General features: G+C 37.0%; 5 protein-coding genes across 9 annotated transcripts; 2 read left to right on the forward strand and 3 right to left on the reverse strand.

Moving 5' to 3' along the window:
• Nucleotides 1–1,125: 1,125 nt before the first annotated feature.
• On the reverse strand, nucleotides 1,126–9,556 carry LOC144556142 (putative helicase MAGATAMA 3). Its single transcript, XM_078304632.1, has 8 exons — nucleotides 9,299–9,556; nucleotides 7,754–8,901; nucleotides 6,702–6,890; nucleotides 5,783–5,878; nucleotides 5,334–5,499; nucleotides 4,723–4,855; nucleotides 2,362–4,137; nucleotides 1,126–2,027 (listed from the first exon to the last, which is right to left on the reverse strand). Exons 2-8 carry the CDS (start codon nucleotides 8,811–8,813, stop codon nucleotides 1,683–1,685), a joined length of 3,765 nt encoding a protein of 1,254 aa, XP_078160758.1. The 5' UTR covers nucleotides 8,814–8,901; nucleotides 9,299–9,556; the 3' UTR covers nucleotides 1,126–1,682.
• Nucleotides 9,557–28,082: 18,526 nt separating this feature from the next.
• LOC144555813 (agamous-like MADS-box protein AGL61) lies at nucleotides 28,083–30,092 on the reverse strand. Of its 4 annotated transcripts, none has more exons than XR_013512128.1 (2): nucleotides 29,453–30,092; nucleotides 28,083–28,904 (listed from the first exon to the last, which is right to left on the reverse strand). XR_013512128.1 is itself a non-coding variant. In XM_078304241.1 (2 exons), the coding sequence occupies exons 1-2, from the start codon at nucleotides 29,543–29,545 to the stop codon at nucleotides 28,308–28,310; spliced, it is 498 nt and encodes a 165-aa protein (XP_078160367.1). In that variant the 5' UTR covers nucleotides 29,546–30,086; the 3' UTR covers nucleotides 28,083–28,307. The 4 variants fall into 4 exon arrangements, 1 of the variants encoding a protein (XP_078160367.1); XR_013512127.1 differs by having other exon boundaries at nucleotides 29,435–30,092; XM_078304241.1 differs by having other exon boundaries at nucleotides 28,083–28,694; nucleotides 29,435–30,086.
• A 3,360-nt stretch (nucleotides 30,093–33,452) lies between these two features.
• Nucleotides 33,453–35,587, reverse strand: LOC144556147 (uncharacterized). Its single transcript, XM_078304637.1, has 3 exons — nucleotides 35,257–35,587; nucleotides 34,954–35,161; nucleotides 33,453–34,842 (listed from the first exon to the last, which is right to left on the reverse strand). Exons 1-3 carry the CDS (start codon nucleotides 35,538–35,540, stop codon nucleotides 33,592–33,594), a joined length of 1,743 nt encoding a protein of 580 aa, XP_078160763.1. The 5' UTR covers nucleotides 35,541–35,587; the 3' UTR covers nucleotides 33,453–33,591.
• A 6,164-nt stretch (nucleotides 35,588–41,751) lies between these two features.
• On the forward strand, nucleotides 41,752–53,568 carry LOC144555180 (uncharacterized). Of its 2 annotated transcripts, XM_078303425.1 has the most exons (25): nucleotides 41,752–41,892; nucleotides 42,943–43,299; nucleotides 43,796–43,950; nucleotides 44,371–44,610; nucleotides 44,983–45,092; nucleotides 45,182–45,259; nucleotides 45,357–45,463; nucleotides 45,694–45,788; nucleotides 46,259–46,386; nucleotides 46,484–46,587; nucleotides 46,675–46,752; nucleotides 46,878–46,956; nucleotides 47,061–47,229; nucleotides 47,371–47,441; nucleotides 47,716–47,796; nucleotides 47,881–47,951; nucleotides 48,058–48,154; nucleotides 48,230–48,289; nucleotides 48,446–48,500; nucleotides 48,642–49,066; nucleotides 49,323–50,885; nucleotides 51,776–52,182; nucleotides 52,496–52,658; nucleotides 52,746–52,804; nucleotides 53,072–53,568. In XM_078303425.1, the coding sequence occupies exons 2-25, from the start codon at nucleotides 42,959–42,961 to the stop codon at nucleotides 53,271–53,273; spliced, it is 4,938 nt and encodes a 1,645-aa protein (XP_078159551.1). In that variant the 5' UTR covers nucleotides 41,752–41,892; nucleotides 42,943–42,958; the 3' UTR covers nucleotides 53,274–53,568. The 2 variants fall into 2 exon arrangements, with proteins under 2 accessions (XP_078159551.1, XP_078159552.1); XM_078303426.1 differs by lacking the exons at nucleotides 52,746–52,804; nucleotides 53,072–53,568 and having other exon boundaries at nucleotides 51,776–52,223; nucleotides 52,496–52,634.
• Nucleotides 53,569–54,194: 626 nt separating this feature from the next.
• On the forward strand, nucleotides 54,195–56,506 carry LOC144555789 (putative xyloglucan 6-xylosyltransferase 1). The gene is made up of 3 exons (XM_078304215.1): nucleotides 54,195–55,180; nucleotides 55,385–55,839; nucleotides 56,041–56,506. The coding sequence occupies exons 1-3, from the start codon at nucleotides 54,374–54,376 to the stop codon at nucleotides 56,240–56,242; spliced, it is 1,464 nt and encodes a 487-aa protein (XP_078160341.1). The 5' UTR covers nucleotides 54,195–54,373; the 3' UTR covers nucleotides 56,243–56,506.
• The last annotated feature ends 7,988 nt before the right edge of the window (nucleotides 56,507–64,494 follow it).

A 64,494-nucleotide genomic window follows, 5' to 3' on the forward strand; every position in this document is an offset into this window, starting at 1 on the left:
CCCCTTATCCCCTGCCCTCCGCCTCCTCTATTCCGTCACCTACTTGGCTCTCTCCTCTCTTGTTTTGAATCTCTCTCCCTTCTCCTTCCCTTGTTCATAAAATCATGAATGAATGAATGTATATCCGCCTCTGATTATTCATGATTATCCATTTCACCTGATTTTTGTTTGATTGTTAGAATAATGTGTATGCGATTTATCCTAATTCAAATTAGAAAAATTAGAAGCAGATGTTATAATTTTTTATTTGCACGACAGTGTTAAATTGTCGAACTTTCTATTTGAACAACTCAACATATAATTTTCACTTCTTTTTTAATTGAAATATCATCATATCATATATAGTTATTATTTATTACGAACAACAATTAATATATACATGTTTCTTTAATCAATTTTGTTATTTAAATTACTCAAAAAAAAATTATTTAAAACTTTATTTTACTATCTGAAGTAGTTTTTTATTTTGTTCATATTTGTTAATAATATCAGCAAATTATTTTATTTTAAAATTTATATCAAAATAGATGTCTTTCATTTAAGACAGATTAAGTTCTAAATTTTAACATTCGTCTAATACCTGAATGAAATACGAATACAATTTTCACGCCACCCGTTCTGATTTCTGAATCCATTTAACACCCCTAAATACTCCCATTAGAGCTTTCGCTGAAATGTTTATTTGTTCACAAAATTTGTTAACTGATTAAACAAATGTTGATCTATGCAATGGCTCAGGACTACATGTTAAATTAATCATTGCTGCTCGCAAAAAATATTGCAGAAGTTTAGCTTCATTATAATATGTAACACTACCATTAAAATAGAAATCAACAATCTTTGAAGTTTTTCCTCGAAGACAGATTGCACTACCTAGCATCATTGTTGTAAATAACAACAGTATGTGGTTATCGGAAGGACAAGTGCCAAGCGATTAATCCAGAATAATCTGCCAATTAATCAGAAAATCCATGACGGTTTGATTACCACCAATGACTAATCGGTCGATTAATCAGCCTAAAAGGACATTTTTTTACAACTCCCTAGCATACATACATGATAGGTTTCTAAATAAGCATACGTCTTCAATGAACCTTCTGCAAACTAAATTTGGAATTTTCGATTGATATTAATAGAGGTTATGCTTTGAAAAGGCTTAACTTATACTAAAGAATAATAAATTATACAAAACAAGAAGAAACTTGAGTACGAATGAAAAAATTGAACTAACTTGACTATCTTATACAACTTATGTTGCAATTCCCTAGTTCTATTGGACAACAACTACAACGACCAAACCACTTTTATCATTTTAATCCTTGGCCGAATTCTAATTCCAGCATACCCTTTTTCTAGAATGGTCTCTAAAACCCTATATGAATTATAGTACCAGAGCTCATGTACCTGTACAATTTCCAGGACCAGTAAACATTTTTCATTTACACCCGTGTAACCAGCAAGCTACACGTGCCGCCATCCAATTTGGTTTTGACTGACTTGTCCTAGAGAGCCAAGTCAGTCTTTTAATCATAACATATAATGATTTGAGGGGCCTGACCCATAAGCAAATAGGCCCGTAGAAAGCAGAGAAACAGCCCCTTGAGCCTCTCTCTCTCCTCTTTCTCCCCCGCCCCTCCTCACTCTCTATCTCGGCCCTTTTGAAGAGAATCAAAATAACCCTGTCATGAAGCCTCTCTCTTGGAGATGTTAGAAGCAAAAGAGTTCATGCGTCTATTATGCATAGGTGGATCTCGATCTCGATCATCCAAGTTTCTGTAACTACCGTTTCTTGGGAGATACTGGTTATGCCTATCTTCATCAAAATCGGACTTCATGCCCGGTCTTGACCTGAAGCCCCTTGTATTATTAGAGTTTTTTATCGAGGTGTTAGAAGAGGAGCCCTTGCCAAGAGGCAAGAATTCCTTGGGGATGATATCCATGTCCATATAGCATTTTCGTGACTTGGCATCCTCTATCAGCGCACCCCAGTCCTCAGACTGCATCAGAGCATTTGCATTTCCCACCACCTGTCAAAAAAAATACGAAGTATGATGCATTTAATAATAACAAAAACAAAACAATAAGAAGGCACTCTGGTGCAATAGAAACCATCGTATCACTCATTTCAGAAAATTCATGTCTAAGGATAGGGAATGATCAATGGTCTTTACTTCCACCAAATTCCACAGAAGAACACATCCTGAGTTCCCATTGGGTACAATACAGTACTGATTACAGGGTTAAAACACTTTAACCAACTCCATTAGTTCATATTGTACAAGTGCTGGTTCAGGAAACATAAAACTAAAATACAATGACTGACAACACACACCAGAGAGGATAATGATGACAGAGACTTACCCAAAGCGCCCTGCGTGCCCGAGTGAGAGCAACATTCATCCGTCTAATATCAGCCACAAACCCAACTCCGTGGTTAGATGCACGCACGCATGACATTATAATCACATCCCTCTCCTGCCCCTGAAATGCATCCACTGTGTTTATATAAATATCCTTACCTTCCTCTGTCCCCATGACCTCCTCAAACTCCCTCTGCAAGCACTTTAGTTGCAACTTGTAAGGGGTGATTATCCCCACTGTCACCTTCTTGCCCCCTCCATTCGCCTTGACAAATTTCTGCAGATGCTCATACAGCCTTTGTATGAACTGTGCTTCATGTATATTTTGGAACGATGCAGACCCACCGCGATGCGACTCACGTCCATGTGTAACATCATAAAACACATAAGGTTTGAGCATGGGGTCCCTGTAGTATGTCTCATCAGGTAGAGACACAATGCTATCGCTGTCGGTTAGCCGTCCCTGGTAGAAATACCTTGAGGGGAAGTCACGTATTTGTGGGTGCATTCGGTATTGGACTGATAGTAATAGGGTGGGGCAGCCAGCCAGCTGGAACCGCTCAAAGAGACTCCTACTGTACATGAGCGTGCCAGCTGCTTTGCTTATGACTGTTGCTGGTAGCTGTTGTGGGTCTCCAACAAGCACACAGCGGGCAGCACCGAGTGAAAGGGGCGGCAATATAGCTACCTCACTAGCCTGAGCCGCCTCATCTATAACAACCATATCAAATCCATGATTAAGACGGGAAAATAATTTCCTCCCACTACTGGAAACAGTTGTAAAAACAATTTCAGCCTCGTTTGCAAAGCTCACTTCCAAGTTAGCCCTAGTTTCCTCCAAATTGAAGCTACTGCCTGGTCGAAACCGAGACTCCAAAAGCAGAAGTCTTGACATTTCGACGAGTACCTTATCCCTAGTCTCCACCGCTGCAGCTAGGTTTTGGAGCAACATATCTCGGTTTTGGTCTCGTGCGGCCAGAACCTCTGGATCAACCCCAACAGATCCTTGTGACCTTCCATGTGCTGCCGCCACACTAAGCTCCCTCTGTAACAATGCGATCTGCTGTGACAGCTGTTGCTCTCGAGCTTTCAGTTGGTGCAGCCAGCCAATTACCTCATCGCGACCTTTCATAAGCAACTGCTCTGTTCGCCGCTCAACTGACACAGCTTGGGCTGCCCGAGACTGTGAGTCAACCCCCACACGGGCCACATCAGGGCGATAAAGCTTCATCTCTCCATCTATGAAGCCCCGTTCAAGCACACGTGACAAAAGTTCATCAGTCGCAGCATTTGAGGGCGCGCATACGAGCATTCTCGGCTTAGGGCACAGTTTTGGCAATGTACGAAAGAGATTCTGGTCCATACTCTGGAGTACCTCATCAATAGAGCCAGTACCGACATGTTCTGAAATGTTGGGAGCACCATTCGGTTGTTTATAGCTCTCAGGTGCAAGTTTCTTGAGCAGAGCCGCATAATAATGCTGATATTGCACTAAATGGATAACATTTAGCATGCCCCATACTGTATGGGTCTTGCCAGTACCAGGTGGGCCCTGGACGAGGGTGAATGGCCATGGTTCTTGCCTCTTGGCAGTCCCATTGGATGTCCCGGCAGCAGTATGCGTTGCAGCCCACTGTATGGCAGACAGTTGGGGCGCATTGAAACTACGGCGCAGGTGGTCGATAAAATTTTCAGTGAAACAGTCAGGTAGAGAGGGGGTCTGTTCTTCATACTTTGGAAAGTGTTCTGGACTAGGTTTCAGGATTGCAGATTGCATCTGTGGATATGTAAAAGCGGATGGTTAGTAACTTCACTAGTTTCTGAAGCTAAGAAACTGATCCAATTATAAAGCAGCAGCACTGGAGCTAACAGGTTACATGGTTCAGTTTTGCTTCAGTACTATGACTCAAATTATTTAAAATTAATTTGCTTGTTTGTCCCTTGATTATATATTAAGCCACAATCAGGCATCTTTTAAACCAATCATTACTGCTTACAGAAGGTGCAATCCTTTGGATAGTCCAAAGGGTTATTCGCCCTGGAGCAAATCTGCACCTACAATATTTGCTCTATTAAGTGCATCGTAGCCAACAATGGTCTTCTTAACTAATCACAAGTCCCCAACCAGTAGTAAACAATAAAAATGCATTGCTAATAATGCAAATCTTGTCTGAATTGGTGAAGCAAGTTATCTGTTTCGAATTCGTGAAACAACTCTTGTGAAAAATCTTATTAAGATATAATCCCCTTAAAATATATTTACCCATTAAATATATACAATTCCGATTCTTTTCCAGATTTAAAAGAATCAACAGAATCTGAGTCACTAGTACTGAAATCCTGTGTGTCCTTGAAGAACTACCTGAACATTGAGGCGGCGGAAGGCATGCAATGCCACGTACTCACGTTGAGTTGTCGCAAGGGTCCCGAGAATGGAAAGATACCACATGCTCTTCGGTTGAAGTCTCCTCAGTATGTGATTCTCATCCATTTTGCTATTGATTAAAAAAAAAAAAAAAGACAACAGATGAGAGTCAAAAACATGTAAATTGCCAATCAAAATATCAAACAAGCAAAAACAATGGAAAGTGGTTCACCCTAATTTCACTAGTATCTCACCAAATTATGGCAGAGAAAAAGACCAGGGAAAATAAATACCTGATAAAAGAGATATCAGGCCTGACTGGCAAGATACTGAATCAGGACAGTACAAGATTTCCCTGAATGAATGATTAACCTCATTAGCCCAATTACACCTTACCAGTAAAACTGTGTAATTAAGCCACTCTGCAACTTCATCATTTCAATGTACCGTCTATTTTCTTGTTTCTTAAACAAGCTATGGAATCTAGTATTACTATAAATGATCTGGTACAATAACTAATAATACCACTTCAGTAGTATTACACATATAATACAGCTTTCTACCATTCACTCAAAAACTAAAAATAAATAGAATAGAAAGAATAATACCTAGAATCTAAATCCCCAACATAGAAATGAAAAATTGCACCAGGAGGGTCACGTGTGTCAATAGGAGTGTGCCGCCTAACAGTACCAGCCAACCGTCCTGAACTTGCCTCTGGATCCAGGTCATCAATTGATGAGTTCCCTCTCCTGGTAGATCTACTAGCTTGGACTGTCAAAAAAAAACAATCAATCCACAAAGGGCATATTTAGAACCTATAGTATGAATACCTTGCACTTGTTTAAGGGACAAAGCCAGGTCAGAACACATCAGAAATTAAAAAATATGAATGGACCTGGTTCACAAAGGTGTCTAACATAGCCAACATATCGTATAATCTCTCTTTCTTTTTTTGCTTGTCTTCACAAGTGCTCATCAAAACTAAAGCGAATGGCCAGATAAAATACAGAGGAAGAAAGCACGGTATGAGTTTAGCAAAACAAAGCACGACTACCTGAACCAGGCCTAGATGATGTCAAAACTGCAACATCGCCTTCTTTAAAATTCCACTTGCACTCATATGTAGGAAGAAGTATAATGTCGTACCACCCTAAAAGAACATGTATTAAATCAATATCAGTGTATATTTTAAGAAATCACGGGAAGTACAAAAATGTTTATGAACTTGTGTCTCTGGCCCTGAACTTATGTCCCTTCAAATGTAGCCACTGAACACTTAAATTTGGTCAATGGGGTATGCCAATAGTTTTCCTACAGGTGATAGCACCGCTTTATATCTGATGTGGATAAATGTGGATAAATAGACACATACCCCAGTTTATAAAGAATAATCTACAACTGATCATATGAGTTATGACTTCAAAAATTAATTATAGAGGTGACTGCCAGAAGGTAATTAAATAACAAAAAACAGAAGTTCAGGATATCATTAAACAAAAGACACTACAGTTTTCTAATGTTACTTGAAGTTAAGGACTGTTTTGTTTTTCTTTTTAAATTTTGTAATTAAAAGACATCCACTGGCTCAGAGTGACTATAGGCATATTTATAACATTGCAGTTTATGGTATTAATAATTTTATAATATTGTGTAAGCCATAAATATAGCCCGCTGAAACACCACTTCTAAGTACTGCTTTTATCAAAAGCTTGAAATGAACTCGAGCCCAGTAATCACAAACATGTCATGAAGCACTCTGTTGGGTCAACATTATAATGTTTAACAGATATACTCATTTTACCCTTAAGATGGTTTCAATTGTTGGGTGATATTTGTAAAGCAACTACAGGAAACTAAATCCAATGTTCCAGAGACGATAAACACGATGTATGCAAACTTCGCTGAAAAAAATGCCATATAGTTTGCAAAAGAAAGAGCTTATTGTACATAGTCAAAATAAATAAAACCTCAACCTCTTTCTCGTCTTTCGGCTATCTTGACGCGAACAGTGAAGTATGTATCTCTTGAGACTGACTCAGGAAGCTCCTCATAAGTGCTATACAATTGTGCACGGCACTCTTCAAAAAGCAATGGTTCAAACACTCTCACATACTCCTCCAACGACTCAAAGCTTCCTGGTACACACTGTAGCTCAGCTTCCTCTGACCACCACCATGATAATCAAATACAAAAGGCACTGTTAGATTTTAAACAACCAAAAAAAATAATAATAATGGTAATAAGAACAACAGATAGGGCGCTATCAACGACTGCACACTATGGACTAATTAACATTAATTAAAGTTCATGTGTCATGTTTTATTGAATCTTTTAAGCACTTGACTTTTTAAATGTGTTTCATTGTGTACCATACTTCCATATAAGACCAGAGATTCAACCAAGACACTACCAGCTTTAGGAACGGAGCCAACACAAAAATTTGAATAGCCTTGTTTTAGCAAAAATTTTACAGAAAGTTTTTGCTATATGGACAAAGAGAACAAACCAAACGAGGAAAGAAATGACAGATATTGAGGTTGAATGACTAGCTATAATGGACAGATATATAGTTGATGGAGATTCCTCTGTAAGCATCCTATAAAACTTAACTTTAGGCAAGGGATTTAATATCGACAATCCCGAGTGATGTAGTTGCCAATTTCATATAACAGATCTATGGTTATATAATAACAATTGACAAAAGCGGTGATTTTATTAAGCTACATCATTCTTTTCTAACAGCTGTTTAATAAATTGCTTGAACAGTTGAGAACTCATCAAATAATAAATGGTAAAAATTGTCATTTAAGGAAAGGTGCATGCACTTTAGATTGTTTGGTAGCTCTGATTGAGTCAGTTTTTGTGAACCTTGAGGAGAAGCCAAATTGCAAACTCAGACTTTCATTGAGGATTAAGTGCAGAAATATAGGAGAAACATGCTAGCTAGCCAGGTTCATATATACCAGCAATTATTGGAAAGTGATCCTTGCTTAAAAACAGCACAAGGTATAGCATTAAAAAGTACCTGGATTATGCCAAAACTTCTCACTAGTGACCTCGCGTATAAGCCTCTCCACAGACGTATCCTGGTACTGCATGCTACTAATCATTTGCTTCTTACTCGTAGAAGAAGAAAGATGCTTTTTAACATTACCCGGTTTCAAATCAGTACTTGTTGATCCCATTTTCTTTGAAGGGGCACTCACAGATGAACCACCGCTACCTTTGGGGGGCTGTTTTGTACTCCTAGATGGATTTTGTAAGTCTCCATTGGGATCCCCATTGTGATCCCCAGAAATCTCTGTACCTTCAGGGGCAACCGCCACATCAGATTGCTTCAAGGTTTGTTTCTCTTTAACGGTACGGGTGATAATAGGAGTCGGGAATGAAGTCTGTCTCTTAGGGGTGGAACCCTTCATGGGACCTGCTTGTTTTGCATCCTCTACATTAATAAATACTGTCTGACGCGGACGCCTTTTACCTAGCTTCTCCTCCTTTTGCTCGTCAATTCTGGAACGTTTCATGGGGTTATTCGCAAATTTCAATGCATAGCTGGCTTCAACCCCTTTAACCTCTCTTTTCACAACAGCATCTCCACCATGCACCGATCCATCCTTTGAAGATTCTGGCATAGAACTGGAGTCTCCTTTGTCGGTCTCTCTTTCTTCATTGCCTACATTGTTGGAACCTGCAACTTCGGTATTCCCATCTATGTCAGACCACTCACCTTCTTCTCTCTCAGCACCTTTGGTTCCATCATTGTTACTAGTAGGCTTTAGTTCCTCATTTGAATCTTTGTTTCTTATAAAGGGCTGGAAAAGAGACCCAGTAGAAGCATGCTTGAAGGCATGGTTATTTAGCAAACCCTGGTTGGATGCTGTGTTTGGAATAGGCAGATTTGAGGCAGTCCCCGCTGGAATAGGGAGATTTGGGGCATTTCTGCCTGGAATGGGGAGATTTGGGGCACTTGAGCTTGTCATCGGGAGTGAATTTTGGGGCTGTGATGTCGCAGGGGAACTATTAGGGAATTCATCTTCGGACGGAAGTTCATTAAGGTCAAATAAAATCTTTCCACGAGATCCCATTGCATGTGTAAATGCATATATATATTAACTAAAGTTTAGTTTGGCAAATGAAAAGCGCGCTTTAAAAGTCCCCTTGCAAAAATTGATCCTGTAAAATTTTATTACAGTAAGAAAGCAGAAACTAATAACTCGCAGAAAAATAAATAAAGCAATACCCATGGTGTCAACAACAGTAACTTATAACTGTGAGCGCCATTGCTGCTCCCCTGTTATACAATTTATCCACTTCAGGTAAACAAATATTTCCAAGTAAGCCACACAAAGAGAACGATTTCCTTTCAAAAATATCAAAAATAATAATATCTTTTCTCAGCTATTCTACAGAGTACGACCGAAGGGAAAGAGCTGAAAATTTTAATTAATTTTCTGAAATTTGACCAAAAATCACGAATTAGCAAAAGAAAGAACCACCCAAGAATCCAAATCAACAAAAAAAAAATCATAAAAATAGCAAAAATGCAACAAGTTGCTTAAAAAGACCTCACCTAGGGTTTAATAGGGACCTCGCTCCAGATTAGCGCGGCGTAGATTGGAAGGAAGAGAAACACGACGAGGTTAGCAAGGTCGGGGGAGGGAGAGGGTGAATGCTAGGTTTAGGTAGATCGAAGAAGAGAGGCGAAGAGATCAAGAGAGGGGAGTGCTGTCTGGCGCTGACTATGGACCGAGAAAGGAGGATCGAGGCGATCGTTCGATATAGAGGTTAGGGTTAGACGACGATCTGTGTTTGCTCTCTCTCTCCCCGGGTCTCTATCGTGGGTTTAATTTATTGCGTCATTTTCTTTTTTGGTTTTCAAGGGGAGTAAAGGATTTACTATAATTCTTGCTGCTGTGCCGACTATGTGTCAGTCTCAACCTTCATTCGAGTCCACATCCTCTGAAGTAACTCAAATTTTGTTTTTCTATCCAAACCGTCTGATCAGAATCTGGATCAATCCGATCGAGGTAGAAATCAGATCGGACGGTATATATATGACTCAAAATTTGAGTTACTTTAGGTAAAATGAATTCCTTTCAACAGTGTCTTTATTAATTCTGACCAGCTACGGTCAGGGATCTCCAATTTCGCTGCAGTAGATCGTATATCTTATATAATTTAATTTGACGATGATTTATTTTCCTACTGTATTTATGCATGCCTATAAAGAAAAGGGCTAAAAAAAGCACTAGTTCAAAACAGGAAGACCAGCACATCGTGTTCTTAAGAACTGCGAACGTTATCTCCTGCATCTATTTTTTGCTTGGTTGTATGTTTATAGTAAAATTAGGATGATTTTAGAACTCACAAATAATTTGGTGAATTTAATTTTGAAATCTATTAAAATTGTTTAAAATGACGAATTTAAACTGTTGAAATGATTTTTTTCACGAGTTATTTTTACTTATAAAATTTATATATTTTTTAATTAATTTAGTATAAAGTTAAGCAGTAAAAAGATAATGAAAAATGAATGTATTAAAATTAATTTATAAATAAATTTTTTTTCGTTTGAATTTATACTAAATTAATTTAAAGATTATAAATTTTGTATGTAATGTATTACTTATGAAGAAGGTTTAAACAATTTAAATTCGTTATTTGAAGTTATTTTAGTAGATTTTGGAGTTAAGCTCACAAGTGAGTCTATGGTACTTTGCATTCTACGGATTGGTCGTTAATACATATTCATATTTACATTTTAAAAATTCTAAACAATTATAAAATTATAAAATTCGGTCTCCAAGTACATATTCATATGGGGATCATGTTGAACGGTTTGAATCGATCGTTATAATTTTAAAAACAAAAATATTAATCCGTATTATAGAACAATCCGTGCTATGTATAATACCATGGACTCACTCTAAGTTCACCAAGAGATTTAGTAAACCAAAGAATCCGTTTTTTTTTTTTGTACCACTCTAAAAAATCGGAATAAATTAAACAGCACCCGAAAAATCGGATTTGAGATTCCACCACGTTCGCGTAGTGGATCTGCGAACGGATCGGCAATCCGTTCGCGTAACGGATCCGCGGACTGACCCGCTAGCGCCATGACCCGCCAGAGTGACCCGTCCGCGTGGTGGATCCGCGCACCGACCCGTTCGCATGGTGGTTATGCGCACTGATTAGGTTTAGAATATATGCAGCCCAGATCAATTCTGTTTCAATTCTTCACCGAAGACAGCCGCCAAGGTACGTTTTTTTTTCATTATTTTTTTCCAAAAATTTATTTTCTATAGTATTATTTAATTTAGTGCATTTTTTTATAATATTAGGTTTGTTCAACCAATTATGATTGGAATTGCTTGTTATTTTGGTGGTGAAGTATTACAAGGACCAAATGGCGCTTATTATAGCCACCAAATGCCGAAAATGTTCAATATCGGCTTAGGTTTGGATTTTAGAAGTATAAATAGGGAAGTGTACCAACAACTCGGTATTGACCACCGTAATTATGAACTGGTAATTAACGCAAGGATAAATATTGGCCAAGGCAACCAAACCTGGTTCCAACAGTTTCCGGTACAAGACGACAACAATTGGGAGTTATATCTCCAAATGACAATGAATATGGTCACTCCTTTCAAGTTTCTAGAGTTATATGTGGTAGCCAACCCCAGACAAAACTCTAGACAGAACTCCAGACAGAATACCAGACAATTGTTGCACTTGACTCAGGGTTTGGGGCTCGAGCAATCTGTAACGGGTCCTAGCCGGACCCCATCTGTAGCGGGTCCTAGTAGAGTTCAATCTGACAGGGGTCGACCTCAAATTCCATCTTCGTCCTCTAGCCGAGTCCAATCTGAAAGGGGTCGACCTCAACATGGTCCTTGTACCCGGCGACGACTACCGGAGGTGCAGATGTGCACAATAAAATCTTACCAACCTTCTTCCAGCCTCTTGTGATCCCATATCTTGCAGCTCTCAGAACTTGCTTGATATTCATAAGTACCTGCGAATAAACCATTTGATCAATATTTCAAAAGATGATTACCGTACATGTATTGAAATAAATATAAAATAATATAGAAAACTTACAATCTGTGCAGCCGGACCACCGCTAGGGATGAAACCTAAGTGAGGAGATGTCGAGTCGCGTGGTACATGAAGCGGCTTCTGGTTGATCTCTGACATCTGACCGAACATGTACACTGTGAATGCACAATTTTCTTGATACCACTGTCGATACTGCTGGTCCCACTCCTCAAAAGCATATACCTGATACATATCAGGGACCATGTCATCCTGACTCATATCCTCCAGTCGCTGTACATGCAAGGCGTGCTCCGTCCGCCAATTCTTCCCCACCGTAGTGCATAACGGTTGGTGAAGCTCATACCAGCTGTCCTTTGTGATAGGATCCGGGACTGGAAGATACTGGGCCATACCAAACTGTCTCATTACCCGTCCAGGGTAATAATTCTCAACAACCTGGTAGTAGATAAGTGGTACCTGCAAATATTTTCATAGTCTAAGTTTCAACTTTAAACTACAGTACGATTATGAAATTGTAAACTATAAAATAGAAAAATAACTCGCACCTGAGCAAACCAGTATTCTCGCTCGCGACTGCAGATCGAAGGAAGTTTTGTGAGGAAAGAGTAAGGTTCCTCATCTTCTTCGAAAACCTCAACGCGAAAATCATACGGCCTCCACTCAACATGTAGATCTGGAGTCATCTGCTCGAACTGAGTCCTGAAAAACCAAACTCCCGAAGGCTTGCCGTGAGGGGTGGCGACAAAGGTCTTTTTAGCGCAGAATCTCTGAGCATACGCAGGACAGGTCTCCCCGTCCGGATGACCCCAGACTGGAGCCCAACCCTCCTCTTGTGGTTGCGGACGACCAAATGGAAATCTCGTCCACGACCAATGCTGAAGTAGACCAATCGGTCCATACAGACCAGCTTTTTCGACCTATTTTCATACAAGTTGCGGTTATTTGCAATGCAATAAGAGAAAATAATTTATTTACAAAAAGAAGATAGAGTAATTTATACCCGGCAGGCAATGCATAAGGCTCGGTATAGACATGCCAAAACCGCCGCACCCCAATTCATCTGTGGAGGGTCTGCTAAGTCCCTCAGCCACTGCAGCATACAAGCAGGGACGGTGTTCCCAGATGAATCTGGGAACAACCAGCAAGAGAACAGCTCCATTATGTAAGCTCGTGTCCACCGATCTACCACCTCCTCAGACGCCCCTTCTGCCAATTTTCCACTACAAGTACGAACTAATTTAGTACAGTGTGTGGAACATCACAATCAAATACTTACTATTAAAAAAATGCAACTTACTTGAATGCTGCTCGCAAACGCGGGATACTGATGTCGTTTTTTGATGCAACCTTCGACCTCTTGAGGGACCTTTCCTTCATCAGGTTGGGTCCCAACAGTTCTTCAACGTCCTTTGTGAAGTCCCCGTACTCCACACCCGTCACAGCCTGTCCAGTAATAGGCAGTCCCCAGAGACAACTGACATCCTGAAGAGACACCGTAATCTCTCCAACGGGAAGGTGAAATGTGTGTGTCTCCGGCCGCCACCTCTCGACCAACGCAGATAGAAGAGCGGCATCTGCAATAATAGGGGTCAGCTGTGAAACATGCCACAGACCCAAACTCTTCAACGCTGGAGCGTATCGGTCGTCATAGAGGATACTCATCTGATTGTTCCGCGTCCCCGTCAAGGTATGAGTCTGCATTTAATTTCAAAACAAACAAATATATAACTTACCTATTTTTATCTAAATAAAAATAAAAATTATTTGCATTTGTCAAAACGTAAACTTACATATGCGTTCCTCATCTTGTGCTCCTCGAATTTATACCAGCAAAGAGGACTGATACTCTCTTTCGTCATATTTGGAAATATGGTACGGGCCAGTGATAAATCCAGCTGTAAATCATCTTGCGTACGGTTTTCATTGCTACCGCTGGTTGACGCCATACTAACATTAAATTTATCAATTTTGACCTCTATCAATAATTTCAGGAACAGTACAAATCTAAAAATAATACAAATATTTATGATAATCCAATAATATATCATTATTCTTTGATGAATCGGTAAAATCATACAATAATGCATAACGATACATTTATGATTTGATACATTTCTACTCAATTTTTGTCTAAATATAACAATGTAATAATAATAATAATAATAATAATAGGCAAAGACTTCTATGGAAATAAGGACTTATTTGTAAAATGAACATATTTTTATTTTCAAAGTTCAAATAGTAGATCCGAACCGTTCATCTTGTTCTCCATAATAATATGTGCTTGGAGACCAAATTTTACATTTTTCTGAATTTTTTTACTATTTATTAAGATGGGTACAAAATTCAATCGTCTGAATTTGATATTTTTTTGTACCCATCTTAATAAATAGTAAAAAATTCAGAAAAATAAAAAATTTGATCTCCAAAAGCACATATTAATATGGAGAACAAGATAAACGGTTCGGATCGACTGTTTGAACTTTCAAAATAAAAATATGTTCATTTTACAAATATGTCCTTATGTCCATAGAAACATCACTCATAATAATATATTACAATTTTTGGACATTCCTAAATTGATCCATTTCTAAATTGGTACACAACTAAATTAAACTAAATAAAAAATGTACCAACTAAACCAAACTACTATTTTTGTTTACTAAAAAATATACTACTTAAGTAAAACAACTATACAAATATTACACAAAAATATACCAACTAAAAACTATACAAATATTTGGTATTCTAACTAAAACAAAAACTACACAAATATTTGATATTCTAAACTAAAACTACACAAATATTTAATATTCTAAACTAACACTAAAACTACATAAATATTTGGTATTCTAAACTACAACTACACAAATATTTGGTATTCTAAACTACAACTACACAAATATTTGGTATTCTAAACTACAACCACACAAATATTCAATATTCTAAACTAAAACTACACACATATTTATATATAATTTACAATACTACTACTAAATAGAAAATTAAATAATAAATTTTAATTAAAAAAAAAAAAAAAACCTGATTTTTGCGGAGACAGCGACGGACAGGGACGGACAGGGAAAATGACCTGCGGAGCCGCTTTATATGCATTTCCACCACGTTTGCACAGTGGATATGCGAACGGGTCGGTGCGCGGATCCACCACGCGGACGGGTCGCTCTGGCGGGTCATGGCGCTAGCGGGTCATGTCGCTGGCGGGTCAGGTCGCGGATCTGTTACGCGAACGGGTTAGCGATCCGTTCGCAGATCCACTACGCGAACGTGGTGGAATCTCAAATCCGATTTTTCGGGTGCTGTTTAATTTATTCCGATTTTTTAGAGTGGTATAAAAAAAAAACACGGCCAAAGAATACCCTAGTTCTACCCTTATATATTTAACTATGTTTTCATATGTGCATCAGATAAATTATCAATGACCAGATTTGATAATTGAAAAAAATAAATACCAAAATTCAAAACGCGAGATAACAATATTTTAGATCAAATTGAAAGAAGATGCTTCGATTGTTCGAGCCAAATTAAACAATAACAAAAATAAAAGTTAATGCATGCAGGGATGGATTTTAGTGTACTCTAAAGATGGCTAAGTCACCTCTCGTAATTCTAATTTTTTTTAATTATGTATATTAAAATTTAATTTAATTTTCTATTTTCTAAAGTTTTTATATAGCTTAGCCCCACTTATAAAAGTCAAATGTTTACATATAGCCGAGTGGTTAAAACAGATAGATTATAAATTATATCAATTCTAATGATTTTACAGTAAAAAAAATGAATCCTAAATAAATTAAAAACGAAACGACACAAGTAATTAAATACAATGTAAATTCATTAGCAGAATTTCATAAACAGTATTTTATTGTAGATGATTGATTCAGCACGAATTAATTTATGTGCATATGTGAAGATAATAGGTTAAAACATATATGTCAGTTTTGATAATTTTATGATAAAAATTAAGGTCCAAATCGAAAAGGAAATAACAAAATAAGACACAACTATTGGCATGTGGAGACAGATGCTGATCTCTGAGACTGCGTTTAAGGTCACGGAATAATTGAGATTATATATATTCACGTTGCAAAGCTTGTTTTGTTAATTTTTTACTTTTTTAGCCCATATCCTCCATAATATATTGTACTATTTTTAGAAGGATTTGTAACTGTTTTGGGATAGTTATTTTAGACAGAAGAACGAATCACTTTCTATGTTATTTTAAGATGGTTAGTGAGGACTCTCGGGAGGAGCCGGTTTATATCAAGCACAGGGGCGGAATCAGGATTTGAATTTGGGGGGGCTGAGCCGCCGAAAGACGAAAGAACAACTTAAGATTTGAATTTGGAGGGTGCCAATCGGTATGCATCTGTAAAAAATCATATGAAAATATACGCTTAGATTATATATATAAGTAATATCCTGATTTTATGGGAGGTGCCTGGTCCCCCCTCTCACCCCCTTGGTTTCGCCCCTGATCAAGCATATAGCATGCTCAGCAACACGTATCTCGTAGTTGGCATCAACTCAACCAAAAATTTTATTAATACCATTAAAAAAAACAATACTAAAATTGAGGAATTCGAAAAACATCAAGGCCTCCAATTCAATTTTGCGGCATCTCGTAGTTGGCATCAACTCAACCAAAATTTTTATCAATACCATTAAAAAAAACTATTTGAAATTAGGAAAATTCGAAAAATACAGGGCCTCCAAAAACCTAAATATCAGTATATTACAATATATTTTTGGGTTTTTTTTTAAAGACTCTAGTTCAATCTGTGGTCTCAAAGAATGAGGCTGCATATTAAATTAGCAGTTCTGATATTTTTTGAATTTCTCATAATTTTTATTTTGACAGTGATATCAATAAAAAATTTGGTCAAACTCAAGATGTAACTCTCTTGGTTGGAGAGTTGGATAAGCTGAGGAATGGTTACAACATGTATCTCATTGATTGTATTGGAATGAGTGTTTGATGAATATTTTTTGTTTTCTTTTCTTTCTGTATGAGTTTTTCGTCAGAAAATTGTGTCTTGTTGTTATTATGCTTGTTGTACATGTGTCTTGAACTATCCAACAATTAACATCAATGCTTTCGCTGTTACGAGTTGCTAACAATTGATATTACAACTTCGGTTACTGCTCTAACAACAACACGTCCCGAACACACATGTCAAAAAATATCAGAAAAATAATACTCGAAAAGAAAATAGAAGAGGGAAATGATTGTTTATATTCCATAAATCCCCAGACAATTGGTGATAAAGTCAATGGTGAAATTCATTTTTTAAGAAAAAAGACTCATAAATGCATGCCTTCAAAACTAATCCTACCTACCATTAATAAAAGACTCCGGAAATTTGTTCAAGTGAAATCCAATTTTTAAGAAGAGATCAAGATATACTAGGCCCGTTCATAGAGACTATGGAATTAATGTTCAACAAACTTGACCTTTTAAAAGGCCTGGCCTAAATTGTTATTACCTATGACAATTTACCCAAATTTTTATTTATAGCATAAAAAAAATCACTTTGGTTTTGATAAATTCGAGAATTATCCGGACCGCACAGGCATTCTGTGAACTTAAATATTGAGTTTGCACAGGCTTTCTGCAGTCCCAACTTGTTTTAAAAAAAATATTATTTTTTGTGCCAAAAATCAGAGCAATAGAAGAGAATATTCTCTGCATCATCGTTTTATGTGCCAATTTTTTATTTTTTATAATAAAGTTTCTGTAAAAAAAGAAAAAATTGGGGCTGCAAAATAGTTATGCAGACCTCAATCTGGGGCCACAAAAAGCATGTGCGGACCTCAGTATTTGAGTTCGCAAAACGCCCCTTCGGCCTAGGTAATTCTCGAATTTCAATCAAAAGAGATTTGTTTTGGTTTATTTTTTTTATTATGTTATAAATAAAAATTTCGGGACAATTTAAGAGGTATCAAGTGAAAAAGGCTAATAAGTGATTAAACAGTATAATTATATTTATAGCATTCTATAAAGCAAGAGTGAGTCACAATAAATAATAAGCATGTCACACGTGAAAAAATCAACCCAGCTCAGGACTTTTGAGTTCCATCAAGAAAAAAAAAGTATGAACATGACCAAGAAAAGAAATGTTATGCTGACTGTGATTGGCAAACTAAAAGGCCTCCAGCATGCACGCCACCTCTTAAATGCATAATTCTTATTTGTAAAAATTTTATAGAGAGTATTAAAATTGTTGCGTGAATCATGATGCATAGACAAAATCACAAAAAAAAAATCGACTTCAGACAATGGATTGGATTTTTTTTTCCGGCTTCAATATTTAAATTGTTCGGATTTTGTGTGACCAGATCAAGTAACATCCATGGTGTATTGTTCGGATAATTTTTTTAAAGTTGTTTGATTCCAACTTATTTTATCGCCCCATCCCCCATGAATTTGGATTCTCTCTCTCATCAGATCTCATCTGACGTTCATTACTGTGAGAAATAAAATTGACTTAGACCCTTATTATATTTTTCTCACTAGGTTCGTCTCTCCCTTCTATCAAAAATTGAACAAGATGAAACTTGCGTTAAATCCGGCCATTTTTATTAATAACCCAAAAAAAAAAGTTTTTTACAAAAATAACCTCAAAATTTGATTTTTTTCAAATATAACCAAACCGCCAGGGTTGCTGGCGGTCCACTTCTATAGCGGACCGCCACGATCCCTGACGGTCCACTTTTTTTTTTTTTTTTTTTTTTTTTTAGAGATTTGATTTTTTCTTAATATTTTCATTTGTGAAGTTTTAGTTTTTTTTTGTTGGTCTTTTTTTTTCGGTTTTTATAATATATGTATAATATATACATATATACATACATACATACATACATACATACATACATACATACATACATACATACATACACATACACATACACATACACATACATATATACATATACAGTTTTTTTATGATGTATTTATTATGATTGCAGTTTTTTTATGATGTATTTTGGACTGTAGCTCTTTATTATGATTGCAGTTTTATTTTATATTTCATGTTGGTTTTTATGTTTTTTCTGCTTTACATCGAAATGGTCTTCTGAAATTACAACGTATCTTTCACGACGTCGGAATAATAAGTTCACAAATACAATTAAAGTTCAACGATACAACTGAAGTTCACAAATATTCATAACTTAGTTCACCTAAGCAAAATAATAAGTTCATCTTTCACGACGTCGGAATAGACCCAATAGACGAGAAGATTTTCTGGTGTCAGCTGCAGGAGCAGCAGTACTTGTAGACCCTTGGCTACTAGATGATTGGGTCGCAAGAGGTGGTTGTGTTCTACCAGTTGCTTCAGCAACAACTCTCGCATTTTCTCTTTCATTGTGTTCGTTTATGGCATCTGAACATAACAACAGAATTCAATTATTAATATAATAAAATCATAAATTAATTCCGAAAAATGCTACATACCTGCCCTGCGCCTGTCAGAAACGGAACGGCGAGCCTGATTTCCCGATGGCCTCCTACCACCCATCTCGTCCATGGTCATTATAGCACGTTTGTGTCTCCTCCTCCCCTTCCTTATCCATCCTTCTGAAGGGAGTATTCTATCACCGACATACGCAGGCCACTCATGCTGGTTAGGATAAGAATGGAAAGATCCACCCCAAGTAGAAGCAAGGTAATCGGTACGATACATGTCAGCGACATAGTGATCCTCGCAGAAGTTTCTCACTCGGCATACCGCCATCACGTGACTACAAGGTATTTGTGTTAGTTGGGGTCCTTGGCATGTACAGGTCACCTCTCTTGCCTCTCGGAATTGCACTACGTACTTGAAAGCCCTCTTCACAAACTCCATAGTGCCATCTGGTCTACGGCTGGAAGGAACGTACTCATTTGGATTGTGCACTTCGAATTCTGTACCATCATTACCCACCGGGATCACGGTCATAGTTGCACCTTTGTTCCTGTGTTTTCTTAGTTTCTCCTCCACCCTTGTTGAAAATGACTGGTTCATCCTTATTAATTTTGCTGCCTTAGCACGCCGTTCCTGAAACCAGGTATTTAACTTGTAGAAAGTATCTTCTACAACTGCAGCCACAGGCAACGTCCGGCTCTCCTTGAAGACTGCATTCAGCGATTCAGAACCGTTGGTGGTCATAATTCCCCAACGGTAACCTCCATCACGTGCTTGATATATTTTCTCGTATGCTGGTGGCTCTTGGACATCTCTGGGATTATTTTTGCCCACCTTCATTAAGTAGAGATTTGCTTTCGGCATATACTACATATAAATAAGGAAATAAAATAATATAAGTAAACAATTAAAATAAAAATATGTCCACGAAGTACAATAAGACATGTAAACAATTAACAAACACATACCTTTGCAAATTCTCTACTCATCTCTTCCACCCTTCTCGGCTTCTTCTTTTTGCAATTACGTCTGAATGTTTCTAGGACCCATGTATCGTGTCCGGTTGCCTTGCTAAGGTTCTCCGCAACGTGTTGCATACACAACCTGTGCACACACTCGCCAGTATGTGTTGACCAACCGTATTCTTCCCGATCAAAAACATATTTTATTCCTTTGTGCTGGTCTGATATTACAGAGAAAAACTTTGTTGGCCCAATCACCCGTCTTCTTAAAAACTGCATAAAGAATCCCCAGTTCTCACCATCCTCTTTCTGAACAATTGCAAACGCCAAAGGCAACAGCTGGTTCTCAGCATCATATGCACATGCTATCAGTAGCCTCCTCTCGTAACGGCCAGACATGAAGCATGCATCAATGCTGATAACGGGTCTGATGAATGGCACAGCTTGGATACAAGGACTAAAAGCCCATGCTATGCCCTTAAATTGTTGAACTCCCTCTATTAGTACTCCATTACTGTCATAAATGGGGCCATGCCACCGCTGAAATACAGTGCCAACATTTGTACTTGCCATGGCCTGGAGCAATGGTGCCAGATAGTTGTATGAATCCTTCCAACTACCGAATATTCTGCAAATCGCAAGTTCACGACCTCTCCACAACCTGTTATATTTTGGAATTACATGTATGTATTTGTGTCTGACGGCCATAGCCACCGCCTTGATGCTCATTGATGGGTCCAACTTAATGTCTGCCTCAATTGCATCGGCAATTAGTGATGCTGTCAGATTTGAATGGTCTGTCCTTGTGGACGCAGACTTGCATGTATGAGGTGATTCACACTTTTTAATTATCCATGCTTCCCCCGAACCCGCAGGGGTTGCATAAAGGCGAAACTCGCAACGAGGGGCATTTTTGCATATCACAACCAATCTTTTTGATTCCCTTTTTTGTAATATACATTCCCAGTTGCCGTGAACATGAGTCTCATGGATTTTCTTTACAAGTTCATCTATGTTGGTATAAAGTTGCCCTGGGGCAAGTTCACGATTGTATACAACACGAGAACCAAAGAAACTAATGTCAGCCTCTTCAAAAGCTGTGGTATCGTTGAATGTGGCGACAGGATGCCTATTCCCTCGACCCCTGATTGGGAATTTTTCTTCCCTGGACAAACCTGGTACATTTGCATCACCATCTGATAAGTCATCAGATTCCCAAATTCCTTGGTATTCATCTCCAATTTCCATTTCTCTTTCCGGTATGACATCAATAGCATCAACATCAATATTAGTATCATTTTGATTAACGGATAACTGTATTGGTACTGACTCTGGTATAGCTGGAAATGTAGGGATTATGGGTGCCTGTATGGGTGGTGGTGGTGGTGGTACAACTTCAGTAAACTCACGGGAGTTATGGTACCCCGGGTTGTCATAACAGGGACTGTGGTACCCCTGGTTGTCATGAGGGGAGTGGTGGTACCCCTGGTTGTCATGAGGGGAGTGGTGGTACCCCTGGCTGTCATAAGCCGAATTGTCATAACCTGAAGGTCCAGCAGGGGGAGCCCTAGAAGGTCCAGCCCCAGCCGCACTAAAAGGTCTAGCCCCGGCATGGGGAACCCTCCTGGAATATAAGTCTATCATCGCGACCCCCCTAGACTCAAATTGTTGGTACACAGCCTTCCACAACTCCTCATCTGTTATAGGAAAACTCACAAAGTAAGGTTTACCCGCCCCAGCCCGTTGTGTGTCAATTCGGGTAGCCAATTCTAAGTCATACCGGTTGGGGTTTACACCAGTCTTTTCGTATGCTAGTTGCTTAAGTTCAATAAATGTGGTTCTTTCATTAACCTGCAAGCCGAATGATGCATCTTTCGAGTAATACACGCCCTCTACACCCTTAGTTAGCTTACCGCCCACGTACAGTGCAACCAACATTTTTTCCTTAACAAACTACATTTAAAAAAAAAATTCATAAGAATTACAGTATAATAGATTCATTATTTTTTGCAATTTAAAAGTTAATTATAATATTAATTAAAGACTAATTTATAGTATTTACATACTGCGGGTATAATAATTATTAATTAAAAATTAAACAGAAAATAATTAAATAAAAAATAAAATACCTGTAGCAATCGCCTCTAAATCGCCTAAAATCGCTTCAAAATCGCCAAAATCGCTCTCTCTTTCTTCTCTGTGGTTTAACAAATGAGACTGTGTGCTGGAGAGAGAGAGAAAGCGTGCTTATAAGACAGCTAGCGGACCGCCAGGGATACTGGCGGTTTGGTCCCTAGTGGACCGCCCAAGCTGTCAGAACTTGAAATTTAAAATTTTAATAAAGGCCAAGTCCTTAATTTTTTGACAAATACCCCAAATACCCTAAACAAAAAAAACTAAAACTTCACAAATGAAAATATTAAGAAAAAATCAGATCTAAAAAAAAAAAAAAAAAAAAAAAAAATTGTGGACCGCCAGGGATCGAGGCGGTCCGCTATAGAAGTGGACCGCCAGCAACCCTGGCGGTTTGGTTATATTTGAAAAAAAATCAGATTTTGAGGTTATTTTTGTAAAAAATTTTTTTTTTTGGGTTATTAATAAAAATGGCCGCGTTAAATCTGCCTTGTTTATATCGTTGCTACTCAACCTTGTTATTAATCACTGTAATAAACAATCTGATAATTTAATTTTTAATTGATTTTTTTGGCGATTGGATAACAAAGTTACGAGCAAAAACCTTGTTATTAAATAATAAAATGCACTGTTATGTAATTGTTTAATCCATTTTATATAATCCTATATTAATAATAATTAATAATAGTTGCATTAATATCAAGTATTTTAGAACCCAAAAAAAAATTCTCACAATAACTTTTACTATACAATTTTTTTTTTTGATGGTTAACCGGCAAGTGCCGAGTTAACAAATATATTATAAGAAAAGTTTTTTACAGGGTCATTCGAAATTGCCCTATATGTCAAATTAAATTCGGCCATGAGGCCTCTCCAAAAGGTCCTTGCATAAGGACATGCCCAAAGCATGTGCTCCGTGGTTTCGACATCCGTAGAGTCGCACAACATACACCCATGGGATACGTTGCATCCCCTTTTAATCAGTACTTCCTGCGTCAGCAGACTGTTCTGTGTTACCAACCATACGAAGATTCGTACCTTAGTTGGTACTTTGAGTTTCCACAATGCTTTGTAGTATAGACATGTGGTTCCTCTGTTGTGCATGACTCTGTATGCTGTGGCGCATGTGTAGTTTCCTTCCCTCGTCCATCTCCACCTTTTCCCTCCATTTGGCGGTTCTGGTTCAGTCGATACCTGATAGAAGTTCCGGTTTCTTTCCAAATCCTTTATGAAAAACGATTTGCTTGTTGAATCCCAGATTTCATCCGCCATCCCATAAATCTTCTGCACGGTTTGCGTCCATTGGCTGGCCGGTGTATTATCAAGTTTCCAAAGCCATTTAGTGAGAAGTGCTTCATTCTGTATGGCTAGGTCTATAATTCCCATACCTCCATTTTTTGCTAATGTACATACCGTCTCCCAGTTGACTAGGCAATTAATTCCTCGACATGTTTTGTTTCCTTTCCATAGAAAGTCTCTTCTCATTTAATCCAAATGCTTCAACACCCCTTTGGGAATGGTAAGCGCTTGCATGTAATGTAATGGCATGGCGGACATGACTGATTTAACCAGTGTCACCCTTCCTCCATAAGAGAGAATGTTGGACTTCCATCCTTCCATTCGGTTCTGCACCGCATCGATCATAGGTTGCAGCTCTACTTTCCTCGGCTTCTTGGTTGTAAGGGGTAGGCCCAGATATTTCATCGGGAGTTGGGATGGTTGACAACCCAGAATATTCTGAATAACTTGGGTTTGGTGTGGCAGGAGCGCGATTGGAACAAAGTTGCTTTTGGTTTTGTTTATTTTGAGGCCTGAGAGCTCCTCATACACAGATAGGATCCTGGCTATGATTTTCAGGGTGGTTGGGTGCGCCTCGCAGATAATGACAGTGTCATCTGCAAATTGGATTGGTTGTGGGGTCATAAATGTCGGGTTCGGCATCAGGGTTGAGGCTGTTTGGATAAAACCAGTGTTATCAGAACCGGATCGGACCGGTCGGTTCAACCGAAATAACCCAGAACCGGTCACCTGTCCGGTTTGGTTCTCATAAAGGACCGCGTCTGCTATTAAACCGGTGAAAATCGATTAAACCGGGCGAGTTTCATTAAAAAACCAACGATCAGACCAACCAAAAAAACGGTTCAAAATCGATTCAATTTTTTGAGACCTTTCTTTCTTGCGTGACCTGAACGAACCCTTCCTGACCTCTCATACAACTCTTAGCCTCCGACCACCACCGACCTCAACCCTCTCTTTCCTAACATCTGCTGTTAATCCTACCAGGCTACCACCATGACCTCAGCCCTCTTCATCTCGACCTCTCTAACTGCTCCTACCACCACCCGTCTCAACCTTCCTGGCAAAAGGATGCTAAATCGCTAATGCCTTACTCTAGGTATTGATACCTCGCATATTTAGCCTATATTTGACTTGATTTCGTACCAAATTCACGTTCTAAATTGTCAAAATCATGTGCATTTCATTGATATATCTTTAGAATTTGGTACTGCTGAGAGTTTGTTTGTTTTCTGCAGGATTGGAGCAAAATAAACAAAGAAATGGTGTTTTTGGACTTTCTGGTACGGCCCTTACCAGGCTTGGTACGGCCCTTACCAGACTTAGCCGATTCAGCCCATCTCCCATCTTGTACGGCCTGGCCGTACCACCTTGGTACGGGCCGTACATAGATGCCGCCTGACAGAATTCAAATCTAGGCAGAGGCTATTTAAAGCGAGGGATCTCTCCATTTTCGGGGATTCCATTCCATTCCAGATTGAGAGCTCAGAGAAAGAGAGAAAGAGAGCAAAGGAGCAAGGAGAGAAGAAGAAGGAAGAAGAAGAGGCGAAAATCGACGGATCAACCTCTTCTCCACATCCGATCTTCGATCTAGTTCTATCATGACTCTCTTTATCTCTTTATTTGTATTTCTGGACAGATCCATGACTTGTGAGTAGTAGATCATTGTTTCTAGGGTTTGTAGATGGATTTTCTTGATTTGTGTTGCTTTTCTTGATTTGGATCTTGTATGAACTCTTTTGATTGAATTGATTGTGAATTTGCTTGTCTTGATTGCTTTGTCTTTCTGTGATTGCATATGGTGTGCCTATAGTGGTAGATCAACCCTAACAAGGTCATGTGACCATTGCCTTCTCTCAACCAAATCAATCCCTTTAGGTAGACTTGTTCGAATTGAAGCCGAAAGGTTGAATTCTCTCCTAATTGACAGATTAGAGGATACCTTAGATCTCCAATCAATCAACTAGAGGATCTGGACCAAAACACGAGAGTTGAGGTTTAGAAACCCTAGAAGGTGAAGAATTGACTCCAAAACCTAGATCTTGAGCCAACAAACAGGAGTTGAGGTTTAGGAACCTTAGGTATGGTCAATTGAACCTTTCTGAAGAGTTTAATACGAGGCACCAGCAAGAAATGCATCAACTCGAACTTGTAAGCTCTGTACTGGTACATCAGTACGGGTCTTACAAGAGTGGTGCGGCCTACCCGTACCAAGCCCCACTCGGCTTGGTCGGACCAGGTTGGTGCGGCCTAGCCGTACCAACTTGGTAAGACCCGTACCACTAGAGGCAAATCAGAGATGAAGTCTGAAACCCTTGAAACATCTTTTATCCCAAATCAAAACACAGTTTATACTTTTCCTTGCACATTTACTATTCTATTGCATTGTTTGATTGCTTGAGTTGATTCTTTAGGAAAATTAAGTACCAAAACTCCATTTTTCTCACTTCTAGTCTTTAGTCGAGATAAGTAAATACCTAGATAAAGGAACCGTCCCTGTGGATCGATACCCGATTATACTCCTCGATAGGGTTATGCACTTGCAACCCTAATCGGAAGGTGTAACCGCGGTTTTAAAAGGTACGCTCCCAAGCGTACCGAAACTTGCGTTGCGCTTTCACGCGAACAGGTATCAATGGTTGTAAAACGGCCGATTGGGAATAGTGCAGTGTTGTTCGATTGGATACGGTGCTCCTTCTGTGAAGAGATGAGGGAGGAGGAAGGATGAGAGTTTGATGTCCTTTCAAGGTAAGAACTGTGCTGAATTTGGAGAATTTTAAGGGCGATGCAGACTGTTAGATGGAATTAGAGTTGAGATTTGAGTCAAAGATAATTTTTCTTTCCAAAAAAATTGAACTTTAGTAATCAGTTTTACTGGTACGCAGAGAATACTGATAAGAATCAGGGAGTATGTGCGTTTCATTTCTTTTCCTTTCATTCTTTAATTGAGTTCCTTTTAGCCTAATCGAGAATAAATTGATAAGTATTAGTAAATTTCTTACATATGAGCTACAATAGTTCAAGCTTTTGATTATATTGAGTACATGGTTTGATTGATTCCACCGAATAAAATAAACCATTTGTGCAAATTAGGATAATGTTTGCCATGATTAAGCATGATCTTTTTGGTTATAGTTGAAAATTGTAAATTAAATGATGTATTATTTACACAAATGAAAGTCGATGTATGTTAGATACAATAATAATATGTTTGTGCCTTGTACAGTTGTACACAAGTCAGTTTTCCAGTCTCTTACATGCTATTTTTTGTTTTACCTTTCTTCCATGTCAGTTACAAAAATTCGATAAGTGCTACTTTGCCTTTGTTAGATTTAGACACAAAAATAAATAATCAGTTAGACTTTTGATTATAAACTATAATTGTTTTAAAAAAAACAGCGGTTGAACCAGTTGACCCGGCGGTTTGACCAGTGAACCATTGACCCGGAGCTTTACCGAGTCGAGGTCCGGTCCGGTTCTGATAACATTGGATAAAACGGGTCAGAGAGTTTGCCACAATGATGAAAATCATGGGAGATAGTGGATCTCCCTGCGGTACCCCCCCTTTGATGACTAAAGTAGGGTGTCAGGCTGCCATTGACCTTAATTGCAGACGATCCTGATTGCCAAATGTGTAGTACCGATGCTATCCATTTCGGGGGGAAGCCTCTCTCAATCAGTAGGTTAACTGTGAAACACCAATCTACCGTGTCGAATGCTTTCTCAAAGTCCACTTTGTACAAGACGGCTGGTACTTTCTCACTGGTATAGAAGTTTAAAAATTAACTTTTACTATACAATTGAACATCTATTTCAGTTTCACAATAAAATTTTTAAAACCATTCCAGTATATTCAGAAATATGGATTCTCACGGATTAATTTGTGAGTTTTTGTACTCGTAAAATCTCATCCCGTATAATTTCATGTCGTAAATAGTAGTGTTCAGTCTAAATTAAGGACCGATAAAGTCATTTTAATTCCTTCTGGATCCATAATTAGATCACAGTGAGTTGTCCCAACAATTAAAAATCCGGTAAAATCATAGAAATCGCTACTGTAAAAAAAAGAAAATCATGTAATGTTGTATGGTTCTTCACTAATTCATGCAATTGTTATAAATTAGGGAACATCTAGTTAAAGTGGGATTAGTACTGATGTAATTCTTTCTTTATTAATTATGACATGGTTAATTACTATCTGAAGTAGCAAGGACCAACAATTTGTCCGAAATGGTTCCCTCTCGGATACGATAAGCCTTGCTGCACCTGATTATCATACATTTTTTTAAATTCAGGTTAAAAGAAAGATACACTAGTAGTTGGAGATTTCAAAAAGTTACTGGTAAGGATATAAGATATGACCAAGTCGTGTTTGATGAATTGAGTCGCCTCATCTGCACCCAATTAATTCAGACAAAACTTTTTGTTTATAGAAATTAACAAAAAATAATATAGGATATTATAATAGGTTCGTTGCAGCAAAATTGTTTTGACTATAGTACAATAATTAATTTTAATTAAAACTTGATCTTTAATTAAAGTCTGATGCCAAAAATTGAGTTCACCACACCACTTTTTTTTCAGAAGTCTGATGCCAAAAATTATTCTTAAAAACAGAATAGAATGTTCCAAAATTAAAATATTCCAGACTTTGAGACAGCCCCTGGCATGCAGTCCCTATTGAGACGGTCCCGTGACAGCTCTAACTTGCTAGGGCTTGCTCCGACCGTTTCTTGAGTGCCTCCAACTCAGCTAACTCCATCTTTGACACATCAGTAGACATGATGTACTGATCTTTGACAATTTCTTCAAGGGCCTCATTCTTTTTCTTTGCTGCTTCGAGTCTGGTAGTAAGCTCTGACACCTGTTGACTCAAATTATCTGTCTGAGAATTGGAAATCGACACCACGTTCTGATCTAAGAGGTCCTTAGTAAACATAGAATTAAGGATGTTGCTGTTGGAAGGGTAGGCACAACTATACAACTTTCCGGCATGTGAGAAAGCAGCGACTTTGACATGGACCCTGCATAGAACATAGAGTTTGTAGGCCTTGCTGAATAGGGTCGACCGGTGTCTGGAGAAACACACCTACAATAAAGCTCCGGTGATATCTGTTTCACAATTTATTTTTTTATGAAAATCCTCACGCCACACTAGCAATTGATCAGATTCACTGTCCATGTTTTTGTACCAGTGATATCTGTTTCAACAAGCACCAATTGGTTACAAATACCGACTGATCATTACCAGTGCCAACTAATATGTACCAGTATCGAGTAACAACAGAATAGCCTTAGACTGAAATGAAAAAATGCAACCACTTTAAGATTGTAGAACCAATTTATGTAATCACACTTACAAAAATGCAACTGTTTAAGATTGAAGAACCAATTGGAGCGATTACTGACACAAGAACACTTGATATCAAACTTTATAGAAGAATATACACACAAAAAAACTTTACAAAAATGGCACATATTCTTTCACTTGCTGGAATCGTGAGAGAACGTAGCATTTTTTGTGCCTAATTTAAGTGAAAGGTGCTTTTTTATAACTTGTGCAGTAAAAAAAAGAAAATAAAACAAAGCTCAACCATAAGAAAATAATTTGATACCAAATTATCTTATAAATAAACCAATTACCACATCTAGCCTTAGGCGGCTCATGCATTTGATACCAGAAGAATAATTTTCTATCAAGGGCTGTATCTTCACCTGTGCCATGCAAATTATTTGGAGGTTTAATTTCTCTTAACCTGAACTGCATGGTTTGAGCCACTGGAAGACTCATTGGTACAAAAGACCAAATCAGTGTCAAAATTAACATACCAATTGATCAGTAAATACCAATCGACAACCCCAGCCCTCCTTTGCAGCCCATGCACGTTGCTGGTCAGCACATCTGTCAAAAGGGCAGAAAGTTACAGGATGAAATTTCATTACCAGGACATTGTAGCAGAGATGTGCAAAATTTTAAAAATTGAACGAAAAGCATCAAAGTGGAGGCCAATTTCTACCATATGAACAATTTTTATCAAAGCATCGGTAAAAAATATCAAATAAATGTAAAAATTCAGAAATGAAAAATCAATTTCAACAAAGGTAGTAGCTTGAGTGAGAAAGAAATGATAACCCTTCATGGGGACAAACGTCAGCTTGTAACTAATTTCTTAATTGAATCATACTCAATAAGATAGAATGCTAAAATAAAAGGTCAATTAAACCAATTCGAATTAGAAAAGAGAAAATCCCTTTCAGCCTTGTTCAAACACGAAGCTAAAGAAGACGGAGGTGAACCACACTTTCAATGAGCACCAAAGGTGCAACTGGGAGAACCAGAAGTGGCGCGGCTGGGAGAGCGGGAAGCAACGTGGCTGGGAGAGCGAGATGGAGAGGAGAAACACGAGACGGGGAAGGACAGAACGAAAGAGAGAGAGAGAGAGTCAGAAGGAAAAGGAGCTAACGGGGAGCCTTTTCAATTTTCCGTTTCATCAAGCGGCTCATCATAGCGTGGATCCAAAAGCAAAAGCAGATCGAATGGTTAAATCTACGTGGTTAAAATTTTCCTGCTCAGAAGAGGGGAAGAATGCCTAAGGGCCTTTCACACTCAAAAAAAAGAAGAAGAAGAGGGAAAGATGTCTTCATTAAGGCTGTGTTCCAGAATGCGGAAGGTAACGCCTCATTAAAGAAAAGGGAAGGAAGGACGACGGAGGTAGTCAACTCTTTTAACAGTGTTTTTTACACCCAAATCGGAGGTACAAATTTAGCCAAAACAGAGCAGGGCAGTCTTCTCTCTTTCCCTTTGCACAGTACCGCCTACTCTCCGCTACCTCTTCAATTCTCTTCTACTGGAGCAGGGGAGGACCGTTGATCAGATACGTTCTGGTGATCTCTTCTCTTCCGCACAGTGTTTTCCTCCTCCCTTCCCTCCGCGTACCTTCAATTGGAGCACGCCCTAAAGGAAAAGGAAAGGGAGCGGAGGGGAAGAGCGATTAGACCATAATCAGTTCAGACTCCATCACTTGCTCCAGAAGCGGGGAAGCGAAGAGGTAGTGGAGGGGAGTAGAGGGGAATTGCCACTGTTCGGATATGATGACGTTGTGTATTTCGCTGAGATTTGTTACTCTCAAATCGGGATGGACGAAGCACTGTTCGGAGGTGAGCGACGCGCTGATCACCTTCTTCTCTGTTCCTTTCCCTTTCTCTTCGCGTACTGTTTTTGAAGCACAGTCTAAGATGGCAGGAGATTTGATTCCATTATTAGCGCGCAATGATAGGTGATAACTGAAAAAAAAAATGGTAATTATGAGAAGTAATAAAATATTTATCATCGAAAAGCTATAATTACTATTTTGTTCTTTACAGTTTAGTTTGAACCGGTGTTATTAAAATCGGACTGGACCACCGGTTAAACTAAAAATAACCGGACCCAGTAACTAGTACTCCGGTTTTATTACGACAAAACACCCATAATTTTAGTTCTTATTTTGATAATATTTTTTGGCTATCACGAATATTAATAAATTTGATTGTTAATAAATCTTTTAATAGTTCACAATTTAAAGTGCTATCAAAAGAACCACCAACCAAAATAAGTACTTGTTACTTTTCATTTTTTGTAACTTCATTTGTTTAACATTGTTCCCCTACTAGAACATTAGCAAAATTAGGATTATTCCTCTCATACTTTGTTCCGGGAAAATAATATTTATTTCATAATAAATTGAATAACAATAAATTTTTAAACATAAATAAATAACTTTTGTATAACTTCAATGACAAATATAATAAGAGGAGGAATCAAGTTACAACAATTTTTGAGTTACAACAAGTTACAACAAGCATTTTTTACATTTTCAAAGTCCAAATCGTCGATCCAAACCGTTAGATGTGATATCTACTATAAAATGTGCCTGGAGACCAAATTTTACATTTTTTGGAATTTATTTACTATTTATTAAGATGGGTACAAAAACTAGTCAAATTCAAACCATTAAATTTTGTACCCATCTTAATAAATAGTAAAAAAATTTCAAAAAATGTTAAATTTGGTCTCCAAGCACATTTTATTGTAGAGATCACATCTAATAGTTTGGATCGACGATTTGGACTTTAAAAATGTAGAAAATACTTATTGTAACTTGTTGTAACTAAAAAATTGTTGTAACTTGATCCCTCCTCATATAACAAACACGATAAAATTATCCGAATAAAACTTTCTTTAAAAAAAGTAAATATATTTCTCTTCTCGCTGTAGAGAGAGCATATAAAAAAAATATGAGACTTTTGATCTAAGAAAATATAATTGGATAGACGAAAATATTTTTGATGCGACGCACATATATATATATTTTAACTTTGTACTCTTGTTTATTTTACAAAAGAAAAAAAAATGAAAAAAAAAAAGCTAAATCTAGAGCGCGTCCTGCTTTAAACCTCCCATCATATAATTAATTATTGGACTTCTAAGAAATAAGAATGGTCCACTCGTCTTGTGAAAACTTCAATTTTGATAATGATAAGCAAGTTTGTAGCCCTTTCAAATGCTACCTAGCCTGCTTAAGGGTTTACATCGTTAGTGAATTAATTTTAGCATTTATATATATTTGTACCCGACCCGATTTGCACGAGTCTCGTGCCATGTGTTGTTAAATGGGGTCCGGATCCTCTAAAGTAACCTAACTTTTGGTTTTGGATGAGGACCGTCTGATTCGAATTCGTCGCTCGAGATCACTTCGGAATTTGGATTTGTTACTTGGAATATGTGCGCTCCACTTCGAATGGATTATCATGAATTTGAATCAGAAAATCCCGATCTAAAATTCAAAAGTTGAGTTCACTGAATTTCAACTCTGTTAAATGTGCATATCAAAAGATGAAGGGGGAGAGGTGATCAGAATTCCGATTCAGTGCAATATCTAAGTCCGTAGAATGATCAGATACGAAGTCGTACGAGTGTAATGTGATAGCTTAAGCTAGTTGTCATGGTTGGTATCATTTTTGTACATCTTATCATTTTAGTTTTTGGTCGTACCATATAATCTTTTGGTTGTTATCTTCTTGCCAAGTGTTCAAAGTGTCCGCATGGTCAGCATTAACTCAAAAGATAATCTTTTGAGTTAATACATCTCAGCCGTTTAATTGTAAACGGAGCCCATCCGACCTCAGTCTATAACATAGAGGTCTTTAATGTTAGTGCGGATCTAATCCGCACGATTTTTTAATACTTATCGGACAGTCCAGATATATTAACTCAAAAGATTCCTTTTTGAGTTAACGCAGAGGATACGAATTCGTGTTCAAATGGGGTAAACATGTTCATACTCACAGGCTCACAGCGCCACAGTTGAAAGATAACACCTATATATCTACAATTAATATATCTGATCATCAATAGAGATCAAGCCAATAATTTGGTTCACTAGCTACCCGTTATGTTACTAACAACATCAATATTAAAGATGACCTTAAAGAAAACATTAATAATGTAACAAGTAATTTTCAGGGACCCAATTTATATCCTTTTGCAAATAAAAGTACAATACAGGTTTAAAAAAAATTGAAAACAAGGAAATACATCTAGTCTTGACTTGTGGAAAGCTAGTGAATCCATTAGTTTGTTTTTAAGCATAGCTTGTCCTTGTCAGAATTTGCCAAGCTGTGCCTATGTTCATGCATATTGGGCATGTTTGAAATTTACATGTATATAATGAGAATCTAGCTAGAAAGATATGTACCAACAAGACATGAACTATGACCATGGATACTAAAATAGCAAGTAGGGATCTAGTATGCTACATAATTACGTACTGAACATAGAAAATGAAACACATGCATTTCTACCAGGAGCAAACACGAGCAATTCCAAATCAAAATAGTTCATATATCACACACTAGTTCATATATCACATTGGGAAAAAGCACAAGCACAAACACAGACTTGCAATAGGAAGATAACAAAATGTAGAAAAATATATAATATCTATTTAGAAGTCAGGAAAAAAGTCATCACCAGTTATCCCACGATCCAAGAGAGTAGAGTGAGAGAGACAGCCTAGGTCAACCCATGCATTCTGGTTGTTAAAAATCGAGTCGGTGGTGAGCCTGCAGTGGGCACGTGTAGTCAAATTTAAGCAATGTATTGCAACAACACCACCTATTCCGTTGCCTGCAAACCAGCAAAAAATTTGTCTAGAGCCTGCGACTTTGACAGAAAAAGATTGAAGTTGGTCGATAAACCAAAGGCGCCCCTCGTCCAACTCTGTTATATCTACCCAATAAAATCTATCTCCAATTATCTCCATCCTATAGAGAGGTATTGATATTAAGCCCCCCACCACCAACCCCGTCAGAGGATTGGTGAAATGATGTGGATGGCCGACCATCACAAGTTTTCCTTCGACCTCAAGAGGCTCGTAGCGGCTGCGGCTGGAATGCTTGAGGCTCTCACCTGTTAAAATATGCCAGCTAAGATCGGTAAGCTTGAAAATGAGACACTGCCGTAACAGGGGTCCACCTGAAACTGAAACTGATGTGTAAAAAAAGTACACAGAGCTGCCACATAATAACATCTTCATATTTAGGCTGCCAATTAGCTGCCCTGGTTTAAAGACATAAGGATGCTCCTCCCAGTATGTGTATGCACCACCAGGTCCGGGTCGGGCCATGTATACCTTGACAATGGTGTCCGTAAAATGACCACAAATAACAACTCCCGGAGTGCGAGTGCCCTCGGTTGTACTTGTGGTGCAGAATGCAGCACACACTTCTAGATCATAGAAGCCCGGCAAATCTATGCGGGCCCCAGTAATGGGATTCAATAAAAACATTGAATATTTTGGGGATCCCATTCCCCTGCCAAATAACAACAGGTCTCGTCCACACAAGAGCAACCATCCATCTTTGGAGTACAATAAACGGTTGCTAGATTGTAGACCTGAATTGGCTATCAAAAAGCTCTGCCGTGTTGCAATGTTCCCGAAAAGGTGATTACCTTTGCTTGTCCCAGGGTCAGCCATGTAAAACCAAGGAAGATCATTGTGGAGAGAAGGTACAAGGGGGAGCACCGGAAAGACGGGAGTGCTCAATTTCCACTCCACAAAGACAGCTACCATTGCACAACCCTCATCATATTCCCTTGCCCATTTCATCTTCTGCTCAATTGACGGAAGAGGTTGATCTAGATCTGGATCTAGACGATGATTCCTGGGGCGCAACGATCTTGAAACTTTCTTTATCTGTTAATCATGAGGAAACCAACCAGTCTCACTATCAGGCTAACACATAAAAATTGCTACATAATTCACAGATATTTCAGTTCAGTACTGAGAGGAGAGTAGAATGCTTACAACTATGAAGCTATAATTATTGATGGTGCTAGGCAGTTTTAGTTTTACATCACGTGAACCACCCTCTCTTTGTAGCAGTTGTTCCTTCCTCTTTAGACTAGTCCGGGTAAATGCTTCGGAAAATATCCCATTAGTACGTCGACACTGAGTAATCACTGCCATGATGGTCCGTACCACATCTTGTGTTGGTCTCCTGAAGCCAGTTGTGCTAAATTGAAAGGTACAAAAGACAAAATCTTATTTACTAGAACCTAAATAGATACTGTCAGGTTTACCAGAACTGAGAAATGAAATGAAAATTACCTTTCTCCTTGTTGCACGAAGAGCATATGACAATTGGGGTCAACATCAGCGAATATATCAGAATCATCAGAGAATAATCCAATTGGCGCCTTGGAATTGGATCCATTGAACAGCATAGGGCGGGAGTGGGACCCAGAGTACACCAAGACTTGGGATCCCTCTTCTCCAAGTGCTTTCAGGGCTTCGGTTGTAAGGTCATGCAGATGCAGGGTTGGAGCGACCGCCGCCTGAGCCGACGAAGCCTCGTCACAAGCTAGAGAAGCCATGCATGGGCGAATCCACATCCGTCGTCGAGATTGAAATAATAAGGTGCAACTGTAACCCTATAAACTATTATTGGGGGTTGTCTGTTGAGGAAGGAGCAGCGCTGCAGCGGGAAATAGCAAAAGACGGGTGACGATATTAGCACTACTGCCTTTTATACTAACACAACATTCTTAGATATTTTAATTGTGTGGACAGTTTTGCCCTTCACTAATCTTTTTTATTTAAAGCTAAATTTTTTTCTTTATTAGTATGGTCATCATTGCTTTATATGTCATTCTTCGTTTAGAAAATTAAAGATTGCTAATTAATTTACCATACACGACCGATGATCTTATATGTCTTAGGTGTAACGGACATGAATCATATTTCAAACCTTTTACGACCGATAAAAATATAATGTTCCACCATATAATTAGTAATTTATCAAAATTGAAGCCGAAACAATTTTTTAACTCAAACCCCACTAAGGGTTTATGTATTCTTATTTATTTTCTAATGCATCTTAAAAGTTGATTACGTTAATAAGAAAAAATATTATAATGCAAAATCACAAAATGACCTGATTAAGAGTTACGAATAGTCATTACATAGGAGAATTTTACAAAATAACCTACCTCTAAAAACAAGTTGAACAAAATAATCTCTCTTCAAATTATTTGACAAAATGACCCTGTGGGTCCCACTAAAGTAAAAATTCTTCCTTCCGATGGTTTACTTCCAGTTTTTTCCCTCAAGATTCATGCTTACTTTTAAGTTGATTAAAAGGTTGACACTCAAAATTTTTATTTTGCAACAAATAAGATATCCTTAAATGTTAAATGAAACGGTCAAAAGAAATCAAGCAAGATACACCAACCATAATTAAATATAAAATCTAGGAAAATATCATATAAAAGAGAATGAATAAAAATAAATATAACTTGTTGCTAGTCCAGAAGAGAGTTCCAAATTGCATAATACATTTTTCTAAAAAAAATCTATTGACTACATTCTAAGTTACATTGTTATTTTTTTTTTTCTAATTCTTTTTTTCTCCAAGTTTTAATATGAATTATATTTGTTCTATGTCAGGCAAAAAACAAATCGAGAAATGAAAATCAGTGGTCTGGTTACAAGAAGGGACCTCCAAATGTGCAGCAAAAAGATTTGAAAAAATTGACTTTTTTAATGGAAGAACTAACTATTGTATCATTGTATGGAAAGCTGAGAATTTAGAATTAGCAATAGATAGAGAAAATAGATAGCTAAAAAATGTTGATGTATTTTTTTACTATTGATTATGTCATTTTTGTCCAATTTGTTGGGTTCTCTATTCCAAGCATATTTTACGACTTTTGTGACATGTTGAAATATTTTGCATGTTAAACATACCATTTTCTTTATATACGATGATAATTGATAATGTTTTTGGATAAAAATGAAACACTTTCAAGTGCTTTATAGTACCTAACAGATGGAAACGACAAATATTATGCTTTACTCGTCAGGGTCATTTAATATTGTTTTTATTACACTAGAATTCTTGAGAAGATTGAGAAGAATGGAAGGATTCCTCTCATATTGTTTATATGCTCTAAAATTACAAATCGAAAAATAAGACTGTAAAATTTAATGACTACAACAAATAGCTCATTCAATTTTTGGACGTTGAATAAAGACGTAGATTTTTTTTCATTCTACTCATTCAACACTTGATTTTGTGAATTTTCACTAAGATAATTTTTTCATCTGTTCAATTAATAAATAATTACAAAACATAAATATATTATTTTTCTTTTTATTTAAGACGATGGATCCACTTAACAATGGTTATATTATAAGCATAATCTATTTTATCCATATATGAAATATATATGTTTTATCGTAAATTAAGTGACTTCAAAAATTTAATACATATATTGTTTATAAATAATGTAACTGAAAGCAAAAAAAATAATTTAGAAAAGTCACATTGTTCTCCATTTAATATATAAATAAATGTATCTTGTTGTTCAAATTGTACTAGATTTTGATTATTAAATTTATTCAAAAAATACAGAAGTAGAAACCTTGTATTTTTAGTCAGACGATCTCCTACAAGATTATTTTTTCTCATATTTAAAAAAATGAAGATTTAGAGAATATAAGATCTAATAATTATGGAAATGAAATAAAAGATAGTCATTCCTAGAGCGAAATTTAAGGAGGACAAATTTGTCCACACAATTAAGATATATATTTAGAAATGTTGTGTTAATAGAAAAAAAATATTAGTGTTAATATCAGTCCCGTATTTCATATTAGTATTAATAACCCGTCTGAGGCCAAAATTACAAATTCAGATTTGGAGCAGATTTGGAGTGTTTGGGTTTCAGGTTCTGGTATTACCCACTGTTTAAAATGTGAGTTTCCAATTGCCATCTATCAGAGCCAGGGGCGGACGCAGGATTTTTGTCAGGGTGGGGCAATAATCGGATGCAAATAGCTTATCGGGTTCAAATCCAATAGCTTATCGGGTACAATTCAACATAACAAAAAAAAATAGCAATCAATATAATAAAAATCATAAATTACTTGAAAAAAAATCAACAATTCAACATTTATAGGGAATTTTGGTTCAACTAATTTTCGCTATTTGGGATCAGCGCCTATTTGGGCTATGCTAATTTGTTTCGCTCAGAGTTTATATGGGTTCCGTTCGGTCTATTAGAATTCCAGAATGGGCTATGGGGGGGCAATTTGAATTCCAAGGAGGGGCAGAGATCCGAAAAACAGATTTTTAGCACTATTTTTGAAAATCCAGCGGGGGGCAGCTGACCCCCCCTGTGCTACAGTGGATCCGCCCCTGATCAGAGCCTAACCTAACAGTCTAACACACAAATTACAGATGTGATAGCAAGAAATGGATTGGGTATGTGGCAAGAGGATTGGAGCTGAGAAGGAGAAGAAGAAATCATTAGCGCAACCGAGATCAGCTATCGACTGAAGGAGATGATGGTAGATGAAAGTCTACAGGAAATGGCTCAGAAAGTCGGGAAGGCGACTCGGAATGCGACAATGCCAGGCAAAGGGTTGGCTGAGCTTGTTAGAAAATTGGAGGGATTTGCTTAAACAAATTCACCATTAATTGGTTGTGTTATGTTTCTTCACTACATCTGCATAACTGGAAATAATGTTTTTAAACAAAAAAAAAAAATAGTGACTGATTCATATGTTTCATCTGAAACAAAAAATAGCGATTAAAAATAACATATTTGATAAGTTGATGTCTACCAGAAAATGGTACCAACCATACTACATAAACTACCTCTGATTAGGATCTTGCACATATATATCAACGGCAATAAATTGAATTAATATATATATTTTTTATCTAAGCGAAATAAATTGAATTAAAATTCTGTTAAACCTCACAAGAGGATTAAACATTAAACCACATTGATAGATGGCTTGACATTTTGTACTTTAGGTCAATCTAAAGTTCGGCTTATTCCATCTTAGTTTGACTGAATTAAATTGCGTCTGGTGGCTTAACTAATAAACCCTTTATTTCATGATTTAGGCCGCAAGCAAATTAATATCCTTCTATATTTTGGATGTGCAGTTAGGAACAGATTTATAGCTAATTATAGCGGTGCTTGGCTGTTACTGTGATTTTAAAAAAATAATTATGTATATTAAAATTGATTTGATTTTAGGGCGAGAACAAATAAAATAAAATCAATTTTAATATACATAATTATTATTTTTTTTGAAGGGCGAGAACAATATTTTCAATCTGCCATCTTGGTAAATAAATCCCGAGTGGACTCGGTCCGAAATTTTTATTAATATCCAAACAAAAACCGTAAATTTTTTTTGCGGTTTAAAAATGAAAATTATAAGACTTCAAATTTTTTTTGTGGTTATTTATTTTTCATATTTTTTAATTAAATAGAAATATTTATAAGTTATTTATTTTTTGTATTGAAATATTAAAAATATTTATATATTTCTTTGAAAATAGATGAAATACTATATAATTTGATTTATTAGAAAGACTGCTACAAATAATCCGGATCAATATTTTTCGTGCCGGATTTTTTGCAGCTGTAAGAAAATTAATATATTTCTTTATGTGTTATTGAAAAAAATAAAAATGCTTGGATTATGACTTATTGATCCCGGTTCAAAAGTCACTTCTAAGTAAATACATAAAATATTGTCATTTTTCTAGTACATTTAATTTCTAAAAAGTTGTATCTATTTTTGAAAAGAAAACAAAAACTTTAAGTTATTTAATAATTGTTATTTAAAAGAAATTCTCAAAATAGATATAACTTTTTATAAATTAAATGTACTAGAAGGATCACAATATTTTTTTATTACCTAGAGGTGACTTTTAAACCGTGATTAATAACTCAAATTCAAAGCATATTTATTTTTTTTCCAATAACGCGCAAATAAATATATTAATTTTTTTATAGCCGCAAAAAATCTGGCCTGAAAAATATTGATCCGGATTATTTGTGGCAGTCTTTCTAATAAATCAAATTATATAGTATTCCATCTATTTTCAAAGAAATATATTAAATATTTCTAATATTTCAATAAAAAATAGATAACTTATAAATATCTATATTTAATTAAAAACAATATGAAAAATGAATAACCACAATTTTTTTTTGCGGTTTGGAATTCCAAAACCATCAATTTTTTTTGCAGTTTTAGACTAATTACTCTAAAAAAAATTTGTGGTTTGGATAGATTTCGAAAAAAACACAAAACCTGGATAGTTTATGAAATTTCATATTTTTTTTAATATAATAAAAATTTCGGGGGCTCAGTCATATTATAAAAAAAAACCCGTGGAATTTGGACACAAATGCTGCTGCCGATTTTTTTTTTAAAATATAATCAATTTAAATTATTTTAAGAAAACAAACACCATTGGTTTGTTTTTTTAGAAAAAAAAGCTCCGCCGGATCTGTGGAGGGAGAATTTAAATTTTATTCTGAGCAATCTACATTGGTCATTTCTACTTATTTCTTCCTTCACCGAGCTATTTTTTCTAAAAAATAAATTAATGAAACTTATTATGTTAGAATAATTAATATTGACTCAATTTAAATAAAAAAATCGCTGCTATCACACACAGTAACGAATAACGACGACAGCCATAAACTCGTAATGTGTAAAACTTTCCCCTCTATATTTTTTAATTATTTATATAAAAATTATCCGCTAATACGTATTCAGTTTAAAGTTTAAACGCATGGTTGGACAGCCTTAAATTAACCTGACGTGGCATAGCTGAGACAATGAGAAACTTGATATTAAATACTAAGGCCATGTTAACCTGACGTGGCAACTGTCATTAATTGTTCAAAAGGAAAAAAAAAGAAACTTATCATTAATCAAATATTAAGGTCATGTTTGATTGTGGAGTAATAGGTGAAGTAAACCTTTTAATTTATATTTAAAATAATTAAATAAGTAAAATAGGAAGAGTAAGGTAGAGTAAAAAGTGACTTAATCCAGAGTAATTTATTTCATCTATTTAGGACTTTAGGTGCATTAATTTACGCTACACTTACTTTGCTTGTAATGTTGTTTCACTATTATAAAAAAGAGATACATTTTCCAATATTTTACTCCACTAAGTGAATTAATTTAAATTATAATTTCAACTATCAAACAAAATATAAAATAGAGTCAGGCTAGTATAACATCGGTGTCATATGACACTAACTTCAATATCAATTGAATATACTTCAAACGACTAATCTAAACTGTTGAAACCAATTTACTTTATGAGTGATGCGTTTAGATACATTTTTTTATATTTTCGAGTTATTTTAGTATCAAATCAAGTGATAAGAATATCGAAAAATAAATATTAAAATTAACTTTAAAATTCACCCATTTGACCGCTTGACTTGGTATTAAATAAATTCAAAAAATTATAAATTTTGATGTAAATACATAACTAATGAAGTAAATCAGTTTGAATTTACTATTTAAAATCAATTTGATAAATTTTGAAGTTAATGTTAACCTAACCGGACTCTATAATATGAGAAGTACCATAGAGTTACTTCACATTTCACAACAACATAGCCTTAATCCTCTGGCATGTTTTGGGCCCATATGTAAAGGATATGTCTGTTGCCGACTTCAAGCCCAAGACTGATCCGTCACATTTCAAGCCACACTAAGGCCTTATCTCTGTGTTATAGAGCTCAGCAACTACTGAACCCGTTAACCCGATATCGGGTGAGCTCCAGCCCCCAGGTCCGCAACTCTCCAAGCCAAATCGTCTCTCGTTCGCTCTCCCTCTCCCTCTCTTCTCTAGGGCTGTACCGGGGGGTGCTTCTCCCCTCCGCGCCATCGGCTTCTCCATTTCTACCGGTAAGTCTCCTTAGCGTTTTGTTGCACGTTTCTTTCCAAAACCTAATTTCCTTTTTGTTGAATCTCCATCTATTTTCTCGACCTATGGGCAGTGAGATCAGAGCTAGTTAGGTGGTGAGTTTATCTTACATTACATTCAAAGTGTGTCTGTTCTATTATACCATGCTAATCAGATTGCACTTATTTAAATTCCAATTAAGATGGTATACCTCGGGGATGAAATCTGAAATGAATTTGAGAACAGAGATTGTGTATCACCATCAGTAAGTGTTTTTGAGATAGGGATGTCCTGGGGTATGTTTCTTGTACTGATTGAGGTTAAAATATTGGCCAATTTGGAGGTGATTGTGTGATGAATTTTGTAGAGTATATGTCCTTCTTAACAAGATCGCATTCATTCCCTCTTAAGCTTATAAATCTTGCTGATATCACCAAATTTAGAAATATCCACAGACAACAGGATCTATGAATTTATTTATTTTGGTAATTTACCAAGTGTTGTTGTAATTTGTGATAGAAATAGAAGTTGAAAGAGGTTTGAATATATATAAATCTATTATGCATCCTCGACCACTTACGTAATCTTGTATGCTTATGCATTCAATGCACATGTATAAAAGAATTGTGTTATACATATTTATATACTGTTAACTGAATCTTATGTTGCAGATGTTGAATGTTTTTGAGTTCTAATTACTTTGGTTTTAGTTGAACTGATCTTATTTTTATTAATACCATTTTGTTGAATCACTTATGGTACTTTTGGATTCAAAGTCAAATTAACTAAACACTGCCTTATACTGAAGTAATAGACATATTAATAGTAAAAGTTGTTAGCTCATATCTGTTATTGTTTTTTGTGAAACATTCAACCAAATAAGCTGAATGTTATATAATTTCATTCAGTGATTTTGGTCTGGTTCTGTTAGATTTTTTCCAGCAACAAATAGTATGGTTGCTTGATTCTTGTATGATAAAATAAACCAACCAGATGAATACGAGTTTGCATTTCAAATGCAAAATAATTTTATTTTAATTTCATATTTCAAGATAAAGTGGATGTTGCATGGCTCTGAGAAAGCACAACTCCGAGGATACCACGTCACTTGACATGGGTTCCCTGAACTTCAAGATACCGAAGCGGGATGTGGGTCGAGAACCGAACCCGAACCCTAATCCTGGACCTAATGTGGATATTGATATGCGGGAAGTTTACTTCATGATCATGCATCTCCTATCTTATGGGCCATGTAAACGGTCTTTCACACAGCTGTCAAATGAGTTAAGGGAGCACCAGTTACTGCCTAGGCGGTACCATGCGTGGTTCTCCAGAAATGGTGAACCCAGCGGTATAGAAGAAGATGATGGGATTTCTCTTCCTTTGTGCTATACAAACTTAACTGACAGGTATAAAAATTGTATACCTTTGTCCAGGAGTAGTTTCCAGTATGACCTCAACCCTTGGATGTCATCGATAGTCCTGCAAATGAGATCATTCCATTAGGAAACACCTGAATTACAACACATAACCTTATAAAGCATGAAGAATATCTGCGCTAATAGTCACCTATCTATTTGGAGAAGATGCCCAACTACCCTTCATGCTCATTTCCATTTCTAAAGAATAAAAAGGATAATAGAGGGTTCATTTGGGTACTTTTAAATAAGATAGGATGATGTTAAGTGATGGATTTCACATGTTTGACTGGGGCACATGAGATGTTTCTCATCTTGTGGCGGCTTATATGACAAATGAGATATTTCATATTTTGCAGGGATAATATATGTTATATCACATTTTAGATTTTGCATGGGTCTACTGAAGTTGTTCTTCAAATGTGAGTTTTGTACTGAAAAGACTTCGTTTGAAATTGTTATGACCCTGCTAAGTATTTTTGTGTAGGTACCCTCATATAGGAAGAGATCACTTGATAAAGCTTTTAAAACAGTTGATTCAGAGTTCCTCTGCTCCATTAAATGGCCTGGTTGGTGGGCCCACTTGTAATGCTGCTGATGTACCTACCCTTCTTGGATCTGGCTCCTTTTCTCTTCTTGCTTGTATGTGTTCAGTCGTTCCTTTATAACATTGCTAATCTTTATGGTGTTTTGTCGGGGACATTGCAAAAAACAGCTTGCTGATAAAAAAATTCAAAAAGACTCCCTCTTTTGTTGGGACTAAAGGCTTGGTTGTTGTTGTTGCTATCTTTTGAAAAGGGGCTTATGTGGTCATATAATTAATCAGAGTATTGAAGTGAAAAAGTAATGGTGGTATGGACTTTATGAACTTATCACAGTAGGATTTGATTTAATTATTGAGTAAAATTCATGCTAAAAATATTCTTGAGTAAAATTGCAATTCATTAGAAAATGTTGAATAGGGTGGGTCTTTTCTGCGCTTATATTGTAGTCTTCTTTGCAATTTTGTCTCAGTATATTTGATCTAGCATTCTGAGAGAATGAGCTTTATTTATCTCTTAGCTGATAGGTACAAGGAGGAAAAAGAAGCCATCAAACTGCCAGGTCACCTCCGGTGGCCTCACATGCATGCAGACCAGATCCGTGGACTAAGTCTCCGGGAGATAGGAGGTGGATTTGCAAAGCACCATCGGGCCCCATCTGTTCGTGCTGCATGTTACGCCATCGCCAAGCCATCAACTCTAGTTCAGAAGATGCAAATCATAAAGAAGTTGCGGGGCCACCAGAATGCTGTCTATTGTGGTGGGTTTATTTATCTTGTACTGGAGTAGTTTGCTGTATATTTATTTAGAATTGAGAAACATCTTCATGAGTCCCTTTGAAACATGCAAATATTTTGAGGGTCCTTCATTTGCTAATTTCTTCATAAATGCCTAAATGCCCTGCTTTTCTTCCTAATTCATGCATATAAACAGAACAGAAGGTGGGGTATTTGGGTATCTTTTAAATTAGATGGGTATGGAAGATTTTTAAGAGGGAGCACTATACTATTTTGGCATTTCTAGTTGTTTATTGTTAGGTGTGATATCTTGACATTTTGAAGGAGCAGATATCTGTGGATCGCACCCATTTTAGATATTTTCTGTCACTTCAAAAATGGTTACTTTTTTACAGCCACATTTGATCGGTCGGGCCGGTTTGTGATCACTGGTTCTGATGACCGTCTAGTCAAGATCTGGTCCATGGAGACTGCTCTTTGCCTCTCCAGCTGTCGAGGTCACGAAGTGAGTAGGGCTGGTGCTTGTTATGATTTATTTCTGGTTATAACTATAGAACTTATCCTTGATATTTGCCATTTATTTGTCTCTTCAAGGGTGACATTACTGACCTAGCAGTGAGCTCAAATAATGCTTTGGTGGCATCTTCTTCTAATGACTTCATCATCAGAGTAGTGAGTTTTTTGTTATGCGGATCACATATTTTATTTTAATTGAAAGAATGTTTAATTTTTAAGTGTGCACTTCTTATTCGACGTATTATGAATGTAGTGGCGTTTACCTGATGGACTGCCCATTTCGGTTCTTAAAGGACACACTTCAGCTGTGACTGCCATTGCATTTAGCCCAAGGCCAAGTGCTGTGTATCAACTTTTATCGTGAGTTCCTGCCTTTAGTACCTCAAAAACAACATTCAATTTGGAATTAGGTGGTATTAGGCTCTTGCATGTTCATTCCTGTATCTGATCCTGGGAGTAAAGGGAATTTATAATTCCCAGGCAAACTTTCTGCCTAGAATAATTGTTCTTTTTGCTGCAATGTACTTCTGGAATAAAGCTTCTTAGTTTTTCTTGTTTACCAAGTGCTATTATAATTTTTACCCAAACAGGAGTTCAGATGATGGCACATGCCGAATATGGGATGCTAGGCATTCCCAACAGAGCCTTCATGTTTACGTTCCCAAACCACCAGAGAATCCAACAGGTTAGTAAAATCATACTGCCCCCTACCCTTCCCAACTCTTTCCTAGAAAGGCATATAGTTCCGTGTTTGAAATTAAGGCTGGTTTAATACTTATGATCTAAAGGTTCAGTATCAGACCCGTCATATCTCATCCTGAACCCATGTAGTGACCGGATACAGAACTGATGTAACTTTTGTTTTTATGCGGATGGGTTTTTAGTTGAGCCGTTTGAAGATAAAGTAGGGTAGAATGAGGCCTTTTCTAGACCAAGGTCAAATAATTGCCAAAGACTCTGAAAAGATCAAACTTTTGATATCATACCAGTTCTTTCAGTAATGAGAAGGATGGTGTGGTAGTCCCTGATTAAATCTCTCTCTCTCTCTATCCAATTTAGCCCTCATTGTGGTAATTATCCCATTTTGTTTATTTCTGAACCTAATATTACACTATTTGAGACCTTAAGTTAAATGCAAGAAAAATCAATTTACAGTGAAGATAGGCGAGCCTTCTACCAGCAGTGCCATGCCACCTATACAGCAAACACATCAGATCCTGTGCTGCGCTTTCAACGCTAACGGCACTGTTTTTGTTACTGGTAGCTCGGACACGTATGCGAGGGTATGTAAATTTATATAGTTCATTGCAATTGTTTTGTTAAATGGGGTATTTGGTTTATGTAGTAATATAATATTACAAGACATTTCACCTTTTGCAGGTGTGGAATGCTTGTAGATTCGCTACTGAAGAATCCAGTGAACCAATTCATGAAATGGACCTCTTATCTGGCCATGAAAATGATGTCAACTATGTGCAATTTAGGTTTTCTTTTGGTTCTCTTCCCACTTGTTCTTCCTTGTATTTTGTGCGCTCAGTGAGTTCCTAGTAATGATGTTTTTTTGTTGTCAGTGGTTGTGCCGTTCCATCTAGATCTGTATCAGGCGAAATTGCTAAGGAAGATAATCTCCCCAAATTCAAAAATTCATGGTTTGTGTTTTTTCTTCTTCTGAAAACTATTGCCTGTAATGATTCCGTATCAATTTGGCTGCAGCCAACCGACTTAATTGAATATCACAGGTGAATGTTGAAATTTGGATTTTCTTAAATTGTAGGTTCACTCATGACAACATTGTCACATGCTCTCGTGATGGTAGCGCGATCATTTGGGTCCCACGATCCCGTCGTTCTCATGTGATCCGCTCTCTCTGTACATTAATTAAACACAACGTTCAGTTTTGGAAATCATGCGGAGGATCTTGCTAAGTATTGCCTTCTGTTTATTTGTTTTTTTTCAGGGAAAAGTAGGGCGCTGGACACGGGCATATCATCTGAAAGTACCACCACCTCCAATGGCCCCACAACCAACAAGAGGGGGCCCACGTCAGAGATTTCAGCCTACTCCTCGCGGTGTCAATATGATTGTCTGGAGCTTAGATAATCGTTTTGTACTTGCTGCCATCATGGGTAGGTTTTTACTAATTAGTTTTGATGATGGCGTTACTTTTAGTTTTCTTTTTTTCTTTTTGCTTTTACTCAGTTCATTTGGAAAAGTCGTTTGTTATTAAATCAGTTTTGTTGTTAATTTGCTATTGTTTCTTTTTGTAGATTGTAGGATATGTGTTTGGAATGCCTCTGATGGAAGTTTGGTGCATTCTTTGATTGGCCACAAAGCATCTGTGAGTCTGCCATTTGTATCTAAAGTGTATTAACCATTTGTACTGGAAATTGAACAGTTGCAATGTGCTTTTTCTTGGTTAAAGGTGTAGCCTAAGCATCTCATAGTAGAGTAATGGGTAAAACAGGCATGTGAAGGATATAAATATTTTGGTTTAACTTAATTGTCATGTACTTGATTTTGCAAAGTTGAACTAGCAAAAGGTGAAAAAAACAAAATTAGGCATTTTAATTACTGTTTTCACTCTTTAGTGTAAGCCATTGTTTCGTTTTCAGACGTTTGTGTTGGATGTGCATCCTTTCAACCCACGGATAGCTATGAGTGCTGGTTATGATGGAAAGACCATCATTTGGGATGTGAGTTCCATTCTTTCTTTTTTTTTAATCTGTATCTCTGTCTATTCAAAGTGTTATAAAATCTTAATGATCAAATCCAAATAGATTTGGGAGGGAAAACCAGTGCAAATTTATGAAACTGGACAGTTCAAGCTAGTTGATGGGAAGTTCTCTCCGTAAGTTGTTTTTTATCATTCGATTATCTTATTTGTGAGATTTTCAAATGTCATCTCTTCAAGTATGCTAAAAAATGTGTCCTTTGATGCATTCATGTTGTGAAAGGGACGGGACTTCAATTATTCTATCTGACGAAGTTGGCCAAATATTTATCATAGCCACAGGGCAGGGGGAGTCTCAAAAAGATGCCAAATATGATCAGGTACCTATCAAGTTATTAGCTTATGACTCTACTGGATGCAGTTACATTTCATTTTATATTCTTCTACAATTGTAGTTCTTCCTTGGGGATTACCGGCCTCTTGCCCGGGATGCTAATGGGATTGTGCTTGATCAGGTTTGCCTAAACTCTTGCTTTCTTATAGTAATTGTATACTGTTTCCTTTTTAAGGTTTGTATTTTTGTATTTGTTAAGACATTGCTACCCTAATTTCCTTAATATAAACTCTTTTATGTCCTCTCAAAAGTCAAAATTGTGGCGTATCCTATGCAGGAGACCCAGCTCCAACCTTATCGAAGGAATATGCAAGATCTCTTGTGTGATTCAAGTTAGTCCTTTAAACTTAACACGCATAAAATTTAATTTGTTGCAAGAGGAACTTGGCTACAACCTACACCTTTGCATGTTTTGTTTTGTTTTTAAATTATATCTGGTAATAAAAGGTATCTTATTACTTTAAAATTTTCAGCCATGATACCTTACCCCGAGCCATACCAGAGCATGTACCAAAGGCGCCGGCTGGGAACCCTTGGCATCGAGTGGCGACCCCCGAAAGTCAACTTTGCGGTGGGGCCCACCTACAATGCTACCACTGGGGAGTTCCAGATGCTTCCAGTGATTGACTTAGAGAGGTGGGCCGAGCCATTACCTGAAATTGCTGATGTCATTGACTGGGAACAGCAGGTAGTCGAGGGGCAGACTGATGAGGATTTAAGCGACTCAGAGTATAATCTAACGGATGAATATGAGAGCGAGGGGGAGGAGCAAGAGATCCTAAGCATTAATTCATCCGATGAATCAGAGTATAGTGATGATGTAGATGCAGGTGTGGCAAATCCTAGTGCTGGTAAGGCAGGATTGAGGAGGTCTAGGAGGAAGAACCATAAATCTGAGGTAAGGAATGATGGATGTGACTTGTGTCCATTATATCTGTGTCTACTGAGTGCTGTTTTGTGTGGGCGGGGGTGGGGGGGTTCTCCTGGTATCAGATGTGATTTTTTTTTTTTTTTTGGGTATTGTGTCTGCTGATTACTTAGGTGAAATAAGGAACTGGTTTTACTTTAATTTTATTTGATGTTAGGTCAGGACTGAGTTTTAAGTTTCTCAAGGAAGGACATGTTACTTATGATTTTTTCTGTTTGTCGTCTAGGCTGAGCTTGTTACTTCATCTGGGAGGCGAGTAAAAAGAAGAAATTTGGAGGAACCTGAGGAGCCAGTGGCAGTAGGTCAATCAAGGGCCCACAAGACAAGGAAATCAAAGCATGTTGGCCGTGTACGTCCGAGAAAGAAATCCCCCAAATCCAGGGAGTTACGGCCGCAGAGACGAGCTGCACGCAATGCCCTCAGCCTTTTCTCTAAGATAACTGGAGCCTCCAGTGATGCAGAAGAGGATGAAGAGGAGGGAGAAGAAGATTCCGAAAGTAGTTATTCTGAAAGTGATTCCATGATTCCAGAATTAAAGGGAAAAGAATCTCAAAGCAGTTCTATGCTCAGTTATGAGCTGAAGAAGCATGTACAGGAGAGAGAGGGTTACACTCAGAATGGTGGGACGACTTCTCAGACTGGGAGGAGATTGATTCTGAAACTTCCTCATCGCAATTCAAATGTGGTTAATGCCTTGGAAACAGTGAAGGCAGAGTCCTTAAAAAATGAGGTAGCATCTACTTCAGCCGTTATAATTGAACCCAAACAAGAAGCACAACCAGAACCCAAAGTGGAATCAAAAACTGAACTGGGACCTGAATTGGAATCCAAACCTGAGGGTGAACTAAATTATGATGAGTTTGCTATGGCAGAGGCCGAACCCCAGACAAGACGGTCTTCCTGTGGTACGGAAAGTGAAGAACCCAGCACGCCTTTGGTGGCCCATAGCAGTAAAATCCGATGGGGAAAGGTTAACCAAAGGTCCTCCTCTAAAAGACCAAAAGTGCCTGAAGATAGCGGACCCACCAATGAGAATAAACCGGCTGCAGACACGATAACAAGTACAAATGTAGAGGAATCTAGAGGGATTGATGAGGATATGGAATCAAATGCAGTACCACATGGAGGAATGAGTATTGGTACCAAGCAGCAAGCAGGGTCCAGTTCTCAGCCAATTATATACAAGAGACTAAAAGTTAAGGCTCGTGGTTCAGGGAACAAAATGCCAAAAATTGAAGATGAAGTTGCCAATGCTCAACATGATATAGCAAGTATCAAGATAGATAATAGGTTATCTGAAGAAACGGGTGTGGAAGCCGATTCCAAGGTGCCTGTGGTCTACACCAGGTCAAGACCATCAAAGAAGAGGAAGCCTGATGATAATGAATATGATATGGAGGAGAGTACCTCAAACTCAAACCATAGTAGAGATGATGCGGATTATGATGCTGGTGCAGATGAAGGATCCCATCACGGGACACGGTTAAGAGAGCGTAGCTTAAGATCTAGGCATAATAACACTTATTATGAAGCATCGACCAGTGGACGGAGGTCGCACTCGGAGCGTCAGGCCCGAATGGGATCCAATGACTGGACGTCTCCTTCAAAATCAGGCATCAATTTGAGGCCGGCTAGGAATAGAAGGGAGGTTTCAGGGTATATTGAGCCAAGACAGTTTGATAGGAGGAATCAGCCGGCAAGAAAGCTATCATGGTTGATGTTGTTAGAGCATGAGGAGAGCTATCGTTATATTCCTCAAAAAGGCGATGAGGTTGCGTATTTGAGACAGGTATCAAAGTTTTTATTAAGCATAGGTAGAACAAATTGACTTGTTTTCTAGGTATAACAAATCTGTAATATGGAAGGAACAATAGATTGAGTAAGGCTTGGGTGCTATGGATAGCATAGAGGCCACGGTGCTACGGCTTAATATTCGAGTTTTCAAAATCCTAATGGTCGATCTGAACCGTTCATCTTGTTCTCTATATTAATAAGTGTTTGGAGACCAAATTTTACATTTTTTGGAATTTTTTTAGATAGGTAGAAAATCAAATATCTGAATGGTGCAGAATTTTTTAGATCAAGTGATTTTCTACCTAGCTAAAAAAATAGTAAAAAATTTCCAAAAAATGTAAAATTTGGTCTCCAAACACATATTAATATGGAGAACAAGATGAACGGTTCGGATCAACCGTTAGGATTTTAAAAACTCAAATATTGAACCGTAGCACCGTAGCCCTCTATGCTATCCATAGCACCCAAGCCTTACTCCAATAGATTTAACTTTTTTGACAGTTTTGTCTCTGTCTACCCTTATATTGCAATTAAGCATAAAAAGAACCACCAAAAAGAAATGCTATTCAAATGGTACCGTATTGTCTTCCTAAATGCTGGTGTTCGGAGCAATCAGTGCCGAACTATAATCTGAAATTAATGTGAACCAGGTTCTTTTCTCTATAACAATTTTAGAGAACTTTGGGTTGATGCCAATGCACCTGAATTGATAAGGTTTAATAAAGGCTAAAAAATTTGAAGTTTCAATTTACAAGTTACCTGTACAATAACAGACCCATTGTACCGATCCAATATTAGACCAGTCAGTAGCGTATTCTTGAAGAAATGCCAACACGAATTCTGTACCGAAGAAAAGAGAAATGAGAAACAATAATTTTTCCTCAGGGTCACGAGGAGTATTGTGGAAGCCCCGGGAGGTCAAATGAGAAAATACCTTCAGACATAGTGCCAGACCTAAAAGCGGTCGAGTTCTGCAAAGTACGCTCCCTCGAGTACTCGACCTTTAGGGGGTCGGGCGAAGGGTGCTGTAAACTAATGCTTGAGTTCACTGACCCAAATTCCTCTGCATTCCGCATGGTGTTCAAGGTAACCCTGCCTGAGCTGGTTACTTTTCCCGACTACCTGGTAGAGCGGACACGGTACGAGACCTCAATAGATAGGAACTGGACACATCGAGATAAGTGCCTGGTGTGGTGGCGAAATGAGGATGGAGAAAGCGGGAGCTGGTGGGAGGGGAGGATCACGGCCGTCAAACCCAAATCACCTGATTTTCCTAATAGCCCTTGGGAGAGGTACTCATTTAGGATTCACTTATAAGCATGTGTCTGATCAGGTTGGTAAATTTGGCAGTTTTGGCTGAATATAATCTAAATTTTCATAAAGAAGGACAAAGTAATAACAATAGTGAAGGAATCAGTACTGATATGTTTAATTTTTTGCACTTTTTGTCATGACCAGCTCTGTCAGGAGCTCAATCTTGTTATTCTCTGTTGAACCTGGATTTTATTCTTTCCTTTTTTTTATGTTTTACTTAAATTTCCTCAGTTGGATTATATATATGCACAGGCAAGCACTTGTAACATAAAATGATTTGGGACATATTAGGTATGTAATACAATACAAGAACGATGCATCAGAGCAGCACTCACATAGTCCCTGGGAGCTTCAAGATATGGACGGGCAGTGGGCCCACCCACATATTGACAACAGGACCCGTGACAGGCTATTATCAGCTATTACCGAGTTAGAGCAAGCCTCTACGAGAAAGGTAAAAGATCAATATACTTATTTTCCCCTGACTTGATTCTGTTAAACTTTTGTTATTGTGTGTATTTACTTTGCTTCGCTGTTGCAGGATAACTACGGCATTCATAAAATTAACATGGTGGTTCAAAAGGCTGAATTTATAAATAGGTAACGGTTTTTGAAATATACTATCAAATGAAATGCAATTTTGCATCTTTCTTTTTTGAATGTGTCTGTGTTTGGGGTCCGGGTGGTGTTACCTTACCTAAAGACACATAATTCACAGTGCATTGTTAGCAAATCTGTACTTTTTAATGGGTTGGTGAAAATCTGTACCTTATGTACTATGCAAATTCAGCAGTCTGCTAACAACATTGTATCATTTTGTGTACGGGGGCTTATTGTTGCTCTATTTGTTTTTTATTCCCTCTGCAGCTTCCCTGTTCAAATTTCAATTGAGGTAATAAAGAGGAGATTGGAGAACAATTACTATCGAACCGTCGAGGCAGTGAAGAACGATGCATCAACTATGGTTTCTTTCGCAGAGTCATACTTTGGAAAGATCGGTGATCAGACCAATAGCAATAGGATACATCGACTTAGCCAATGGATTGAGAACATTTTTAACGACTTGTAGTTTTAGTTTTTGCTTGGCACTTTTTTGTTTTGTTTTTAGTGCTGTTGATATGGTGCAGCATTCTGGCCATTCGGCTCGGACCGCTTTGCTCTTTGATTTTAACTGTTGGTAGTTTAGCAAATTTATCCAGTTTCTCAAATTAAGAACATGTTTTCTTTTCTGGAGTTTGCGATTCGCGAAATGAGGAAAAAGTAAAGCTATAGTGAGAGGTTGCTTGTCAGAATTCATCATGTATAGCTCTCTTGCTGTTCGTATTGTTAATAAAGAGATAGAAAAGAAAAGGATTTTTTTGTTACTGTTTCTCCCACACGCTTTTGAACATGTTGAATTGTTTGGTGGTGATAAGCAGATCATCGATTTATCGCCACAAAGGCGAATAAAATTGATTACCCTCTGTTTGGCAAAGCTGATGCAAGTACAAGTCTATAGGCACACACATCTTTTGAATTAAAGTCTAATTCAGTTTCTGTTGTAATTTGATCTCAACTCTCTACTATAAAAGACTGCCGCTACAATCAGAGAATAAGCGAGCAGGTTAGAAAGAGCATTTCGGGTCGGGAATAAAAATGATATTATCACCTCTTTCTCTTCGCTTTTTGGCCCGGTTAAGTAGAACCTTTACGGTCGGGATTTTATACTTGAACAAATATAACAATAAGTTATACCCAGTAGCATGATGGTATCCAATATAAAATTACATGCGTATCATTGACAAAAGCGACATGCTGGGCATGTATTTGCCTCTCATTTCTCCACCACCACGTCTCAAATATGATATATTGTCGGGTTTTCTGGTCCCTCATTCTATAGCCTTCTGTCTAGCATATCACTGCATCATATAATTTCCTAAAAGCAATGTCAAAATTTCTTGGCAACATAGAGCTCTGCACAGCCACTGGCACACACTGACAACAACAGAAATTCTCCAGCGACCTTTTTTCCTTTTAGTTGACTTAAAACATGTTGACAACCTCAAGGAACATTTTAAGTTCAAATTCACAATGCATGACAACTTTCATCCGAGGCAATTTGAGCTACAAATTAAATCTGAAGAAAATGTCATAACAAGTCAATAACATCAGAAAGGAAGTATTGCTGACATGTCTTTCCTCAGTTCTCGGAACCGACAATTGCGTCGAGGCTTCTTCTTAGAAGGCAAGCTCACCTTTCTCTGGCTCTTCTTCTATGTCACTTTTTTCGGTACCGCCTATTTCTTCACCCCCTTCATTTCCATACCACAAATTGTATCGAACTCAAGCCATGATGTACCAATTCAACCTTCCAATTCAAGCCATGATGTACCAAGTCAAACTTTAAATTCAAGCCACGATGTACCAACTGGAATGTTCAATTTAAGCCATGAGGTACTAAGTGAGACTTTTAATTCAAGCTATGAAATGTCAAATAATAGCTGGAATTCAATAAATGACCATCCAATTAGAACCTCTAATGCAAGCCATGATTCCTTGATTCAAAACTCAAATGAGAGTTATGATGTACCAACTGAAGCCTCAAATTCTACCTTTGACATAGCAAATGATCAACAAGATGAAAACAACATCAATGAACCCCCTTTTCGTACCTTGACCGACCCGAGTTATACCCTCGGCTCAAAGATCAACAATTGGGATTCAAAACGGGCCGAATGGCTGCGTCAAAACCCCGCTTTCCCTAATTTATTGACACCAACTAAACCACGAGTACTAATTGTGACCAGTTCTTCCCCAAAACCATGCGAGACACCGATTGGAGATCACTATTTGTTGAAGTCAATCAAGAACAAGATTGACTACAGCCGCATTCATGGGCTTGATATATTCTACAACACAGCTCTTCTGGATGAAGAGATGAACAGCTTTTGGGCCAAGCTACCCGTCCTTCGAGCGCTCTTCCTTTCTCACCCAGAGGTACATCTAAGCATGAAATATATACTTGTAATTTAATATGTTATTTTATATTTTTAAGAAGGCAACATTTTGTGAAATTATCAGCATGCTATTCCATAGTGCTGTATTTGCAAATAGACTTCATTTTAATTGGAGGCAACTAAATGGATACTCATAAATTTATGATAGCTTTCCTTTAATCTCTCTATTTTCTTTTTTTCAAAGGTAGAGTTCCTTTGGTGGATGGACTCTGATGCACTCTTCACTGATATGACATTTGAGTTGCCGTGGGACCGCTACGCTCAATACAACCTCATAATATCGGGATCGAGTGAGAAGGTTTACAATGACAAGAATTGGCTTGGGCTCAACACAGGCATCTTCCTCCTTCGCAACTGCCAATGGTCACTCGATCTGCTTGATGCATTGGCCCCGATGGGGCCCAAAGGCCCAGTCAGAGATGACGCTGGCAAGCGCATGGCTGAGTTTTTGAGTAACCGACCGGTTTTCGAAGCAGATGATCAGTCGGCACTGGTGTACCTCCTTGTAATGCAGCGTGACAAGTGGGACGACAAAATATATTTTGAGGGTGCCTATAACTTGCACACAGATTGGTCGATTGCTACCGAAAAATACGAGGAAATGCTAGAGAACTACCATCCTGGACTCGGAGACTGGAGGTAAATAATTAACTAGGTTATAATTTACTGATCTATCTCTAGCAAAAACATAACTTATGAATTCTTTTATAAAACCAAATTGGTATTATTCTGGATGAAAATAACAAAACAGAAGTATTCCACAGAAATAATTATACATAACCATCAAATAAAATTTACTTATAATAATGGTGTAGTTAAAGGGTAATTGTGTGATCATAGGTGGCCACTTGTGACACACTTTGTCGGATGCAAACCGTGTGGGAATTTTGCGGATGACTCAGCCGAGCACTGCATGAAGCAGATGGACCGTGCATTTAACTTCGGAGACAATCAAATTTTGAAGATGTATGGGTTCACTCATAATTCGCTCGAAAGTGACCAAGTAAAGCGAGTAGAGCGAATTAGAAATGAGACAGATTAGGAGGAGCTTGGTTGATGTTGATCGAATTGTTACTGGTTGATTGGTTGTTGATCATTAATCAGGCTTAGCATGGCAGACTTGAGGACCTTGAGGTGCTTTAGAAGATTTTGTGGATAAATAGAGAGGAGGATTGGATGAAAGCAGCTAGTTCAGTTTGCTGTCAGAATTATAGAACTCCAGAAATAGGATTCAAAGATGATAATTTTAATGTTGTTTCTATTTTGTTTTTGTAGAATATCATTTAGTCAAGATAATAATTTGACATGCTTGGCCAGATGGGGATATATTTTTTTTCCCTTTTCTTGCCATTATTCAGAATGGATAATTTTGATTTTAATTTTCAACAATTTCACCAACTAGGTAATTATCCCTCCTGTCAACAAAAATGAAGGCAATTATGGATAGGACTAATCAGTGTTTTAATTTATGATTGTATATGTTTATGTAATAATATTACACGTAAGAGCATGCACCGTATAGTTGTTACATACTTTTGTTTTCAAAATTAATCTAATTAAACATATAAAATTAATAATATAACTTCTATCATTTAATAAATATAAGATTAGGTTAGTATTTTATTATATTTTTTATTTAGCACCTAAATTTTATATATAAAAAAAAAATACACATTCATGTATACTGTCCACATATCTTATGGTATCTGCATTATGCAGCGATAAATCACACATATTAAAAATTATATTTTAAAACATTGAAGCTAATATACCAATGTATCTACGGCGATCTCAGTTTATTAAATAAAAGACTCAAATAATAATCCAATAAAAGACGGGTGGGTTGTTTTTTTATTGATCATTTGCCAATCGAAAACTGGAACCAACCGAAAGTAGAACGAATCTGAAAACTGTGTAGGCTGTCAATGTAGGGGTATGTAAATGGTCGGATACGATTGGACACTGATTAGAATGTATCTTTATTCATTATAATTTTTTAGATACATATAATTTTAGATACATATATGGATACGAATACAAATTAGATATCGGAGGGATACGGATAAGAATATGAAAATAATTTAAATGAATAATCATTTGAGAACCCGCGTTTCCGTCCCCGCACTGTACCCGCACTGTATCGTGTGGCGATTAACTTCCATAACTGTATCGGTGGTCCCCACAAACTATTGACCTAACTGTCTATGTCGTCCTCGCATTCCATTTTGAAATTCAATTTTCCATTCTCGTCCCCGCATTCCTTTTGAGGTGATATTGAGGCGATATTGTGGCGATTTTTGAGGTGGTTTGGTGGTGATTTCGAATCTGGCAGCTGTTTCTGTGTTGAATCAGCGGTTCTGACAGGTACATCGAGCTTTATTTCATTTTTCTTTCGTTTCGATGAATTGATTGGAGTTTTTGCAAATTAATTTGATAGATCGTATCGTTTTTCATTGAAATCACTCAGCAATTTGGTTACATAATCCTTTTGTGTTTTTATTTGAAATCGTTCATCAATTTCTTTTTATATTTTGAAATCGTGAGATGTTTTCTGACAATTTGATTTGCGATGATTATGTTTTTGTTGAATGTGTGTGAAATTGATTTATTTTTTAAGAAATTGTTGATAGATCTTGTGTTAATACTTGACATTGCATGAAAGTACTGTTAATACACAGTTCTTCACCAAATTGTACATATTTGAGGTGTCAGGTATTAATACTACAATTGTAATGTGTTAATACATAGTTATTTGTGGTTTTTGTGTGGATTTATTATGTTATTTTATACCTGATAGATTTGATGTTAATACCTGATAGATCTGTTTTTAATAGATGATTAATTGATAGATATGGTGTCAAATACACTGTTTATTATTTGAATGAATTAGTTTGCTGTTAGAAAGGGAAATATATAAAACTATTGTGTCATTATACATAATTTTTTTGACAAACATTAATACTACGCTCATAACGTGTTAATACTTCGTTTGCAGGTCTGAGATCATATTAATATTTTGTGATTTTCTCTCAGGTAATATTTCCATATGTTTCTTTTGTAAAGTTTTTTGTTTTATAGTGGAGAATACTAGTTGTATGTAGTTTGCAAGTATATGTTCTAACATTTGGTGAATGAGTTTGCTTTGCATCTATTAATACTTCATTGATGTATAGTTAATACATGATCTGATATTTATTCAAATTTTGTATTATATGTAATTTTACTATTGTTTCTATATACACATATTAGGTATTAATACTTGTTAATATTGTTATCAATACTTGACTATTTGTACACATGTATTATATATAATAGTTATGAATAGGATAGTTATATGTTATATGTTCAACTTATTAATATTGTGCATTTTTTTTTTAATATTAGGATGGATATTGATCTAAATGAGGATTTTGGAGATGAATTATGCATTTTAGATAATGGTGATGCATTCAATGAGGTGAATCTATATCGTTTGTATGAAAACTTATATCGGGAAAGTGAGGCAATTAGTGATGATGTGGGCATTAGAGAGTTTGACTGTGGTGACGACATGGATTTGGATGTAGTTCATCATGAAACGGTCAATTTTCAAGTTGAAGTTTCTGATGTACCTGAAAATACAATAGTTGATGCTGATAATGGTGGCATAAGAGATTTTGACTTGAATTTGAATTTGGAAGATATCAACAACGAGTTTGATGTTGCACAACATGAAGGGTTAATGATGATATTAGGAATGTAGAAGTTGAGGTTCAAGGTGACATATATGTAGAAGGAGGGGAAGGAGTTGTAGAAGATAAAATTGATGTAATGGAAGATGAGGATCATGAATTATTGCCACCAGCTGTTGATGATGTATATGGTTCGATTGATGAGGCACGCCAATATTATGAATTGTATGTGAAGAAAATGAGTTTCTCGATTGTGAAAAGGCCGAACCACAAAAAGAGAGGTACTGCCATAGTCAACCATGTAACTTTTGCTTGTAGCAAATGGAAACCGCTGTTAAAACTTGATGATAGACCTGTCCCAGAGAAGACAAAGGGTTATATAGGGACAGGTTGTCAGGCTGAAGTTAAGTTGGGAGACACTGATTTGAGTGGAAATTGGGTGGTAAAGAAAGTGTTTTTACAGCACAATCATGATTTGGTACCCGAAACAACATTTCTTATTGCTGGTTTTCGATATATCCCGAATCAATACCAGAAACTATTGGAGTATAATGAAGAATAAGGGCTTGGTGTGTCAGTGAATATTAATCTGGTAATAAAAACAGCTGGAGGTTATATGCGGTGCCCTTTTACACGTAGAGATGCACGGAACCATATTGATAAATACAAGAGGTTGAAGTTGCAGTCTATCGGAGGTAATGATGCCCAATTACTCTTTGATTATTTTGCAGTGAAGGAGAAAATTGATAGAGGTTTTTTCTATAGATATGAATATACAACGGATGGGCGTCTATGGAGCGTATTCTGGTCTGATGGTCGTAGTCGAGCATCTTACAAGTATTTTCATGATGTTGTTATTATGGATGCTACATACTTGACGAATAGGTAATGTGAGGTTTTGTTCTAGTGGTAATACATACAAAGTTATTTTGGAGCTATACTTCTAAGATCGCAAGAGTAAATACATTGAAATTGTAATATTAATACTTGATTGTAAGGAGTAAATACATGAGTATATTTTATATGGATTTCTATATATTGTATATAAGTAAATACTTACTGATATTCAAATTAACAGAATTTGATATATGTGTCAGGTATGATATGCCATTGGTGTTATTCGTTGGTGTTAACCACCGTGCGTAAACCATTATATTTGCTTGTGCTTTGCTTGGTAGGGAAAGTGTGGAAGATTATAAGTGGTGTATTGCCAGGTAAAAATATTAACTCTATATAGGTGTAAATACAATAGTTGGTTCAACAGAAATAGGAAATGCAGAAATCAAGCAGTCATCTGAAGAAGTAGACTTGACTGAGATTACTGAAAATATAGGGAAAGGTTTAATCACATTTGTGAGAAGGAAGAGGAAGGCAAAGGCTTTTGATTTAAGCACACTAAAGGAAGAAGTGACAAGTCCTATTGCAAGCTCGAAAATGGTGTCAAATGTTGAGCAGCAATTAGGAGATCCAGTTAATCTTTCTCCAAATTCCGAGCTTCGATTTACACCTCCTGTAAGTGGTCTTGATGTTGATATTAGTGCTGCTGATGTGGAGAAGGATGCTGGTAGTGAAGATAAGCTCAATAGTGCTGCTGACGTGGCGAAGGGTGGAGGCAGTGAAGATAAGCAGCCAGTGAATGATGGAGGCAAGACAAAGGACAAAGAACAAGACAAAGGAGGTAAGGCAGGTAAAGGTGGCAAGAAGAAGTTAACAGGCTTGGAAAGTTTCAAACCAGATAAGGGTAAAGGTATACCTGAACCACGACGTAGAAGTTACAAACCAAGGAAAACAAAGAAACAGAAAAAAGAAGTTGAAGCTACTCCTGAGGTACATATTACCGGAGAAAAAGAAGATGTTGTGTATGAAGAGTTGCCTTATATTGCAGATTTACCTCAATTGGATATGAGTTTTGGTGAATGGATTGAGCCAGTTCTCATTGAAACTGAAGTACAACTTCCAGTATATCATTTCAGATATAATGATAATTACAGAGACTGGAGTTTTGGTATAGATAGTTTGTTTGCTGATAGCGGTAATCCTCCGTTGAGCGAACCAATGGAGATGCCTGATCCAACGTGGGACTATGGATTTAGGAATCTCATCAGCGAGCAACAATGCAGACTTCTTGATGATTGGGCTATTAAGTATAATCAAAAGGAGCTGAAAGATACCGACTATTCATTCAAGAACTCAGAGTTAAACATTTTTGCCAGTGTGGCGCAGTTTAGAGATTTGTTGTTCAGCGAGAAATTCATTGGTTGTGAGGTAAGGAGCTCACTTGTTTGCATGTTGGTAATACTTATTGAACAGTTTGTTGGTAAGACTTATCTGCATAAATATAAATACCTTATTGAATACCTACTATTAATTACATTACAAACATTAATACTTGATATTATTTCTTACATTTGATTTATATGTAGATGGCTTATGTTTCAAGTGTAAACATTAATACTTGACAGTAGATATACATTTGGTTGTTGCAGTTTGTTGAAATAGCATGCCGATTAATGCAAGATGAAGTACCGGTTGATGATGGTTGGTTTTTTTGACTTCGTATGTCTCTGTAAGTGATTATATTTTAATTGATTATTTGAGTGTATTCAAGTATTTATATTTATATGTTGTTATATATAAGTAATTTTGTTTGTAATTTATTTTGTTGTAGAATTTAGCACCGAAAACTCAATACCTGAAGCTATTGACATTGACACCATTTCTATTCTGCCCTCAGTTTGAAAGAGCAAGGTGGCTGTTTATCCCCTTGTGTGGTCAGGAGCATTGGATTCTTGCTGCTGCTGACCTGCATAATCGGGAAATTCTTATGTCAGTGACGAATTGAATGAGCACTACTTTGAGCCACATGTTGAAGTAATCAGATGGGTCAAATGTTTTCTGGCTTGGAGACTTGGTGAGTTTGTATTTGTTTGTTATAGTACATATGTTAGTACACATTGTGATTAGTATAAATACTTTATATCAAAAGTAGCAACTAATTAGGTGATGTTTGGAATTAGGTGATGATTTATGGCGAGATGTGAAATTTACCTGGGAGAAATGTCCGAAACAGGATAGCAACGATTGTGCAATTTTTGTCATTCGGATGATTGTCTGTCTCATAAGGAATGCAGATATGGACTTCGATCAAGTAAAATTTTCTTCTTACTTATTTGGTATTTTGATTGAATTTTCTGTTATTTTTTGGTATTGTAGAGTCTTATCAGCAAGGAGCGCCACAGTTTTGCATATAATCTTCTTATCCATGATAAAAATGATTGCAAGTGGGGTGGGAAGTAAAGGAAGCTGTTGATTCTGTGTTATTTTGCGTTTTGCATATGTTACTGTGTTAATTCTAGTTTGTTACTTTTTGAAACTGATATTGATATGTGGGATGTTTGTTTTTAAATCTGGTATGTTAAAATTGATATCTGTACAAAGTGGTTTTGTTGTTAGTTGATATATTGTGTGTTTTTTATTGATGTTTATTGTTATATTCCGAAATTTTAAAACATGATTAAAATGCTAAATCGATCTTTACGCTTAAATAAAAATTTAATTAAATTAATGATATTGAGATATAATTAAAGGTATAAAAATACGAAATTTTTGTGCGTAATATTATAAAATTTTATAAATCACGTTCATTTATGAATTATAGAAGTATAATCAAATAGATATTGATATATATAATTATATAAAACTCATATGGAATTATTTGAATCCCAAATTGAAAATTTAATATTATGAATATTCGTACGAATTTAATTATAGAATTTTACGAAACTTCGAATTCAGATTTTATAAACAAAACAGACTATTGATCAATTAATTTAGACATATTGGAATTTCAGAAATTTGTAAACTCTTGATCAAAGATTTAGCACGAATCTCAAAGCACTCATTTGGTTCCTATTAAGTTCAGCTTGAGAGAACTTTAGCCTTAAGCAAAATGAAATGTAAAATTTGTGTCCGTATCAAATGAAGAATGAAAATTTATCAAGTTTAATTTTGAGTTCGGGTCCGTCACGAATTTCTAAACCGTTCAATTGTTTTAAACCATTGATCTTTAACCTTGCACGAATCTTGAAGGTATGCTACTCCTTTATTTTGAATAAATGAAGAACTTGGGAATTAACCCAATTTAATTTGGGGTTCGGGTCCACCAGCACAGAACCCCCTCCCTGTCTTCTTCTCTTTTTCGCGCAAGAAGGAAGAAACCCTCCCTGTCTCTCTTCTCTCGCTGCAGCCCTAGCCCACTCTCCCTCTCCTTCCGCTGATAGCCCGACCCCACCCTTGTGTTCCTTCTCTCCTTTTATCTCCTTGTAGGAGATGGCGTCCGAGATTGATTTCCCCGCTCTCTTTCTCTCTCGATCACGCGAGCAACACACTCGCCTCCGCTCCAGCTGTCCCGTCGTTTTGCCTGCGAGGGTGAAGCCACTGACAGTACGGCTGTCAGGGAGTTACTCCCCTCCCCGCCTTGCTGCCTTGTGTGATTCCGGTATTATAAGACCCCTTTTGTTTATCTCTCTTGTTTGTGGTTTTTCTCCTTTCCTTTCTCTCATGTGTTGAGAAAATCTCCTCTCTCTCTCTCTCTCTCTCTCTCTCTCTCTCGTTGCCTTTGATTTCTGTTTTGAGTGAAAATTCAGAAACCCTAGAAATTAGGGTTGAGGCTGGCTGGTGCTATTCTGGTGCTGTGCTGGTGATTTGTTGTTGCTAGTCTGGTGTTGGTCTCCTTTTTGCTCTCTCTATTCTGTGCTTGCTCTAATCGGGTAAATCTTCTAATTTTCTGTTTGATTACTCGCTTGTTGTTGTATCGGGTTTTTGAAGTGTTGAGATTGCTTGCTCGGGTTGTTGATTTTCCCGGCAAGCCAATGCACGTGGCTGTGTTGCCGTGCTCTCTGACCTGTGCTCCTTGCTCTGTTCTGGTTCTGTTTGCCTTGACCTGTGTGCCTTGCGCTGTTTTGCTGGTCTGTGCGCTTTGCCTCTGACCTGTTGCCTTGTTTTCTGTTTTGCTGGTCTTGCTTGTGCTTGGCTGTGTTGCTGTTGTGTTGACTTGCGAAGTGCTGGTACCAGTGGTACCAGCCCAGTATACTACTGGTACTGTACTGATTTTGTGTGTATACCAGCCTTTGAACTGACAGGGACCATATTGTGAACTTTTGAAAGTTTAGGGGTGAATGTGTAAATTATGGGCCCTTGGTACTATTATATATAGATGAGGGTCTTTTATGCATAAAGTGGGCCTTGTTGGATTTGTTAAAAAAATTAGGGACTAAGGTGCAAATTTAATTATTAGTGGACTTTGGCTTGGATTAAAATTATGATATTTGAATTTTTCCAAAGATGTAATTGTCTGGTAAAAATGCGGTCTTTAAAATTTAGGTTTCAAATAAGTAATCAAATAAAACTAACACGTCCCAACACATTTAAAATAAAATAAAAGTTTCATAATAAGTTTGTTACATTAAAATATTTCTTTTAAACATTTTCGAACTTGTACGAAAACTCGTTGCTAATTAATAAAGGACAATTAATTAGTAACGAGAAATAATTATTTTGACTTAGATTCGAAACGACTAATTACACATAGAATTAGATTAGTTATAAAATAACGAATTGCTCG

Source organism: Carex rostrata, chromosome 6 (genome assembly GCF_964058835.1).
Source record: "Carex rostrata chromosome 6, lpCarRost1.2, whole genome shotgun sequence".
Lineage (NCBI taxonomy): Eukaryota > Viridiplantae > Streptophyta > Magnoliopsida > Poales > Cyperaceae > Carex > Carex rostrata.

Excerpts from the sequence above, each read along its gene's own strand:
- LOC144556142 (XM_078304632.1), bottom strand. The coding sequence starts at position 8,813 with ATGGGATCTCGTGGAAAGATTTTATTTGACCTTAATGAACTTCCGTCC. Across the intron at positions 6,891-7,753 it reads GAAGTTTTGGCATAATCCAG|AGGAAGCTGAGCTACAGTGT; the intron begins GTACTTTTTAAT and ends GGTGGTGGTCAG. Across the intron at positions 5,500-5,782 it reads ATCATCTAGGCCTGGTTCAG|TCCAAGCTAGTAGATCTACC; the intron begins GTAGTCGTGCTT and ends TTTTTTTGACAG.
- LOC144555813 (XM_078304241.1), bottom strand. The coding sequence starts at position 29,545 with ATGAAATTTCATCCTGTAACTTTCTGCCCTTTTGACAGATGTGCTGAC. Across the intron at positions 28,695-29,434 it reads TGGTATTTACTGATCAATTG|GTGTGTTTCTCCAGACACCG; the intron begins GTATGTTAATTT and ends GCTTTATTGTAG.
- LOC144556147 (XM_078304637.1), bottom strand. The coding sequence starts at position 35,540 with ATGTGGATTCGCCCATGCATGGCTTCTCTAGCTTGTGACGAGGCTTCG. Across the intron at positions 35,162-35,256 it reads TTCGTGCAACAAGGAGAAAG|CACAACTGGCTTCAGGAGAC; the intron begins GTAATTTTCATT and ends CTTTCAATTTAG. Across the intron at positions 34,843-34,953 it reads ATAATTATAGCTTCATAGTT|ATAAAGAAAGTTTCAAGATC; the intron begins GTAAGCATTCTA and ends CATGATTAACAG.
- LOC144555180 (XM_078303425.1), top strand. The coding sequence starts at position 42,959 with ATGGCTCTGAGAAAGCACAACTCCGAGGATACCACGTCACTTGACATG. Across the intron at positions 48,155-48,229 it reads AAGATGCCAAATATGATCAG|TTCTTCCTTGGGGATTACCG; the intron begins GTACCTATCAAG and ends CTACAATTGTAG. Across the intron at positions 48,290-48,445 it reads ATGGGATTGTGCTTGATCAG|GAGACCCAGCTCCAACCTTA; the intron begins GTTTGCCTAAAC and ends TATCCTATGCAG.
- LOC144555789 (XM_078304215.1), top strand. The coding sequence starts at position 54,374 with ATGTCTTTCCTCAGTTCTCGGAACCGACAATTGCGTCGAGGCTTCTTC. Across the intron at positions 55,181-55,384 it reads TCTTCCTTTCTCACCCAGAG|GTAGAGTTCCTTTGGTGGAT; the intron begins GTACATCTAAGC and ends TTTTTTTCAAAG. Across the intron at positions 55,840-56,040 it reads CCTGGACTCGGAGACTGGAG|GTGGCCACTTGTGACACACT; the intron begins GTAAATAATTAA and ends GTGTGATCATAG.